Source organism: Pinus tabuliformis, chromosome 4_1 (genome assembly GCF_031772625.1).
Source record: "Pinus tabuliformis cultivar Carrire ecotype Pingquan chromosome 4_1, CPIR1, whole genome shotgun sequence".
NCBI lineage: Eukaryota > Viridiplantae > Streptophyta > Pinopsida > Pinales > Pinaceae > Pinus > Pinus tabuliformis.
Window position 1 is genome coordinate 374,170,675 of NC_142303.1, and position 72,089 is coordinate 374,242,763.

General features: G+C 37.8%; 2 protein-coding genes and 1 pseudogene across 2 annotated transcripts; 1 reads left to right on the top strand and 2 right to left on the bottom strand.

The window, feature by feature from the left end:
- Positions 1-27,994: 27,994 nt before the first annotated feature.
- On the bottom strand, positions 27,995-32,768 carry LOC149175868 (putative protein phosphatase 2C 9). Its single transcript, XM_089419766.1, has 6 exons — positions 32,353-32,768; positions 31,988-32,102; positions 30,082-30,330; positions 29,541-29,823; positions 28,816-28,970; positions 27,995-28,683 (listed from the first exon to the last, which is right to left on the bottom strand). Exons 2-6 carry the CDS (start codon positions 32,030-32,032, stop codon positions 28,546-28,548), a joined length of 870 nt encoding a protein of 289 aa, XP_089275892.1. The 5' UTR covers positions 32,033-32,102; positions 32,353-32,768; the 3' UTR covers positions 27,995-28,545.
- A 2,703-nt stretch (positions 32,769-35,471) lies between these two features.
- Positions 35,472-36,174, top strand: LOC149175869 (abietadienol/abietadienal oxidase-like). The gene is made up of 2 exons (XM_089421269.1): positions 35,472-35,624; positions 35,956-36,174. The coding sequence occupies exons 1-2, from the start codon at positions 35,472-35,474 to the stop codon at positions 36,172-36,174; spliced, it is 372 nt and encodes a 123-aa protein (XP_089277395.1).
- Positions 36,175-38,236: 2,062 nt separating this feature from the next.
- On the bottom strand, positions 38,237-38,830 carry LOC149175870 (protein DMR6-LIKE OXYGENASE 1 pseudogene; annotated as a pseudogene).
- Positions 38,831-72,089: the final 33,259 nt, after the last annotated feature.

The following is a 72,089-nucleotide window of genomic DNA, read 5'->3' on the forward strand; positions in this document are numbered from 1 at the left end:
GATGTGTACTTGATGATATCTTGATCTCAAGTCAATATTTGAAAACATTGTTGCTCCCTTCGGTTGATCAAACAAGTCAATTTGCGGCAAAGGATATTTATTTTTTATCGTCACTTTATTCAACTGCCTATACTCAATGCACAACCTGATATTACCATCCTTCTTCTTCATAAGAAACACTAATGTACCCCAAGATTACATAATTGGTCTTATGTATCCTTCATCAAGCATTTCCTTAATTTGTAGCTTCAATTCCACTAACTATGGAGTGTTCATCTTGTAAGGTGCCTTTGATGATGGTGTTGCCCTTGGTACTAACTCAATAGAAAATTCCAGTTCCCTATGAGGCAGTAACTCTGAAATACATACCAAAAATACATCCTAAAACAACTGCAAAACCAAATACCTCTTCAAGACTTCAAAATCCTTCCCTTTGTCACCAGAAACATGAACTGCAAACAGTACACACCCTTTCTTGCAACTTCATTTAGCCTGCATAGTCGAAACAATTCTCACTGATGTAGGCCTTTTCTTTCCTTGTAAGATCATCTTCTCTCCATCATCATCCAAGCAATCAATAGCCTTATTGTAGAATTCTACATTAGTCCTATGAAGGTACAACAAATCCATACCCAAAATCATATTGTACGAACCCAAAGAAAGCACATTTGGATGTGTTGATGTATGCATACCATTCAACTCAAATGCACAAGCTCTCAACCAATGATGAACTCTTTTCTTGGTCCCTGTAGCTAATTATGCCATCAAGACTATGCATGCACTTTTCTCAAGCCACACTTATCCACCAGGTCAGGCATAACTATAATTAGATCTAGGATCAATCAAAATGGAAATAACTTGATCACAAAGCTTACCTTCCATCTCAATAATGGATTCTTGATTATTTGCCTTCTTATTATCAAATGTTGTATAAATTCAAAGAATTCTCTTACCAACATCCCCAACTATCTATGCCTTTTGAACACTTTAAATCTGAAGTCTAACACCTTGGTACAACGAACAATCCTTCTTGCAATGATCTTTGCAACAAATCCAACACTGCAACAATTCTTTTCTGCTACCTTTATTCTGATGCTCTCCAAGTTGAGACCCATGTCCCTTCTCTATTGCATTAAAATTCTTGTAAGGAGCCACATTTTCTCTCTCACTTGCATCATGAGGTCTTGTCTGCTTCGAAGGCCATTTTCCTTTGGTCTTGTCATTGCCTTTCGAGTCACGCTTAGGCTTAGTCTTGCACTTCAACTTCCCATAACAGTGCTTCAAATTCCCAATGACTTCCTCAAATGACCAAGGCTCGTCATACTCAATATTATCTTTGAATTTTAATGGAAGTCCACTGATAAAACTTTGAACCTTCGTCTTATCATCCTTAATATAAGGCACATACCTCAACAACTCCAAAAGCTTAGTTGCATGCTTTTCATCGGCCATAGTCCTCATCCTCAACTCATATAAATCCTTATCCTCTCCATCGTAATATCTCTTTGACAAGTACCTCTTCTTGAAGATTCTTTTGAACTCAGGCCAATTCAACTCCTTTTCCTTGATTCCTCTGACACGCTTCACATTTTCCCACCAAATATTTTTATTTCCCTTAACAATGTAAACTTTGAAACAGGAACTGATACTGTTACCCGTTTCATAGAGATAGCGAAAAAGTGACCTGATTTTGAAAAATGGTGATGCAGAACACACATGTTTTTTTTAGAGCATAGTTTTTGGCACTTTAATTTTTTTTAATGTACATTGCGTTTTAGAATGGTAGTGATTTTCATGCTGATTTAAAAAGTGGTAATTCTGCATTATACCCTTTTTTAAAAGACCTAATTTTTGACTTTAAATTTTCTAATGTATAAAATGTAAATAATTATTTTGTAAATTTAATCATTTTTGAAGTGGTCGTTTTCTTCATATTTTCTTGTTTTTATTTTAATTTTAATTTTTTTGTAGTGAGGTTTTTATTGTTTTTCATTTTTAAATTAGAAGGTCGATATTTTGAATTTTCGATATTCTACATATTTATACATCCTTAATTAATTTTTCAATCCACATGAAATAATTGTTTCTAAAAAACAATATTTTTTAACAATGGACATAAAAATAACCATTTTTAACATAAATATAGCTAAAAAACTACATGTTTTGATAATTTTTTGCTAGAATTGACATGTCAAAATCACAATTTTTATATAAAAATTTTAACTAAAAATGGTTAAATAATAGTTTTTTTATGAATTTCATGTCAAAAAATAACAATAATCATTTTTTTTCAAAAAATAATGATTAACTTAAAAATTAATGCGAAAATCACATATTACAAATATTGAACGCATAACAACCTTAATTGAGTGTTTATTCTTCTCATAAAATGTCAAAGTCAAAACATTATAAGTATAACTACTTAATAGTTACAAAAAATGAGCTTGATTTACAAGCATAACTTAAATTTAATCAACAATGTCACGTAATCCAAACTCTTCGTCCTCTAGAGTTTCATCATTGTCTTCTTCCACAATATTTTCTGCTTCCTTTTGCTCATTTTCCTCTTCTAATGGATCTTTGATGTCTGCGAATCTCTCAATGTATGTCTTTCCAAACATTCCATGTAATGGTGGTTGGGGTTCCTTTGCCTTTTTTGCCACACGTGATTCACTAAAGTCCCTTTTTTTCAACCCAATTTCTTGCATTACATCTGGAAGAAATTGAAGAGCATTGAAGAAATTGAAGAGAGGGGCGGGGCGGATGAGGGTGAGCAGGCGGGCGCAGCGAGGCGGATGAGGGCAGGCGAGGGTGGCCGGGTGAGGGCGGGGTGGGCGAGGGCAGGTGGGCAAGGGCGGGCCACGTGGGCACGTGGGCGAGGCGGGCGGGGTGGACAGGGCAGGTGTGGGCAGGGTCGTTGTGGGCGAGCGAGCCGCAAGCCGAGTGAGGGTGGGTGAGCGAGGCGAAGCGGGTGAGGGTGGGCAGGCCGGGCAGGGCGGGCGGGCGCGGCAAGGCTGGTGAGGGCAGGGGAGGGTGGGCGGGCGGGTGAGGGCGGGTGGGTGAGGGTGGGTGGGCAAGGCGGGCGAGGGCGAAGCGGGTGGGCAAGACGGGCGACGGCGGGGCGGGTGGGCGGGGCAGAGCAGGCGAGGGCGAGTGGGCGGGGCGAGGTAGGTGGGCGGGTGGGCAAGGGCAGGGCAGGTGGGTGGGTGGGCGAGGGAGGCGCGGGCAGGGCGGGTGGGCGAGGTGGGCGGGGGGGGGGGGCGGGTGGGCGGGGGCGGGGGCGGATGTGGGCGGGTGTGGGCGGGCAGGGAGGGGGGCCGGGCAGGTGTGGGTGGCCGGGCGAGGAGGGGGAGGCCGGGCGGGTGAGGTGGGTAGGCGAGCGAGGAGGGCAGGAAGTGGGAGGGCGCAGTGGGTGGGCGTGGTGGGGGAGGCCGAGCGGGTGGGGAGGGCGGATTGGGTGGGCGGGCGAGGAGGGGTAGGTCGGGCGGGGTGGGGGAGGCCGGGGTGAGTGGGCAGTAGGGGAGGGGAGGCCGAGCGGGCGGGGTGGCTGGGCGGGTGGGGAAGGGGGGGCCGGGCGGGCAGGTGGGAATCGTCCAACCCCGCTGCTGGGCGGGCGGGCTGCCGAGGTGGCGCAGCCCAGCCGGCGCCACCCCGACAGCCTGCCCGCACGGTGGTTGGGCAATTCCGGGAATCGCCACCGCACAGACATATTAAAATTGGAGGATGTTGACATACTTGTTTATGACTTCAATTTAACAAAGAGAGGAACTCTTCACTTCAAGACGATAGAGATTCTGAAAAGGTTATTACTAGAAGGAACAGTGTTGAGATGGGAGTCTGTTGAAACCAGTCGTAGATCTAGAAGAATTTTGAAACCTAAAATGATGGGCATGCATGTGGCCTTAGATGGGGCACTAGTTGATGAAAGAGAAGAATATGAAACATCTTCGTCAGCATCCAGTCACTCATTTGAAGATGTGAATTATGATGGTGTGCAAGAAAATATGAGTGATTTTGAATAATTGTTTAAGACAATTTATATAACTGATGTATGCATCATATCTTGAAATAAAATTAATGATTTCCATATGGTGTTAAATGAGAAGTTATGAGGAAATTTTTATGTTGTTGGATTATATGTCTTAATTATGATAATTTTTATTGTTTAAAATATCTACAATGCAATATTAAATTAGAGATATAATGTATGTTTTATTCAATATACAAATAATGACTTTCGAATTCATTCAGTGATGTAATTTGTTTATAATGTCATGGTTTTTTAATTTTATAGTTGAAAAAAATTCAATTTCTTTTGTATCTAGCATGTTATGGTTGAGAACATGTTGAATTTATACTTAGGAAAGAAAAATGATATTCTACCAAAAACATTAATGTGTTTTTTTCCTCATAAACAATTTTGTTTGGCACATAAAAATTTGGTTTTACGAGCATTTTTTAAAAAGTTTGAAAAATGACCCTAAAAAAAAAATCATCGTTCCAGTATCATCACTTTTTCGTTTTGAAGCTGTATTTTGCAGGAAAATTTCGTAGTCATTGCCATTTTTAAAACATGTTCAAAATTGACCCTAAAAACTAAAAATCATCGTTCCAGTATACACACTTTTCATTTTTAGCACTGTTTTTTCAAGGTTTTTTGGCCAGAGTTCCTGTTTTGAGTTTATAGTTCCCGTTTCAAAGTTTACATTGTTCCTTGATGCTGAAAATGGTTGTCTTGGCCTTCATGTTCTCTGTATAATCATGCAGCTTGAAAAATTTCTTCATCTCAAGCAACCATACTTCTGCATCCTCTAGTTTATTCAGCTCTCCATTAAATGTAGGAGGTTTGGCTTTCTTAAACCCATTTGGAAAGTATCCCCTCTCGCTTCTCTTGTAAGGATGATAACGATGATGACCATGATGTCTATCTGAACCAAAACTAGAATATAACCCATAAACACTACCTCTCTTATCAGGTGTATTCATCAATCTACCACCTTTTACCATGTCATCCTTGTCTGACCTATGTCATCCTTGAGACCTACTACCATATGCCCCATTAGTCATCTCCTTCTGCTCATAACTAATCATTGGTTGTCTTTGTCTCTGCAAATCTGATAAGCTCTGAAGGATCGCCTCATTGACCTTAGATTGTTTTTCCTGAGCCCTGGAAAGCCTTTCCTATGACTGAATTATCCTGTCATTATCCTCATTGCAATTCCTAATTTTTTACCTTCGGACTTCTCAAGGTATCTATTATGTCAGGAGAATACTCTTCTCCATGTTTCTTAGTTGATCTATCTATAAGGAGATTCACGTGAACTTTAATCCACCATTATGCTTATCTTTGATCTTCTTCTTCCTGCAAACATATCATGTCAGATAAACCAAATATAAACATAATCAAACATGCCTTAGTGAAGTTCAGGGGAGGGTATCTCATCTGCACAAATCAGTCCAGATTAGCACGATATACATGTATATACACATAATGACACCAACATATCAACATCATATGTGATAACATAGATTGTAACACCATCTATATACATGACATCCATAACCACTACAAAACATGCACACGACCGACATGCATGCATAACAATCACATCCCACTTATCCAGTCCAAGTGTTTGAACTTGGAAGCTCTAATACTAATCTATAACACACCACCCCGCTTTTACCCATTTTTACAAGCCCTCTAGGGAAATGTGAATTGGCTTGCCACTATGACATGACCCGACCTCCTAGTTCTAGTTAAGGAAGCAGGGCCTACAACTGAGACTTACTTACCTTCCTCAGGAACCATAGATCACTCAAAGGTTAAATAACCATCCCAAGTGACCAATCCTTGAGCTGGAACCCTTTTTTTCTGACCTAGATGTATAACCATGCCCTTGGCACTTCCTGCATGTTGTTTTGAGCCTCCAACCGCACTCACAATATTTTTTCCATTTGGTTATGACCCCAGATCCTTATTTATGTGCATGTAGTCCTAAGATCTAAGCCACTTTTCTTGGCTAGGCTCCAGACCCCTGCCCAAAACTTCCTGTAACTTTCTAGAATCATATTCTCGTAACCACAATGCTAATCATTCAAACGTGAAGCTAGAACTTGACCTGTACTAACTAGAACATACTAGACATTTCGTCAAACACATGGTAAGCATGTAAGTTGTAGGTCATCAATGCATATTTGAGTGTAAATATCTATAATTTAGCTAAAAATCAACTACAAGGTCTAATTCCCTCTCAAGTAGGTTCAACAGCACTAGTTATCCCATTCATTGATCAACCATTCAATAACTTATTAAAGCATAACAAGAGTCACAACTAGATCACAACATAGATCCCTACTTATAACCATCATATAACCAGAATATTAACCATGAAAGAAAATCCATCATATCAACATAATAATAAGTAAAATTTCTCATAAATCACAATAGGAAAATAGTTATTATTAACATATGTAAACTCCAACCAAGTCAGGGACTCCCACGTACCACCTGACATAAATTGAGTTTAACCAGTTCTTTCTTTCAGCCAATCACCCCCATGCCATATTCCAAGCATGAATGTGGAAATCTCATGGGATAAACCAAGACATAAACAACCAAGTGAATCCATAGGTTAAGCCACCTCCACCCTCAAACTATCGTGATCTCACCTAAACCAGTCTTGAGATCACAAAACCAATCCAAACTTGGATGCTTCATAATTCCTTCACCATCCCTAGAGGAATTTTCTTGTCTCCACCCACTTGTCGAGGGATTTCAGAAAAAACCTATCTCCACCCCCAACCCATGGGAATTTCCCTGAGACCACCTCACCTAAATCCAAAACCTTCCGGCAATCCAAAGTTTAACCAATAATGAATCTCATCACACCATGGCTATCTAGGAAATGGCATGGCAAGGTTGAAACTGTTGTCAAACTAAGGAAAAATCGTACCAATAACAACAAATGAACCAAATACACAAATGCATGAACCATGCATTAACACCTCAGCTAGGAAATCACACATGTAACCTGTTACCTACAAAATCTTCTTGTTGAAGTCATTGATCCAACTTTATCCTTACTTTCTTTGTTTTCCTTGTGTGTCCTTGCTTGTTATTTTCCTTCCTTTGCTTGCTTTCTTTCTCCTCTTGGTTCTCTCTCTCTCTTTAACACTAATTCCAAAGCCAAAGTTGACAAAAGTTAAACCAGAAAAAGTTGTGAATTGATTCTCTGAAGCCTTTTTATTATTGATGTCTATTTTTTCTTCATTTTCCTTAATTTTCCTTCTAATTTCCTTAGCATGCAAATATGTGTCTCTTCACCTTAATTTTCTCATATTTTCCTTTATTTTCGTAAATAAATGTCAATTAATGTCTCCTTGCCTTTGCCAATGCCTTTTCCAATTTCCTTAGCCATTAATAAACCGAAAGTGATGCCCACTATAGTGTTTTTCCCAACATTCAGCTTGGAATACATGTCCCATGACCTTGGTTTTATTTTGCCTTTATTAACCTTTATTACATCATCGTTAACTAGAGGTTGTTATACACACAACCTCTATTGATGAAAAAGATATACATAAAATACGAAAGTGTACAATCTAAGTGATAACAACACAAGTATTTGCATCAATGTTGACAAAGCATGATTAGTAAATATCAATAGAGTATAAAACTACTCTTGTTGATCTGCTTATGCAAGACATATTTATGCTTTATCAATAAAATTGTTCAGTGATAAATAGATCTTAAAACACAACCTTGCAATTAATCCTAGAAATAATGTGCTCATGAAACCACCAATTCCTATATAATATCATAGAGGAGTAGGGACTCGTTTTATTGTGCAAGATTCAAGCTTTTATATGAGATGAAAGCTCAAATATAATCCAGGGACAAGTTATATTCATGTAACTAGTCATTAGTCTTATCAATTTCGATTCAAAATAAAGCAACCTTTGTACAAAAAACTCAAGCATTCACTAATAAACCACACAATCTGTTCTTTACACAAATATATCCGCTGAAACATAGAACTACTTATGATGTTCAAACCACACATAGTAAGCTAGCTTTAGTCGTACATAAATGAAGGGGAAAGACACTGGGTTGGTGGGCCCTTGGCAACCAGAATCATTGCCTCTTAAAAGAAAACTAGATCACAAGAAGATTAATCACAACAAATAAAACCCTGAGCATTAGCAGTCTTGAATTTAAGGAAACTGTAGTTTACATCAGTGATAACATAGTAGAGCTTGATCCTAGTGGTCACCACATGGGATCATCCCATAAACGTACAATAGTGATAGAGTATCCTCTACAACAACCCCTAAACTTGGTTTTTACTCATACATTTATACAGAAAAATAGCAGGGGAAAATAAGAACCAATCTCCCCAAATATGTTATGTCAAATCACAATTAATCTACAAAGGATTGCCTTTAATGAATTATCGGTTTAATATTTTATTAGATAGTAATGATTTAGCATGAAATCTTCTAATAATAGATTGGTTTGGTTAGTTTTTCTAACTGGTTGCTCAATTTGAGGCACAGTTGGTCCATCGTTGCAACCAGAAACATACCTTTGAAAGAACCGCGACTATCTCCCAAAACAAGGAAATTATCTTGTGTAACCTTATTAGGGATGTCCTGAACAAAACCCATGTTTTGGATTTTAAAAATTCTACTTCTTTTCCTAGAAATTGTGTTCAAAGTCAGTCACTCAATTCTTCTTGGCATAAGTTGTTTAGACTATTGGTCATGTCCTAGAGGTTTCTAGAATAGACTTGGGTGTGATGTGAACAACATAGAAACATGTCATTGATGCTAGGAACAAAACCTATGTTTCAAAATTTTCCTTAGAGCCACATAGATATGCCAACCTCAGAGGTTGGTCACCGAACTTGCATAAGAGCTACATGAACTAGGAAAAACCATAATTAGCAAAATCAAACATTATCCTCATTAATTCATTCAAAATAAATGAAAATGAAAATAATTAACTACTTGAGCATTCTTAAGCTCATTACGACACATTCATGGAAAACTTGGTAAAATGGCAATGAATGGGTGACAAGATAAGGTAAAATCACTGAAAGTAGGTATCTTGAATGACAATTTGTTGATAGAATAATTTTTCCTTTACGACGTGAGTGGAAAGCCAACAAAAATTTCCACAGAAATGATCTTCCATTTCGACATAGGAATTACATGCAGTTGTAGGATTCCTATTAGGTGTAGTATTCCTATTAGGTGGTGATGGTCAACCTTCACTAGTTGACATTTAAGATACTTGGAATACATCATGCTTCATGTATGTCCAAAGAAAATCTTCTTCATGTTTGCATATGTCTTATTTACACCAAATGTGTGTGGTAATGTGATTTATGGGACTCATCAATGATGGTTCTTCATATATTTTCCTCCTCGAGGATATGCATCCTTTGAAATCTAAACAGTCCATTTGGTTCAAGGACATAGTCCTCAAACTTTGGTTCTATCTACTTCTCATTTTGGAGTGTTGATTTAGCTTTTAGATAACAACTATCTCCAAAAAAAATTCTACCACATGCTCCATTAAATTGACCCTCAAGGGTACCAAGGAGAAGATTTGTAGTCTTCTACATAGTGCATCGACCATGACATTCTCCTCTCCCTTAATGTATGGAAATCTGAAATAATACTCACTCATTAACTTGTTCAATTTCCTTTGTATAGCATTTAGATCCCTTTGGGTGAATAAATTATTCCAACTCTCATGATCTATCTTTAGCTCAAAGCTTCTCTTGATGAGGTAATGCCTCCAAAGTTTTAGAAGCATCATTGTTTCTAATTCTAAGTCATGTGTAGCATACAACTCCTTATGTTTCTTCAAATTCCTAGATGCGTAGGATATTACTCCCCTTCTTTCATTAAAACATCTCCTAATCCTTTCTTCAACACATCTATGCAAACTTTGAAGTCCTTCTCCATGTTAGGTACTCAAATGATTGGTGCACTAGTCAGTGATATCTTCAACTCAATGAATGCAATGTTGCATTCATCTATCCATTCATATCTAAATCCTTTGCACTATAATGTGGTGATGGGTTTCACAATCTTCAAAAACCCTTCCAAAAATCTTTGATAATAACCTGCTAGCCCATGAAGCTTTGCACCTCATGAGTGTTCTTTAACGCTAGCCAATCCATTATGAACTTCATATTTTTCGAGTCCATTGAAGTCCCCCTACAAATTATGTGGCCGAGATAATGAATCTCATTTTAAAAGAAATAGAATCTCAACAATCTTCCATACAATTTTTTTTCCATTAAGTATGTCAACACAATCCTTAAGTGCTCTTCATGTTCCCTTTTATTTTGGGAAAAAATGAGAATTTCATCCAAAAAGACATGTACAAAGCAACCCATATATTTCTGGAATACAAAATTCATGAGGCCTGTGAAAATTGCTAGTGAATTGAACCAACCAAATGGCAATACTATGAACTCATAATGCCTAAACTAAGCTCGAAAGGAAATTTTTGGGATGTCACCTTCCTTGATCCTTAACTTGTGATCTCCATATTTCATATCAATTTTCAAGAAATCCATTGCTCCCTTCATCTGATCAAAGAGATCATCTATTAGGGGTTATTAGGTACTATTATTTACTATGGCTTGATTCAAGCCCCTATATTCTATGCACAATTTTAAGGAACCATCTTTCTTCTTGACAAAAATTATTGGTGCATCTCAAGGTGATATAATGTGTCTAACAAGTCCCAAGACTAATAGTTCTTTCAACTACATATTTAACTCGCAAAGATCTGGAGCCATCATCCCATAGGGTGTCTTGGATATTAGCTCCATGATGGGATTTAATTCAATTATGAAATTAATCTCCCTTTCAGCAGGTAACCCTGGTAAATCTTTGGGGGAAAAATCCTCGAATTCGGATAGAACTAGATGTTAATCTAGTAAGGGTCCCTTCTTGTCACTCATTGTCTCAACCACATATATTTTAAATCCATCCTTGAGGAAAAATTTAACCTTCATCGTTGATATGAATCATAGGGACACCTCCCTCTTGATACCATGAATATCAATTGAGCCTCCTTCATCATCTAAATATATAATTTTCTTTGAAAATAGTCCTCGAAAGCTTGATGAGATTCTAGCCAATCCATTCTGATGAATACATCATATTTTCTCAGCGAAGTGACATACAACTTCAAATTAGTTGTACGTATCTTGAGGTTTACCAAACATCGATCTACACTAGGTCCTACTGCTTATTTTATCATAGAAACCATCTCAACTTGTTTAAAGTCATCGTGCTCATAGGTTGCCAACCCACATTTTTCTAATGCAAATGGAAAAATGAAATTATTTGTTGTGCCATAATCAATCAGAATTTTAACTTTTACATGATTTATAACACCTTAAGTTTTCACCATAGAAACTTGGTATTTATCAATCGCTACATAAATTTAATGGTAGCTACCTACTCTTCCCATCGATGTCTTTCCTTCTCTACGCGTGGTACCATGTTGCAACTGTGGGAAATCATGATATTAATGAGGTACCCCACATCCCCAATGAGTGATATAAGGTGGATTTTGAAAATATTTTTATGCATCCCTCTAGAATGAACTCCTTCCCTTAGAACCTATTCCCCTACTACTAAGCTCCATGCATTTTTCCTAGACTTGCACAAGTCCTTGATGATGTTGAGAAGCTACGGTAGCCATTGAAATCCTTGCTACCATTGTTCTAGGTACAATATTACTACCATATGGTGATGGCCTAGAAATTCCTCCCCTAGAGAAGTTGAGGGGCCTTCCCCAAAAGAATTGGATGTTGTTGAAGGATGGGCCTTGGTGCCCTTTTTAAGTCCAAGTTTTCTTCTATGTAGTGAGTGTTTTCAATAACTTCAATAATCGAGGATGATTTCCACATACAAACCATTACCATGATCCTAGGATTTGGTCCATAAACAAAATGATGTTCTTGGAAGTGATCAATGTCAATGAATGAGAAATATTTGACTAATTCTAAGAACCTTATCTCATACTCGTCTACTATTCAACTTCCCTGAACCAAAGCATGAAAGGCTCCTACCTACTATTATTTATAATATAATGCTAGTAGGTACTTTTTCTTGAACCTTTCCTCAAACAATTCCCAGGTGACAGTGTCAGGAGTGAGGTGCAACTATCTCTCTAAGATACCCCACCAATTTGAGGTGATATATTTGAGATAAAACACTGCTATCTTGGTCTTTGAATTGGAATTATACTCTCCTAGTGAAGAACAACTCGTCGTTCCTTCAAGCCATGCTTCTACACATGCACTGGAACGGCCTTCAACAAAATCTAGGAGCTTAATCTTTTGAACATCCCTAGTAATATCATTGATTGGAGATTCTCATTCATAATTCCTTGATCCCATGGGGTTTCCTACTCTAGATGGAGAGTGCTCCACTTCCACCTTGGTTGCTTGGCTTCCTTTTAAAGTTTCATTAATTTCCTCCAGAGAGTGCAAGATGAGACCCGGGTCTGGTGATGGAAGTGGTGGTTTTGGTGGTGGTTATTACAATGATTCTCCTTGAGCTTGATTCCATCACTTCCTCACCATTTAGAATAGGTCAAACATTTACACAACACACAAGATTCATTAATGCATCTCATGATATTCATAACTCTTCTTTTACCTACACATGCATAAATAAGGATAAGCGTAATTTTTCTTTTTAACTATGCCTGTAAACAAGCATTACTAATATTAAATATATCCTTAAGAATCTGCTATATTCTCTCATGCCAGCGAGGCTAGTGCTACGTTGTATCTGCCAATTACCCTCACTCGTTTTTATCATACATCAAAAGCCTCTTTCTACCTCTATAATTATTATTATTATTAACATTACATCACTAATTTATAATACACACACATATATCACATATATATCATGATTATTAATTGTAACTTCACTAAATGACCATGATTAGCATTCAAATCTTAAGGCAATACATTAATTAGCATTATATTAATTAATTCTCCATATACAATCTTAGTGATTAAAAAGAAACACTCGAAATAACACCTAAATAACATCTCTTGTAGTTAATTTTTGTTTTTTCCCATCGTCACTCAATCCTGCTCACATGTTGGGGTTTGCAAGTTCATAGTTTGAAGGGTGTGGCCTTGGATCCATGGCCAACAACCCAAAGGGCTCGGCCATGGCTACCAACTTGGCCTCCTCCTTTCCTTACATAAGTTGCGACTCTGATGTCCCATTGGTTTAAGAATGGCATGGCTTGCAACTCCCTACCTTTTTTTCATTTACTAGTTTTTCTTTTCCACTCCCTCACTATTTGCTTAGCCACTCACGAAAAATGGTCTCCCATATCATGAAACCATGACAATGTACGTAGAGGGTTTCAATGAATGTTTCAGGCATGGTTGGTAATTAGTGCAACCAATGGTCATGGTTAATGCATGGCTTGTTAAGGGTCAAGGTTAGGGCTTGCTCACAACAATGGAGGTGACGACTCAACCCCTCGAAATCCCCCCATATATTTTTTATTTTTATTTATTTTTTAATTAATTAATTATTTATTATTTATTTATTTATTTTTAAGATAATGAAGTTTTGGGTTTTTAGCCTCTCCACTGGTGGCTCCTCCATACATTAATGTGAATTATAGGTTAGGTCCAATTCATAGTCCTCGTTATGTTCAACAAGAAAGCCTCACAAAATAAACAGAGTTTGGAAAAATTGGCTGGAGGAAAGTCACCTAAATAAGAATTTCTTTGAGTCACCCCTTTTTTAAAAACTATTTTCCCTTAATGTGGTTATCATGCCACATATTTTGTTGTTGATTTGGGATGGTGTCCCCTAGACCATGTCTTGTTATTGTGCCACATATTTTGTTGTTGATTTGGGATGGTGTCCCCTAGACCATGCCTTGTTATTGTGCTCATCAACCTACAAATAGTTTTGATAACTTAATCTTGTGACCTAGTGATAGTAAGATTTAGGGGGGGAAAAGTGGTTGACCAAAGAGAGGTATACGGGTGGCCTTGCATTGCCTTACATTTGTGTACCCAAATTGTTGGGGAGTTGTGAAACCCCTAGGATGGCCCCTGTGTGTGATGTACATATCATGTTTAGGTTGGTTAGTTGAAGACTATTTTGAGGTAGTTGTGCCCATGTACATATGTGTTTTAGGCTAAGTGTGCCTATGTTTATATTTTTGGGGCTAGAGAGTCTTGTTTTGTAAAAATGAAATCAGATGCATATTAATAAAATGCATCACTGCTACAGACCAAGTCAGACAAAAGAGTATGGGAGACTAAGTCTCCACAAATGTGAAAGGGGGACTAAAGGTAAGTGATAAAGGGTTTAAGCCTAGGTGGCTAAGACATTAAAATAAGTTTAAGTCAAAAGTCCATATGTTCTTTTGTCCAAGGTTCATAAAGTGACTTCGGGGGGTTCCATGTGTCAAGGGAGTGACATGCACATAAAGGTGAGGGTGTTAGTGTTAAGGGATACACATTATTATAGCATTCAAATTGGTAGGAGGTGGCTACACTCCATAAAATGGAAACAATGATGACCCAATGACATAATGGACAAAATTGGTATGAGGTTGCTAGAATCCCTAGAAGGGAAACAATGATGACCTACTGACATAATGGACATTGAGTAGAATCCTATGAGGATTCAAGGAACACTGGACAGATTCCCCGGTGTGAGCTAAGAGGGGTACATAGAGACCCATGAGGTAGTAGGAACTTGTGGAGACAATAGGGCTCTAGAACATCCATAGCTAGTTGAGTTGGACACCCTGGAAGGGTAGTGGCAACACTCGAGGGACTATTAGTGTAGGAGAAAGGGGTGCACTACTCAGGTTGTGGGGTTAATCGGGGATGTGAGATTGTTGGTAGGAGGTTGTTGGGCTTGTTACCTTGACCCAGTTATGTATGGTACCAGTATGTACCTATCTTTGGATGAGTCATTACTCTATGGAGTCAAAGCCCTGACTCAGGTGTGACTTAATGCTAAGAGATTATGAGTAGCATGGTCTATGGCTAGGTGGAACATCTGAGTTCTACATGTAATTGATGTATTTTATTAGATAACTTTTATTTTTAATGTCTGGGGGTCCGTATTTACCTTAAGATCCATTCAGTCAACACCATCTTCCATTTCTAGTGTCCCTTGGCTTGTCAGAGTTGGATAAATTAAATAACAACCCCATATGCCATGATCTTAGGTGGCCTCCAACATCTACAAAATTATTGGTTGATATTCTCAAGTTCGAAGGAAAGTCGGGAGAGAAATTGACCATCCATATCACCGCCTATCATATATGGTGTTATTCTAATTACTTGGTGGTTGATTCTATGTGGTTGTGTCACTTACAAAGAACCCTATTGGAGATATCACAAAATGGTATATTGATTTAAATAAGACATCCTATATTGACTACACTTCCTTGGTGTGAACTTTCTTGAATCATTTTCAGTTACCTTCATGGTAAGAGGTTGAAACTGATCTCTTTTCTACTATCAAGGACACCTCTACACATATTTCTAATCACATCCATGAGAGGAGGCATAGAAAATGATTGATTAGGACCAATATTCCTAACTAGTTGTTTACATATTGATTTACCCAATCCTTGTTACCCCCTATTTCCAAGGATGTCACTATGGTCAGGGCAGAGCTGAGGAACAAGTTATTGCACATGCTCAACATCTTGGTCTAATATACTCTTATTTGGGTACTTTATATGATACTAACCCTCATGCTCCTTGTCCTTTAACTGATCTGGAATGACCTAAATTGGGACCATATTCTGATGGTGTAATTGGTTCAATCTATTTTGATCTTGTGAGCAAGCTAGCTACTCAATTGGGGAAAACTATTGTTACTTCTAAATCATTTGTAGCTATGATCAACTCCCAACAAGGCATGTCTCTTGACTAAACCACTGAGATTCATACGGCGCAGTCCATGCAACTTAGGAATCCTCAACAACCTAGTGGAGAGAAGAAGAAAAAAAAGTAAAAAAACACTTCTAAAGATCGAATTCCCTTGTGAGATTTTTCAAGCTGATCATTTAACTCACAAGTGCCCAAGGATGGATGTGATTCATCATTTTTTCCTGTTACTAGTTGACACTAAATAGTGTTGTTTTGACACATCCAATCACCACCCAACCTCAACAAATGGGTGCACAACCTTCTCCACATCTGCCTGGGGGCATGGGAGGACAACATTTTCCCAACGGATCAACACCTATCCTTAAGTGCAATGAGCAAGTCAACTTTTTTATAAGAACAAAATATTATGAGACTCTTAAGTTGAGTTGTGCTTCTAAGGACCCAGTCATCCCCACTGTGTGATTCATAAACTGTTGTGGATATTCCACTAGATAGTTTGTTAGAACAAACCTGGTAGAACTATTAAAAATCCAAAATCTACATTATTAGGGCTGATTTCTCCTTAGATTTATGGCTTTGTAGATTATTTTTAATTGTGTAGGCATGCAAATTAGAATTATACAGAAAATAGAGAACAATGAAATGAAAACTCACAAACACATTTGACACAAGATATATCTTGGGAAACCCTTTGAAGAGAAAACCCAACTGGAAGGTGAGGCTCCTTTACTCTCTTTCTCTAAACATAAAATGACTATTGAAGGTGTGAATACTTGTTTTCTGATTTAAGTAATATCAAGCATTCACTTGATCATTTAATTTATCAGCCCAAGATCTACTCGACTTACAAGGCTCTCTGTGTTGTATACACAAGCATCAAAGTTCCTACCAATCCTATTTGCAAAGAAAGGAAACCTATAAGCAATGTTGAACCTAAGTCCACTCAGAGCCTTAACTTCTCTATCTCAGTGTACTCATGTGGTACCTTATGTATTGAAACCTCAGTCCAACACCCAACTCCAAGTCATTGTTCCTAAGGCAAATCTATAGGGCTACAATTTCGTAGCAACTACCATTGTTTTCGTAGCACTGTTGCCAATTTCACAACCACTATTGCTAGTTTTACAAGTAGTGTATCATTGCCTTTTACACTCTTGAAATAAAAACATGGCCCAAGAAATACTGAAAAGGAAAAGGTAGTAAACTTTAGCAAACTACAGTAAAGGAAATACACACACTTTGCATGAATTAATTCAGTGAATTCTACTTAATCTATAATCAAACCAAAACACATAACTTGCAGAAAATAAACACACAATTGGTAAAAAAATGAACACAACATAGGACCTTACCTCTAGCAGGCCCAACTCAGGTTTTGTCCTACACCTCTAAACTCACATATTCACCGATTCAACTTCAGCAGGCAAACCAATGCAACCACGGGCAAGATTTATATTAAAATGAGCGAAATTCCACTATACTTCACATACCATTTCTATGTTTAATAATACATATGTTTATAGGTCAGAGGGGAATCTAAGTCCCAACAGATCGTCTGAAAATAAAGGTCACACTTAACCCAATGGTTTACCACATGATATATCATTTTTCTAAATAGATAGCAGACTTAACAAGAAATTTCTGCGAGCCATATTTTACTTTCCCTTAACGCTGTAAGATTGTTACGCATTGAAGCATCTCGGATATATCTCACGTCATTAACATGGAAACTTGTGCACACAAAACGATTTTCTGAGACTTCCATGAGATCCATGGAATGGATTGACTCGTGATTGGTATCGTATGCAACGTCCATAGAAAATAATATATAAGTGTTTCAACCTGTGTGTCCAAAATATTTGTAAATGCCTGAACCAAAATTATTTCTCCTTTATACCATGTAGGTGCCATTTTTTTCTGCCTATGTTTGCCACATGACTGCAACCACAATGTACCAGCGGCGCGCCTTCACAAAATTAGATCAGTGCCTCTATTTATTCATACACGATGTATATTTATATGTATCAAACAACTCTTTAGTCATCCTCTAGTTATGATTTAGAAACGCAATAAGAAAACTCGTGAACACATTTTTATACCTTAAGCTGCCCATGGCGTATGTACAAGGTTTTAAGGATAATTTTGGGAAAAGAGGAAATTGGTCAAAAACAAAGCAGGTGATTTCACAGTGAAAAGTTCAATTTTGGAGCTCATCGTCTCCCCCTCTACTAATTCTGATGCATGTCCTCATGCATCCTCATCTTCTTGGACACGTCCCCTGATCAAATGATCAAACCTTATTCCCTTGAATCCAAGAGTACATTGAACTATCTCTAATGACTTTTTGTCATCAAAGACAATCAGTGAAGTACATGGACACACTTTGGACCATATGAGGCAACCCAAGAAATAGAAAATCAAATGAGGGTACTTTACCAGACTTTGTTTAATGTATAAATGAATGTCAGAAATGTAAATCTTAGTATTTATTTCTGTATTATGTTTATAAAACACCGAAAACAGTGTTCCCTTAAGGGGGTGGGACCTGTAACAACCCTTTTCGTTACCCTTGTATTTTGTATACACAGTTGTGTACTACCAACGTGAGAGTCATGGTTGGATAAAGTAGTGCAACTGTAAACTTAATAATTAAATGTAAACTTAAATGACTATTCTGTATTATGTTTATAAAACACCGAAAACAGTGTTCCCTTAAGGGGTGGGACCTGTAACAACCATTTTCGTTACCCTTGTATTTTGTATACACAGTTGTGTACTACCAACGTGAGAGTCATGGTTGGATAAAGTAGTGCAACTGTAAACTCAATAATTAAATGTAAACTTAAATGACTAGACTAAGGAGAGGACGACATGGATCCATAGTTCTAAAGGAAGAGGGAGATCGCTTAATTGAAAAGCCAAAACACTACCTTGGAGTTATTATTGGAGTCAGTTCTTATCCAATCAGGCTACCACCACCTAACAACAGTGATGAGAATGGACATAGTGGTGGGGGGTGTAGTACGGTGCCCATTTCCCATCAAAGATCGAGAAATGGTTGGGCAGAGGACTCTTTAAGGAAGAAAATAAGCGTCGAAGAGACGTCGGGAGAGAGGGAGAACAAAATCGGTATCAAGAGCAAAAAGCATACTAAGAAGCCCAGAAATATACTGCCCCTTTTTTGAAAATGAAGGGACACAGAGGAAAATATATTATGCACAGCATAGAAGTGCATGGGATTCTTCTACATCTTGGTTGGTTGGTTGTTGTTCTTTGGAGTGTCCAAGATTTGTGTGAATAGCGCAGGGTTGTGGAGCACGACCGGTGGAAGCCAAAGCATAAGTGGAGCCAATTGTTGAGCTTGTGCTCTATGAATTTGGGTGTTATTCCCTATGTTTGTGCTTGATGCCACTGGACAATGTGTCTATGCCTGTGAGGTCAGAGGGAGACTTAGTGGATGATGGAATCACCGTGGTGCTTGTTGTATCGCTGATAAACCGCCTGGACAGGGCCCTCTGAGTCACTATGGTGCTTGCCAAAGAGTTGATAACCACATGGACAATGCACTGCAGAACCCTACAGTGCTTGGTATGAAAAAATAGCTAATAAACAACCCAGAGAGTGGATTCAATATCTGGGATCAAGAATGGACTCGGGAGTGTACGGGAGTTACTGTGGTGCTAACTGTCAGAGCACAGGTTATAAACCACCTAGACAGTGAAATTCATCTTTGAGTACCTATTTAAACCATTAGTGTGAATTATTTTAAACAACCATTCCCTCAGACTCAATGTTTTAAAAACCGTTTTGAAAAACCGGTAACCGGTCAAACCGGCCGGTTAGCAAGCTGGCCGGTCCGAACCGGCCAAAAAACCCGGTCAGATCTTGCCTTTCGCCGTTTTTTGGGCCCTGACCGATGAAAACCGGCCGGTTTAGGACGGAACCAGCCGGTTTGTATCAAACCAGCCGGTTCCGTCCTAAACCGGCCGGTTTATGGCATGCCCACCGATTCATGCAAAAAGGCGTTGGTGGTTTGTGGTTTAGGGGTTTTGGGGGGGAGGTAAAGGTATTTTCCCTCCAAAAACACTCTCTCCAAGCTATAAGAGACCCCTCTCACTCTCATTTGTCTCACACAACTGATTTGGAGTGTTTGTGAGTGTTTGTGAGTTTGTTTGTGAGCTTGGAGAGTGTGGAGTTTTCGCTGAAGTAGTCATCTTGGAGTTGGAGTCGGAGCTATTTTGGAGATAGTGTGTAGCTGTCAGTGGAATTGCCATCTTCAAGAGGAGGCTAAGGGAGCTAGTTTGCATTTCCAGGTAAGGATTTGCACTTGATAATTCCTCATTTGAGTCTGCTGTCCATGAATTTTTTTTATGTGTTATAAACTTCTCACTTCTATGATCTATCATGTATGCTATAAACTCTCTAGCTCTATGCTATCAAATTATGTAGCTTGAGCCTTGCATGTGCATTTGTTTTCCTACATTTATCTTTGGTTTTCCATTTTGCTTAGCTGCAATTTTTTTTTTAAATGGCAGATTTCTTTGCAAATTGTTATTATTTCAAGCAAACATGGCTCCAAAAGGAAAGGACAGTGCATGGACTCATTGTGATATAATTGATGGAAAAATGATATGCAAATTATGCCATAAATCTATTGGAGGTGGGGGTATTCTTAGGTTGAAACAACACTTGGCTGGGATAAGAGGCCAAGTAAAGCCATGTGATGCACCAAATGCACTGTTAGGTCCTATTAGGGCAGAATACATTTCCAAGCTTCAAAAATTTTATGAGGATAAGGCTAGGGAGAAGGCCATCCAAGATGACATTGCAAGGAAGAGGGAATTAGTTGAAGCCATGAAAGAGAGTGGGTATGATGATTATGAGATTCAAGACTCCACTTCTATCCCTTCCACCAATGACCCCTTTCACTATGTTCATCCTTCTATTGGCCAACCATCAAAAGGAACAAAGAGAACAAACATCCAAAGTTATTTCTCATCTTCTGCCAACATTGCCTCTTCTAATCCCACTTCCTCCCAGCCAAGTTCTCAACCCACTTTGGATCAACATTGGAAAAGACAATGCAAAGAAACTTCTCACCAATACATTGCTAGATGGTGGTATGATTCAGATATCCCATTTAATGCTGCTCGCTCACCTTATTACCAAGCTATGTGGGACTCTGTTATAGCTGCAGGAAAGGGCTTCAAAGGCCCTAGTATGCATGACTTGAGGGGAGCTCTTTTGCAAAAAGAGATATCTTCCATTGATGAGTATTTGGTTGATTTTAAAGATTCATGGCTCAAAACAGGGTGTTCCATTATGTCAGATGGATGGTCCGATGGAAAGCACCGCACTATCATTAATTTCCTTGTTTCTTGCCCTCAAGGTACCATGTTTTTGAAATCAGTTGATGCATCTGATAAGGTAAAGGATGCAATCCTTCTATTTGAGCTTTGGATAACGTTATTCAGGAAGTTGGGGAGCAGAATGTTGTGCAGGTCATCACTGATAATGCCTCAAACTATGTTCTTGCTGGAAAGATGATTGAGGCCAAATATAAGACCATATTTTGGACTCCATGTGTTGCACATTGCATAGACCTCATGCTTGAGGATGTAGGCAAAGTGGAGTGGGTAAAAAACATTGTAGAGCATGCCAAGTGCATTACAAAATACATTTACAACCACTCATGGGTATTGAACCTAATGAGGAAACACACTGGAGGCAAAGAGCTTGTTAGGCCTGCAATTACGAGATTTGCAACTCACTTCCTCACGTTGCAATGTCTCAATGGTCAACATAAAAACTTGCAGAAAATGTTTTCCTCTGATGAATGGTCTGAATCTCGGTGGGCTCGTAGACCAAATGGAAAAGACACCAAAAAGAAAGTGTTAGACACTTATTTTTGGAAAAGGTCTGTAGAGCTTGTGAAAATTACCGAGCCCCTTGTTAAGGTGCTAAGGTTGGTGGATGGGAAAGATTGGCCATGGGCTACATTTATGAAGCTATGGATCAGGCAAAGAAGCAGATACGGGCAGCTTACAAGGACAGGTTAGCTAAATATGGCCGTATATGGGAGATCATTGATAACAGATGGAACAATCAACTCCATCGTCCTATACATGCAGAAGGGTATTTTTTGAACCCAAGGTATCACTATAAAAATCGACTAGGAGATCAGCATGATGGGGAGGTCAGAGCTGAATTGATTGATTGCTTGGAGCGCATGGTCCCTAGCCATGTAGACCAGTTGGAAATACATAGACAGCTTACTATTTTCAATATGGCAAGTGGTACTTTTGGCAAAAACTTGGCAAAGATGGCAAGAGATGTGAACCAACCAGGTAAGCAATTCCAATTTCCATTTTGTTTTTCATTTCAAGTTAAAATTGTTTACGTTCTTGAATCTTTACAATTCAAATTATAAACTAAGTTACTAATTAATGTCTTTTTTTTTGTAACACATTGGTGGGAGTCATTTGGTGGCCAGTGTCCTCAATTGCAAAGGTTTGCAATTAGAGTCCTCAGTCAAACTTGCAGTGCTTCAGGTTGTGAGCGCAATTGCTCTGTTTTTTAGCGCATACACACGAAGAAGAGAAACCGTTTGGAACAAAAACGGTTAAATGATCTTGTTTTTGTGCAATACAACCTTCGACTGAGGAGGAACCAAATGATGAGCAATCACCTGATCTAGATCCCATTGTGTTGGACGATATTGATCCAACATCAGAATGGGTGGAGGAGACTGAAGATCCTGTGTTTGAGGCTAATTTTGATATCGACATGGCTTTAGCGGGAGATGAGGCAGATGATGTGGCGACATCAGAACCAGGATCAGTAGCAGCGTCAAGGAAAGGCAAGGAACCAATGGAAGGCACTAGTCGTGCAAGTCGACAAACTCGTGCTTCCATTAGGTCCACTTCTATTGTCATTGGTGGCATTGATACTGAGGTTGCAGATCAGGTTGAGGCATCCTCAGACTCTGAACCAGATGATGTCTATGTAGCTCCTGATGATGATTCTGTGTCTAGTAGTGGTGATGGACTTGATGATTGATCATGTGTACACTGTAGACTTGTAGTAGGCCAATGGCCTCATAGCTTGCAGCATTGTTTTTGGACTTTATCGGCCATTTAGAGCCTCATTTCTTATGTATTTTGCTATTTTGTCGATGATATGTATTGTACTCTATGCCATTTTGATATATTCACCTTTACATGGTATATAAATGAGCAAACTTTGCATATTTTGTCTCTATTGGCTTGGAATCATGGTTTTACATCTTAAAAATAGTTTTGTTTCATTAAAAATTAATTATTTAATGTATTTTTTAAAACCGGTTCGTTTAGACCAAACCAGTCCCAGTTAGACCGGTTCCGGTCGGTAAACCGGTTCATTAGGTGGACCGGTCCGGTCACCAGTTCCGGTTTTAAAAACATTGCTCAGACTCTGGATCTAGGTCAGGGGTGGTCAATTGCAAGAAAGGTTGCAGTGTAGCTGGCCTATGGTTGGGTGGAGAATTGAAGTCCCTCTTCAATTGTCATCCATTACAATGCATTCATGTAAATATAAAGTTATGCATATTTGGATCATAGGTTATGATAGCCTTGTTATGTTAATGATTGCTAATATGTTCTTGCATATTTATAAGTGAATGCTTGGGGATTGCTCAAACATTCATTGCTAGCTATCTTATATGATATGGGTTCAATGACTAGTAGCACCATGGCATTGTTGCAATATTCATGGTTTATAGGCTATTTTGATTATATGATTTGAGTGTATTATTAAATAATGGGGGGGTGAGTCCCTTATATAAGCTTATATTAGCCCAGAAGTACATTATTTACATTATATACAACGGATCAATCACATAGTTATACATATATTACATCCCTGATGAACCACATATGCTGCCGTGCAGCGCCATAAACCATGGGAATCGATCACGGGTGGGGAGCGGGAAAGTCCTCCGCCCCAACCACGTGAACTATGCGCTTGTGTATACATAACTATGTTCGCAGGTGTTTACCTTGTGAATGTTGTTATAGGTGTTTACCTTGTGAATGTTGTTATAAGCTATGAGCTTCTGCAATTTTTTTTGTGTTGATGTTGTTTGGATTGCAATTCCATTTGATCACTCAAAAATTCATAATGTTAAAAAATGAATAGTAAACTGATTAAGAGTGGGTTGACAATTTGTGTGGGTGGGTTGCAAACCTATGTGAGTTGTTGAAGGTCGGGGTCTAGCCATAGACTGTTTTTCTAGAGCTTTGGCTTCTGTGCTATTTCCACTTTGACTTAGAACCTTTCCATTTTTCATCGTTTCTCAGCATGTCAGAAGAATTCGAAAATCCATCAATTTGGGGTTGGTAGGGGTCATTACTTTAGGCGTGACTAGGATCTCTCCACAGCTAGATATCCCTTTAGTTAAGTAGTCTGAAAATTTGAATGTCCGGGGGGTTTAAAAGGTGCAGGATAGATTTATCCTTAACATGATTTCGTGTCATATCCGGGAGTCAAGACATCCAAGGGTGGCAAAGGTTGTCCACCTCTTGGAAGCCCAAATGTCCATAGGTCCGTATAACTCTCTTTTCACTCGTCACGGAGGGGCCACAATGCATAGGTTCTATCGAGCCTGCATCGCATTGTTATGTTGTATTAGTTTGAATTCGGTATCCGGGGACCTACGAAAGATACACGCATTTCTACAACGATATAAGGCATGAACTGGATATAAAGAGTTAGGCACTGGAAGACTCGCTGCTAGGGAACAATACCCAGCAAAACCATTCACCATGTTATCTAGAACTCCAGTGAATCTGAGGATGTCAAGGGGTTGCACATCTATCCAAACCCAAATTCAGTGAACGTCGAGTACACTAGTATTGCGGCAGAATGCTAGTGCGGCAGTGCCACAGGGGCCGGATCAAAGAACACGTGGATGACTTGTGGTAACATCATGGATGATGTTTGGTAACATATGTTGACATGGGAAGGCTTGAATCACTAAGACCTCTAGAGGGCGTAACTTGTGATCCTGAAATCGTATTGTTGTAAAATTTAAATAACCAGAAAGCTCTTAACGAGTTGAGTGCGACGGTGATGTACAAATCTAATTCCACAAACTTGAGAGAAGGCATTTTGTAACCTCATATTCATAACACACTTTGGGGATCAGCTTAAGGAAGGCAGGCTAACACCTTCCACTGCCTGAGATAAGCCTAAGAGGGTGGGAGTGTGGTTACAACTACTCTTTTTTTTGCCTATGTTTTCCAGGTACTATGCTTATACACAAGCATCATCCATTGTTATTCGCTTGAACAACATTAACTGCTTTCGTAAACGGTTGTGTATATCCCAAATATATAAGTACACCTGGACTCTTAGGAGAGATACCCAACATGATGTTCATCTTCTTGACTGTTGTGGTGTACTCATGTACACTGTGCGCTTGCTTATGCCTAAAGTAGTGCCATTGGTTCCATGGGTCCTCTATATATTTGATAAGATATAATTTGAATTTTATGATGGTTTTAAAGTCATCCCACTTAGTTAGTAGGTGAATCACCTTCAAACCCAAGTGTCTCTGGATATAGATTTCCCACCAAGTTAGGGCATGGCCCGTTAGCTTCAATCTAGCAAATGATATTTTATGTTTCTCATCTACGTAGAGAATGCTGAAGTAAACTTCTAACTGCTTAGCGATTCAATTTTAAAGCATCGATCTTACCTTGATACGACGTGATGTCCACCTTTGCTTCCATTTTGAAGAGGGATTATGAATGTTTAATGGCGCTTGAACTTGACTGATATTTTTCTAGTTCTTTCATTGACTCCTCGGGGTCTTCCTGATCCCCCAATTTTCCCTCCAATCTGACCTCGAAATTGGAACCTCCATCCACTCCAATCAACCCAATATTGTTTAGGGACACCATGAGGAGGTTCACATTACAGTTTATATCTATGACTTGCACTTCCAACCATGCAGATCTCTCCTATATCAAATTTGAAGGATTATTATGAACATATTCATTGACCATAGTTGGACTTTTACAAATTCCCGCCTAAACCAATTCCTAGTTCCCTATAACTTCCCAAAAAATTTCCAAAGAACCCTACTCTTATACTAATATAATTTGTAAAATATTGTGGATATTCCATCAGACCATTTGTCACAACATATCTGATAAAAATAGACTGAAGTCTATACTATGAGCGTTAATTTCCTTAGATTCCATATTTATTAATTGTTGTTTTGTGCTTATGCATGTAATAAATAAAATGTGAAAAATAGATAAAAATAAAATAAAATCACTCACCAACCACAATAAACTCAAGATATGCTTTAGGAAATCGTTATGGGAGAAAATCCAACAGGAAGGTGAGGTTGTTCTGCTCTCTCTTTCTTTGGAATGGAAATGATGTTAGGAGTCCAAAGAAGGAACTCTTTGTTGAATTACCTGAGCCCTGTGGCCTAGTAGGATGCTATAGACACTAACCCCCCACTGTTATGCTCTTTCAATCCCACTCCCAAGTTGTTCTGCTCTATTTTGGAACAAGATACCATCAAAATAAATGGAACCCCTTTTCCTCCTAGTGGCCCATTTATAACAATATGATAGCCAAGTAGGGGTCAGGTTTGACTCCTTCAACACTCGATTACAATTACAACTTTGACCCTTCTAGAGAGTGCTTCATAGTCCCCACGTGGGTAGCCCTTTTGGCATGAATAATGGTCATTGGCGTACCATCCTTTCAAACCATGGTGTGGTCAATCACGATAGGTCAATTTGCGAGAGGCATAACTTTTACATATGAATTCCAATTGGCGTGATTCTTGCACCACTCAAAAGCCTTCAAGTGTAGAACAATGTTATAAGGTCTTACACTTAAGCAAGAAATTTTTACATTCAAAAAAATGTCATTTAAGGCTTTAAAATGGCCCTAGAAGATTTCAGAGCCCAATTCTCCAAACTACATTATACCCATATAACTGTTACTGCAAGTTGATTCCTCCATTTTTTCCACTCTGAAAACATTGACATAGATGACAAACAATATAATGATTCAATCCAGATAATCTCCACTAATCAAGTTATCATCCCTCGACATATCACCATATTTATAACTATGATGATCCTAATTCAATTTGAACTTCTATTCACACATGCAAACAAAACTTTTTCTTGAACTTCTATTCACCCATGCAAACAAAACTTTTTCTTGGACTACAAAAGAATTTGGAAATGGCCATTTAAATAGGGCCAAAGAATGAGGCTAGCAGAGGAGAATTAAAAACCTATAAATTTAACCCCAAAGAATGAGGCTAGCAAAGGACAAGGAGAGCTAAAATCCTATAAATTATACCCCAATTAGCCTTAGGTTGAGCAAACGGATTATAGAAATTGATCTACTATCAATGTGGATTAGAGATGCCTATCTCATGGATCTTTGCACATGCTTCATGAGAGAAGGCACAAACATGCCTACAAATGAGAAGATTCAAGCAGACAGAAAGAAGCAATAGTGATGTCTCTTCAGCTATTCACTTGTGGCAGCGAGAAGATGTCTCTTCAGCTAATCGCTTGTGTTAGGGAGAAGAGAAACAACCATGTGATGCATCAATAAGCAACAATGGCCAACTTCTAGCAATGTAACAATGGCCAACTTCTAGCAATGTTGTATATGTTAGACTATAGGTTGTTAATAAAAGTATTAACAAATGGAAACAATCTGAGTATCCAAAATTTAATTTGATGCTCATGTATTTTAATGTTCTAGACGGATCAAAATTAATTTCCATATATCTTTTGATTTCTATATTCTGTACTCGAAAAATGGGGGGAGAGGTGAAACCCCAGCTATGCTAGAACCTCGTCCCCACTATCCTCCTGCAATTTTCGGATAACACAGAAAACTAACATATACTTGCTCCTTGAATACACTGCATGGTATAGAAGATATATAGGAAATCCAAATAACTCTGGAAAATACCGAAACAAACATTAAAAAGAAAATAACTATATCACAAAATAAAATTCTATAGTATGTACTCCTTGAAAATGATATGGTTGAAAAAATATATTGTGCTACATCAAGTCTAGATATGTTTGGCAAAAACATATCAAGAATATCCAGGTTCATAATGACCAAAAGTTTGAACTTGTAGAATTTCCTATGTGCGAGGAACTTTGTCACCTAGATAGGACAGGAAGTGTCTAATATTAATTAAAAGTCCATCATAGCAATATGCCATTATAATAAGATGGTTCTCAGTAACAGAGATCGCATATAAATAGCGACCACAAGCCAAAGAGGACCCACAACGCATGTTACCCAAAGCATCGAGAATGTTACACCACAAACAAATCTATACAATGCTCAACGTTAAAAATCTGGTCATCTTCAGCACCATCCAGCCTTTCCATCTCTCAATTGACCACGGTTGTAATTGCTTGGGCTTATATATTGAAGCATCTGACAATATTCATGGCACCTATATGACAAGCAGACATTTGGAATGCAGAGAAGGAAAATTCACTGCCTGGATCTAAAGTGAAATCAGAAGAATGCTGGTATCCTTGGCTAGCTGAAAGAACAGTCATCTGAAAGAAACAACAATGCAAGATATATCATCTTTGCTAAACCGGTTTAGTGCTTCAGCTGTCAGTTGCTTCGCCGCTACCTCTGGATCCTTGGTTTTCTTAACAAAATTAACAGCCTCCTGATTCTCCATAACCTGCTTATGATAGAAACTAAAAATTACTTACCAGATCCATGGCAAAAAACCCCAACAAGCAAACAGACAAGAATACAAGTAATAGAGCACTCAAGCTAATAATGTTAAATGCTACAGGTCAAGAAAAGCAACCTTCCATAAACCATCGCTGGCCAAGATTAAAAATTCTGTTCCAGAATCAACATCCACATGTCTCACATCAGGATCTGATCTTAGATGCAATTTTAGATGTTTGTCTCCAAATACCCGGGAAACTGCAAGTTGCCCATCTACTCTGGGTACATCTCCTGCAAAGATAATATTTTGGCATACAATGTAATTACAAAAGGATATGATTTTATATCCTCTTTCACAAATGACAAATCAGATATGATGGATACACACTCTAATGCCTAACCGCAGGAAAAAATTATGACAAGATCAAACATGCAAAGACTAATTTATGCATTTTTTTTAATAATCGGATTTCCCTTGTTCCAGGGCACGTCCATCAGTGAAAAAGTTGCAAAATTCATGTAACTCGGCAATGGTAAAAATCTGAAAAAAGCAACAAAAGTCTATTCAACAATAACAACAAAAAAACAAGAAAATAACAAGGTTTTTTTTCCGTTTTTGAATTGCTTCTCAATCAGCGATTCTGGTAAAACTGGTTAATTCTATCCTGTTCTATCTTGTGTGTGCAAGTGAACAGGATCCATGTAACTCAAAACTGATTATTGCAGGCAACTGCCAGAGACTAACCAATACAACAACCTCATGTCAAACCAGAAGCAAATTACTCTATCCTACATTATGAAATTTACATATGAACCCTTAAGTAAATATTTGATTGTCTTTTCTTCATAATGGAAACAAACCTGGCACGTTTGAGACGAAACCACCCCTATTCTCTATGCTTCCACGTTCAGCGCTGGTGCTTGGCTCATGATCAACTGAGAGTTGGATGGCCCTTCCCTTTTGGCACAAAACTGCTCTAGAGTCACCAACATTCGCAACAATGAGCTTTTTCCCATCAATCAAGATGGCTGTGACAGCAGTTGAACCACCTAGACCGAGCTTTGAAGTCTGCTCAAGAATGGCCTTGTCTGTCTTCTCATAAGCTTTAACCATGCCTTTACAAGGATCAGACCAAAATTCATCCTGAAATCAAAAAGAAAGAGAAACAATGTATACATATATTCAAAATATGTCGAAGCAAACATGTATATTACAGAATTCCATGTACTAGCTTGGGGTTGTTAATTCCATGCCATACATTCAATTGAATAAAATCATTTTTGTCTAGCAGCCATCAAAACCCATGGCCCAGCAAGATATGGAGCCTGAACATTACTCAAAAAGACACTAAAAAGTTGCCGAAATACAAGAGTATTGTATTCCATAGTCTACAGAAATCACCTCACTTAAGATATTTCGAAACAAGTTCTTCTGCAGGTATGAGGCCACATTGTCACCTAAGTGACCATCAAAGATGGCATACAGCCCCAACTCAAGGTCTCTAATTTTCCGGAATTCTGCAACATGATAATCCTCCATAGGATGAGTTGACTTGCCCTTCACTAGACTGAATCCATGAACAACTTTGTTGGAACTAAGTTGGCTTTTTCCTTTTCCAGTACTAAAAGTAGAATCCACACCTGTCGCATCCTACACACACAAACATAGTCCATAGTTTAAACCACAAATAAAGGAATATGCAACAGCAATCCAGAGAACATGAAACTGCTGGTCTCCTACAAGACCCTGCTCTCAAGCTACAGTTGAACATTTAAAAAATACGCCTAGAGATACAAAGGAGTAATTAGTCCTAGTCCTGTGTGTTGTACTTATAAGTCTAAAAGATTAATTATTGTTTCCAATCTCTCCAATTCTCAATCACTGCAGACTTAAATAAGGCTGGCCTTGATCCTGTGCCACACCAAATAAGGTCATCGCAAGCCCTCACCCTACAAGGGGCTGTCTGGAGCAGGACCAGCTCTTTGATCTCAGGTAAAGATCTTTGAGGACCAACCTTTCCTTCAAAGGATTGATTGGATCCTGGGCTCAGCCCATGTAAGGTCCTTGTCCTGGCTGATCAGCAAGAGTTTAGACTTTTTAATTGCGGCCATACTTATCCTAAAAGCAAAAACAATAAAACATCAAAAAGCCATCTTAACGTGTCATATAACTGGCAATGGATCTCGATACCAACCTAAAATTGAATAGCTTATTGTCAAACCCACTACGCAAGCTCTCAATTTAGGGAATGCCCATTTGTTTTTCAATTAGAAATAAACTAGCACAGAGTCATCTAAACCCTGGGTCATACATGCACCTGGAGATTTCAGAGCTGCAGTCACATCTCAAGCTTCAATGTTTAATGGGTTGGGCATTTGTGTGAACTCGAGTTATGCATCCTCAAACTTCACAACCTTGGAAGTGCATATCAGTCGGCCTGGGTTCATATACATCTATGCTAGTCTCATTTTTTTAGCCAACATTACTTCGAAATATCGGCTGTCACTATTTACACCAGGCATAACTATTTCACTCTTTCATAAATGCCAGACCAATTACAACATGTCTCCGAAGACAACAACTTGTTCACCACTCAAGCAAAGATAGTTTGACTGCTAAATCTCATATTCAACACACGATATAGAATCCAGATTCAATGCGCTGCTACCAACCCGGTCACACATATATACAGATGATGGTGTATCGGTCCCAGTTCCTCTTCTCTCAGTGCAATAATTGGCAACTAACCCCCCGCATCCAGCCATACTCCTGGAGTCAAACTTATTTACCTAAAGCCAAGTTGCCTGTTCAGCAAGTTGACGAAAGTTCAAACCCTAACCGAATCCACTACCCAATTTATGAAAACTTGTTAATTTCAATAAATTAGTGAAGGTGCAAAACCTTGGGAGAGGGCACTCTGAATCAGGGCATTTGTTTAAAATTCAACAGGCCCGTAAATCTGAACAAAGACAACTACCCTGCTCCATGAAAACCCAAACCTATAGCTCCATAATTAGAAATCTATCGTCCCCGAAACTCCTAGGGGTGCAGTGATTTTGAGATTGCCTAAGATCACTATTACTAGGATCACCATGAGCAAAAAAGTGAGCAGATGAACGATGATGACTGAAAATTGATAACCAACAGGTTTCGACCTCCCAAGCCGCAAGGAGAACACGGGTACGAACAGAGTGGTTGACAATTAGTCCTTTTACATCAAACCACAAATCTTTAAGCAAACTAATCCTAACGATTTCTATTTTTGAAAACTGACCAGGAGCAGGATGAACTCCACCGACATACTAACCTTGGGTAAGCAATTGCTCCTTCGCCCAAATCTCCAGCAGTCCATGTTGGTCGATGGACGCCTGTACTAAATATACTCCCAATCAAGAGGACTTCGCAATTGTGTATCAGATAACCTGAAAGATGCAATATACCAATTCAATATGGTTTCAAAACATATGGATTCCCTGGCCATGAAAACTTATGCTTCCTGTATGCTGAAATAGGGCTTGAAAACATAAAAGAAACAAGACCTTCAGAATTCCGTGGCCATAAAACTTCAGAATTGAAAGATATAAGATACCAATTAAATATGGCGTGATAACATAAAAAACACAATAACCCAATTGAGAAGATGACAGGAATTCCATGGCCCTGAAAAATTACCAGATGTTCACACAAAGCAAATGGGATGTGAAGAATAATGACTCCAGAAGCCTCCTCTCTCTGTGATCACCAAGAAACACAACCAGACGAAATTGTACCATATTTAGCTCAGGGTAACAAAACGAGTCTTTAATATGTCCAAATTAATTGATTGATGTTGAATGAGGAAATTTCGTCATGAGGACAGTTGGGAGACCCTCGCCGCCCCCAGTGCCAAGGTCAACACGCTCCATATTTTTCCAAGTTTATCTACTCATCATTATAAATTTCAAACCTGTCACGCTTGGGCTGCTTGGATTTTGGGATCAAATTCAACTTCAATGGCTTATAGGTGAGGTAATCTTGATTGAACATGCACAGCAATGTATGAATGTGTGAGGTAATCATTGAACATAAACAGGAATGTATTAAAGTTGGGATGCCTACTAAAATCTATACGCGTCTTGACTCTTCTTTGTTGACTTTAGGTTTTCTACTCCATGAAGCAAAGGGTATTGGGCTATGTTGATATTTGTGTCCTTTTGTACGGTTTATGAACCAAAATGTGTATCCATTCTGCAGCAATATGAATCATAAATGAAGTAACAGGTAGGGTAACTTGAAATCGTGGTTTCAACTTCGTGGTGATTTCGCTGAATTGACAATTCAAAGGTTTGAACCCATGAATGGCCATCACAGGGTGTATGGGTTGGAACTTTGAAGTCACTTTCTAGAAGGGCAAGGCCATAGGTTTATTAATGCGTAGGGTTGTATAGGTATATGATTAGATTATGTAATTGTTTAAATTTAATAGTGAACCTATATAGTTTGAGCATTAATAAATCTATAAACTAGGAAATAAATATAGCTTTCTAAAAATATATCCATTTATAATAACTTTTTTTAGCCATGAAATAATGAGAAAATAATTTGGAACCCTATAGACTAAAGGAAAATAGTTTGGAAATACAAATTTATTTAAAGTCATACATAAGGTTTTAGGGTGTTATATTATTATTATTATTTCATAATTCTAAATATGATAGAAGGATGAATGATGAAAAATATATTTGAGAAAATTAAATTTGGCAAAGTTATCAAATTTGATGAGATAATGTAGTTGGGAATTAAAAAAATTCAGGTGACAAGGTTGTAAAATGTTTTATGAGAGGGTGATTATGAATATGAAAGAGGAAGTAAAAATTGGAAATGATTTTGAATTTGTTTTTTAATATTTATAGATTTCAAGTTAAAATGAATTTGTATGGGTTAATTAAAAGTTGATTTTATATATTAATATTTATTATTATTGTATTTTTAATATTTTATATTCATTTTATTGATATTTATTTTATTTAAATTTTATTTTTTAATATTTGTGAATATTTTATTTATATATTTATTTGTATTTTAATTTCATTTATTATATTGTATTTTATTTTTTTAAGTTTTTTTTTTTTTTTTTTTTTTTTTGCATTTTATTGTATATTTATTTTCATTCTATTTAAAATATGCAATGTAATTTATTGTTATTGGTGAAGACCTGTGGAGAATGGATTTGCTCAACATTTAGGTAAACTTTTCACCCATTTTCAAGAACTTGAAGCTTAATTAATGATATGAAGAGTGCTTGACCCACAATACACATTTCTCCAAAAGTCTTCACCAACAAAAATTTATTGACTGTGGAAATATTCATGCTAAAATGTAATTCATCTTTATCTTTACATATAAATGTTGAAATTTATATCAATTAGCTACTTTAATCAACACTTAATCTAAACAACTGACAATTTCGCTCTGAAAATGTTGGTTTTCCAACAAATTTTTGGTTAAATCTTATTAGAATTTTTAAAAATCAGGTTAAAGTTGTCAAGTTGTGGAATTTGGAGTGCCCCAAGGGTTTTGATGATGTTGAATCCATTTCTAATGTTAAAATCGTGATTGAAACACTAAAAAATAAGATTTTGCAATCCAATTTTTTTTGGATTCCAACTAAAAAAATATATTCCAGACAAAATTGTCACCTCAATAGACAACGCTTTTTAATTAATATAATCAATATAATTAATTTGTTTTAAATTGTGTTATCATTAAAACCAATGCACTCAATCATTTGCATTACATCATTGTTAACATTAATAAATTAAATTATTTTTCACTCATAATTAAAATCAATACACCAAATCATTTTATAATGTACCCTTATAACATCAAATACATTTATCACTAAAACATTTTACATCATTAATAAATTTAATAAACAAATTTTATTACGCCGTAAGGCGTTCCTCTGGGAAGGACTCCCCTCGAGTGCCACTCTGTACCTCTCTGCGCCATTGATTTCATTGTTAGACGATAGAATTAATTCTCACCGTTGGATGTTGAATTCGAAGTGTTCGATTCATTATCCTCCCTGGCCGCGCATCGCATCTGGCCGCTGCCCAAGAAATGAGCGTTTACATGTAATTCGCTGATTCGTTGAGGTACGTGGCTCCCTTGGAATGCTTTACGGACCTGTCCACTGAACGGCCTTCGCATCACAATTGATCCCATCCCAGTTCAGAGTAATCAACCGATCCATATTTCCATTAATTCCTCTAATTTCTCAGCCCATTCCTCTCATCATCGAATCCATATGAAGGCTACAATAACGGAACAATGACCTGAAAACTATCAGGTATTTATTGTTTTTTAGAGTGCTAGATTTATGAATCTGCCTGTGTTTTTGAATTTTTTTGATCCATCTCGTTTTCTTATATTAATTCATCTATCCATCTCTGTAGGGAAAAATATAACGAGAGGCTCCACTCATCGATGGAAGCCAACGCTGGAACAAAAAACTGTACTTGAATCTATTCACGAAAGCGGCATTCATTCACCAACGTTGGAAGAGATACGGAGGATTACCAAACATTTGCAGCAATCCGCTTTTGGTGTAATCACTGATCCCAGGTTGACGTAAGGTTGCATTGTTCGAGGTTTCCACTGTTTTTTGAAGACTAACCATCTGATTTTGATTTTCAGATATTTCTGAAATCTGCAATAAACATATAGAATACTTTCAGTTTTTATTGTTCTTGAATTCCTAGTGCTTAGATAATACCATAGCTCATTCTGGATTTCACTTTTTTGGGCAGATGACATTTATCATGTTGATGAATCGGCTCATTGGTTTTGACTCGGAGACTGCAGAATCGAAGATACTCATGCAGAGGTTTGCAGATTTTATGTCAGGACTCTGCGCGCTGCCAATTAAGCTTCCTGGCACTACTTACACGAAGTGTTTGAAGGTCACACCCACAACCCAAACCAGTTCGAAAAGGAAGTTAAATAATGTACAAAATCTATAAATCATTTGAAAAATCAAAACTATATTTACAGTTCTGATTTCATTTATATCTAACATGTTCCTATTGAAATAAGAAATAGTATTTGAAAAATCAAACCTATATTTACAGTTCTGATTTCATTTATTTCTAACATGTTACTACTGAAATAAGAAATACAATTTAGTTGCAAGTAAATAAATATCTATTTGGCCATCACTATATTATGAATATCTAACAATATTTATAGTTATCTAAAAAATTTGCAGTTTTAATGCTTCAAGTAATATTGCAGGGCCGAGATCATGTGACCAAGACTCTAACAAATATTATTTCTGAGAGAAAAAGGCTGGGAAGAAGGTCTGTCAACACGGACTTCCTGGATAAAGTGCTGGAGTATCAAGCAGATCATGACGACGAGGAGTTTAGCGATCTTGTCATCGTCGATTTCCTCTTTGCACTTCTCTTGGCAGGATATGATACCACTTCCATCGCAATGACCATGGCTGTTTAGTATCTCACAGAGAATCCCAAAGCTCTTCAACAACTGAGGGTAAGTTCCAAATTTTGTTTCAGTCTCATCAGTCCTGTCTATTATTATTGCAAATATCATAATAGTGTGGATATAATTCAATGATAGATGTGCAGATCTAAGTTAATATGGACTGATAAAAAAATTTGAAGCATAATTTTCTAAAAGATAATTAAGATAAAGTTTGCATATTTTTTGACAAATTTATATTAATTTTACCGTTACAATTCATATACAAAAATTAATTTTGTAAACAAGAAAACTGTATGGATTACACGTCTGGATCAAAATAACCTTTTTAAACTGTATATTGTGCAAAGAGAACACAAAGCTATCCTTCTCGCTAAAAAACAGAAACAGGAAAAGATGTTAAACTGGGAGGACTACAAATCCATGGAATTTACACGAAGTGTAATGATCTTTAGATCCTGACCATTTCAGATTTATTTGAGGTTCACTGGCATATTAAAAAGTTCCTCCTAACCTTTGTGTGCGTTGAAACAGGTGATAAAAGAGACATTGCGCCTGTCAAACGTAGGACCCTTTTTGTTTCGAGAATGTGTACAGGACACAGAAATCAAAGGTAGAATAGTACAAAGTCAATATTAAAAAGTTCCTCCTAACCTTTGTGTGCGTTGAAACAGGTGATAAAAGAGACATTGCGCCTGTCAAACGTAGGACCCTTTTTGTTTCGAGAATGTGTACAGGACACAGAAATCAAAGGTAGAATAGTACAAAGTCAATTCAATTTTTTGAAGTTAGAAAAAAAAGTGGCTTTTTAAGTTTGAAAAGGGGCTTTTTAATTTCTTCGAGGTTTCCACTGTTTTTTGAAGAGGAGGTTCAGTTATGCTTGGACCTTGGTTAAGTGTGTGAAGCGGAGTCTAGGGCGATCAGATTCTACGAGATACCCTAGCCTTTTCGAGTTATTCTTCTCTTTTTTTAAATATTCAACAGGTGATCAATTCTTTTGGTTTTCCCTTAATTTTCTATTTCTCTTTCTTACAAAAGAATTTATAAGAATCTGAGACATACTCATCAGGGTCTGTTTTCGTTTGTATCTCTTACGGTTTATTTCAGAAGGCTTGTGTAGAACCTTGCCTTCAAAATTCAATATGTTTTAACTATTTCGCTACAGAAATAACAACTGGGACTACAGTAAGTGGTTTCTTGAGCAACATTCTGGGGTTTATCCTGCTATAATATTTGCTTCTTGTGTTTGAGATTTATAAGGTCAGTTCATGGTATAATATTTGCTACTGTTGTCTGAAGATTTGAGGGCGAACTAATCTTTGCAATAACCATATAATTGTTTTTTTCATACGCAGCATATAGCACGAGCAGTTAGAGATCCAGCAGCATAACCACTAGAATCAACGCAAGCATAACTTCTGTTAGATCGATAGCAGTTTCACGAAATAGTTTTGGTTTCTGATGTCACATAGACACTTTTTTTTGGTTCAACTATTCTGTAATGGTCCCCTGCATAAGGGGGTTGGGTTTTTATGTCAGGTCTCTGTATCATAGGGTTTGTTCTGCGACTGCCATACTTGTCATTAATGTTGTGTAATGGGTTTCTGCATGTTCTGTTTCGAATCGATACTTCTGTAACATTGGGCTGGTTCTGTTGTTTGAGCACTAAATGCGTTCACATAAGGCACATGTCAAAGCATGTCAATGCTCTCGTACACGCAATTGGCCAATTAGTTACCTAACGGTAGATAGGTAAGTGCTGTTTTGTGTTCTAATTTAGGCTAGACCAATGGTTTTTTGATAGTTCAGAGTAGGTTTAAATGTGCAAAGATTGGAATTGAAAATAAAATTATGTTCAATAGTTAAAACTATGTAATCATCTTTTATTCATCCAGAGGGCAACGGGGTTATTGGATGGTCCAATGATAGTGATAATGTTGATAATGGCTCCCTTAAATCAAATTCAACAAAAAATTTCATTCACCGTTGTTCTCTGCATATTCAATTTTGAAATGGTCCAACACTGTCTTATTCTTTAATTCTCCAAACTTATATCCTTTGTACAAGTTGGATGCTATTCATCAACTAGGGACGCTGCAGGGGCAATGAAGGCATCCTCCGAGGGACCATAAAACGTAGGAATTGATATATGTGCAGCAGATGCATTCGTTACTGCTCGATGTTCCACACTTCTGAATCTACCATTGCTCACAACCTAACAAATTATTAGCATTAATAATAACATTGTCAAATTCCCATTGCTCACAACTTGATAAATTATTAGCATTAGCATTAGCATTAACAATAACATTGTCAAATTTTCAGGAGGAAATAAAGTATTGGATCTGCTCTTGCTCTTGTTAAAGACCTGTAGTTGATCTCCCATATTAACAACGAAAGCGTTGGGTATGGGTTCTATAGCAACCCACTTTCCATTTCTGAGTACTTGCAGACCATTGACCTCGCCTTGCATTAAAATAGTGATGCCACGTGCATCTGAATGGTGTGGTGTGCCAAGAGTAATATCCGGTTTCAGGCATGGAGGATAGTACATTATACCCATGAGTTGGGTGTGTTTTCCAAAGATTCTATCCAAGTAGCTGGAATCGAGCCCTAGAGCTTCAGAAACAACAGCCAACAGCCCTAAAATCAGAGCTCTCACCTTCATAGCTTAGTTGCTTGTGATCTCTCTGTATAAAAGCATATGCAAGATAAGTACTTGTTGTTGTTGCAATATCGTTGCTCCAGAGTTTGGACTTATTTTAGTTACCCTCTATTGAATCTGGCATGCTCGGTCTTCCACGGGCATTTCGAAGAATTCTTTGGCAATTTCCATCATGCTTTTCATGGTTCCTTTTGGTACGCCATGGTTCACTATCTGCACTCACTTAGATCAACCAGAAGATATGTGGCCATAAAAAAGAATAGTACATACCCTCAGATATGAAACTTGAACCAGTCACTAGATCTTATTAACACATCAGACTGACATTAAAAATATAGATTAAATAATCCTACAACTCTGAAAGTAATAGCTTCAAAAACTTCAGGAATAGAAAACTGATAAGAAATATTCTAGAATATTCATGGCAAGTTTAATTTGTAACATAGGGCCTTTTTGGTGTGAATAGAGGAGAATCCAGAGATATTAAAAGAAAAGCACTGGCAAGAGAAGGGGGATTAAAGTATGATGTACCTGGAAAAAGCCATCTTCCACGCATGCATGGCGGATTTCTTCAACTACCCTTGTTCTGTTGGGGCCATCCAGGTCTTGGAGATCCACCACCGGAATGCTCTCAGAGTAAGACACCTCAGACAGGTGGGGGCATTCACTGGGAGGCAGGATATATCTATATTGAACTTGAAGATGATTTATTCCATTGGACAACAGCTTTTCGACATCATTCACATCCTGGGTCAAGACTTCTTCCATTGTAGACGACATATTTCTTTCTCGAGTGCTGTAAAATTGGCAGTGGCACCTACCTATTGCTGTGAAAAACTAAGCTTCGACTTGCACACCAGAAATAGGATATCGGATGATGGGCGAAAGAAGAGTGAACATTTAAGTGCTTGCATGTAGATCTCTGCAAATGAATTGAAAAGACATCCCCATGTTAAAGTTTTCAATATACACTATACAATTTTACTACTATTTTTTACTCTCTTTCTTTTAATTTTCAGAATCGAAAGAGAGGATGAATTGCGTTTAATAAATAGCAAAAGAATTTAAAAGAAGAATTATAAATTCTGATTATGTCGTTCAAATTCACGGCAAGAGCCAATTGGCATCGTTTTCAATTTTCTGAATGTGCTACGCATGGCTGTAGCGGTGCACAAGTTAGCCCAAGCAGTGAAGATTTCACAAGAGTTGCAGGCTTTGGAAGACAAGTCAGAGTGGAAAATGAGAATCCTTACAAGGTCTGGGCCATCCCCATAATGTACAAAGTTCGAATTTTAGGCTATATCAATGGTTTTGTTAGGGTTTTTGAGGGGTTTCGGTGGATTTTTTTTTTTTTTATTTGCTTCTTTGGGTTTCTTCAAAGACCATGTAATAATCTTGTTGATGGTAGAGCTATATGCTGGTAACTGTCCCTGGGCTTGGTATTTGATGTTCTGTAAACTTGTCTGCTTTTTGATCTGGATCTATGTTGCTCTCGATGAGCTCTTTGTTGATCTCTGTAATTGCAATCTGAATATGCACTATACGGTTTTGCTATCTCATTGTTATGGTTTCTTCCGTAAGTATTTTTAAAAATGACACATTTCACGAAATAGTTTTGGTTTCTGGTGTCACATAGACACTTTTTTTTGGTTCAACTATTCTGTAATGGTCCCCTGCATAAGGGGGTTGGGTTTTTACGTCAGGTCTCTGTATCGTAGGGTTTGTTCTGTGACTGCCGTACTTGTCATTAATGTTGTGTAATGGGTTTCTGCATGTTCTGTTTCGAATCGATACTTTGGTAACATTGGGCTGGTTCTACTATTTGAGCACTAAATGCCTTCACATAAGGCACATGTCAAGATATGAAACTTGGAAACTTGAACCAGTCACTAGATCTTATTAACACATCAGACTGACATTAAAAATATAGATTAAATAATCCTACAACTTTGAAAGTAATAGCCTTAAAAACGTCAGGAATAGAAAACTGATAAGAAATATTCTAGAATATCCATGGCAAGCTTAATTTGTAACATAGGTCCTTTTTGGTGTGCGTAGAGGATAATCCAGAGATATTAAAAGAAAAGCACTGGCAAGAGAAGGGGGATTGAAGTATGATGTACCTGGAAAAATCCATCTTCCTCGCACGCATGGCGGATTTCTTCAACTACCCTTGTTCTGTTGGGGCCATCTAGGTCTTGGAGATCCACCACCAGAATGCTCTCAGAGTAAGACACCTCAGACAGGTGGAGGCGTTCATTGGGAGACAGGATATATTTATCTTGAACTTGAAGATGATTTATTCCATTGGACAACAGCTTTTCGATAGCATTCACATCCTGGGTCAGGACTTCTTCCATTGTAGATGGCATATTTCTTTCTCGTGTGCTGTAAAATTGGCGGTGGCACCTACCTATTGCTGTGAAAAACTAAACTTCAATTCGCACACCAAAAATAGGATATCAGATGATGGGAAAAAGAAGAGTGAACATTTAAGTGCGTGCGTGTAGATCTCTGCAAATGAATTGAAAAGACATCCCCATGTTAAAGTTTTCAATATACACTATACAGTTTTACTACTATTTTTTACTCTCTTTCTTTTAATTTTCAGAATTGAAAGAGAGGATGAATTACATTTAATGAATAACAAAATAATTTAAAAGAAGAATTATAAATTCTGGTTATGTTGTTCAAATTCACAGCAAGAGCACTTTGGCATCATTTTCGATTTTCTGAATGTGCTATGCATGGCTATCGCGGTGCACAAGTTAGCCCAAGCAGTGAAGATTTCACAAGAGTTGTAGGCTTTGGAAGACAAGTCAGAGTGGAAAATGAGAATCCTTACAAGGTCTGGGCCATCCCCATAATGTACAAAGTTCAGAATTTTAGGCTATATCAGTGGTTTTGTTAGGGTTTTTGAGGGGTTTCGGTGGATTTTATTTTTGTTTATTTGCTTCTTTGGATTTCTTCAAAGACCATGTAATAATCCTGTTGATGGTAGAGCTATATGCTGGTAACTGTCCCTGGGCTTGGTATTTGATGTTCTGTAAACTAGTCTGCTTTTTGATCTGGATCTCTGTTGCTCTCGATGAGCTCTCTGTTGATCTCTTTAATTGCAATCTGAATATGCACTATACGGTTTTACTATCTCATCGTTATGGTTTCTTCCGTAAGTGTTTTTAAAAATGACACGTTTCACGAAATGGTTTTGGTTTCTGATGTCACATAGACACTTTTTTTTGGTTCAACTATTCTGTAATGGTCCCCTGCATAAGGGGGTTGGGTTTTTATGTCAGGTCTGTGTATCATAGTGTTTGTTCTGCCACTGCCATACTTGTCATTAATGTTGTGTAATGGGTTTCTGCATGTTCTATTTCGAATCGATACTTCTGTAACATTGGGCTGGTTCTGCTATTTGAGCACTAAATACGTTCACATAAGGCACATGTCAAAGCATGTCAATGCTCTCGTACACACAATTGGCCAATTAGTTGCCTAACGGTAGATAGGTCGGTGTTGTTTTGTGTTGTAATTTAGGCTAGACCAGTGGTTTTTTTATGGTTGAGAGTAGGTTTAAATGTGCAAAGATTGGAATTGAAAATAAAATTATGTTCAATAGTTAAAACTATGTAATCATCTTTTATTCATCTAGAGGGCAACAATTTTATTGGATGGTCCAGTGATAGTGATAATGTTGATAATGGCTCCCTTAAATCAAATTCAACAACAAATTTCATTCACCGTTGTTCTCTGCATATTCGATTTTGAAATGGTCCAACACTGTCTTATTCTTTAATTCCTGGCTCCAGAAAATTCTCATGAATTCTCCAAACTTATATCCTTTGTACCGAGCCGAATGTTGTTCATCAACCAAGGACGCTGTAGGGGCAATGAAGGCGATGCATGGTCGATTTCTTCAACTACCCTTGTTCTGTTAGGTCCATCCAGGTCCTGGAGATCCACCACCGGAATGCTCTCAGAGTAAGACACCTCAGACAGGTGGGGGCGTTCACTGGGAGGCAGGATATATTTATCTTGAACTTGAAGATGATTTATTCCATTGGACAATAGCTTTTCGACAACATTCACATCCTGGGTCAGGACATCTTCCATTGTAGACGACATATTTCTTTCTCGAGTGCTGTAAAATTGGCAGTGGCACCTACCTATTGCAGTGCAAAACTAAGCTTCGATTCGCACACCAGAAATAGGATATTGGATGATGGGCAAAAGAAGAGTGAACATTTAAGTGCGTGCGTGCAGATCTCTACAAATGAATTGAAAAGACATCCCCATGTTAAAGTTTTCAATATACACTATACAGTTTTACTACTATTTTTTACTCTTTCTTTTAATTTTCAGAATCGAAAGAGAGGATGAATTACGTTTAATAAATAGCAAAAGAATTTAAAAGAAGAATTATAAATTCTGGTTATGTTGTTCAAATTCACGGCAAGAGCCAATTGGCATCATTTTCGATTTTCTGAATGTGCTATGCATGGCTGTAGCGGTGCACAAGTTAGCCCAAGCAGTGAAGCTTTCACAAGAGTTGTAGGCTTTGGAAGACAAGTCAGAGTGGAAAATGAGAATCCTTACAAGGTCTGGGCCATCCCCATAATGTACAAAGTTCGGAATTTTAGGCTATATCAGTGGTTTTGTTAGGGTTTTTGAGGGGTTTTGGTGGATTTTATTTTTGTTTATTTTCTTCTTTGGATTTCTTCAAAGACCATGTAATAATCCTGTTGATGGTAGAGCTATATGCTGGTAACTGTCCCTGGGCTTGGTATTTGATGTTCTGTAAACTAGTCTGCTTTTTGGGCTTGGTATTCGATGTTCTGTAAACTAGTCTGCTTTTTGATCTGGACCTCTGTTGCTCTCGATTAGCTCTCTATTGATCTCTTTAATTGCAATCTGACTATGCACTATACGGTTTTACTATCTCATCGTTATGGTTTCTTCCATAAGTGTTTTTAAAAATGACACGTTTCACGAAATAGTTTTGGTTTCTAATGTCACATAGACACTTTTTTTTGGTTCAACTATTCTGTAATGGTCCCCTACATAAGGGGGTTGGGTTTTTATGTCAGGTCTCTGTATCATCAGGTTTGTTCTGCGACTGCCATACTTGTCATTAATGTTGTGTAATGGGTTTCTGCATGTTCTGTTTTGAATCGATACTTCTGTAACGTTGGGTTGGTTCTACTGTTTGAGCACTAAATGCGTTCACTTGGCCAATTAGTTGCCTAACGGTAGATAGGTCGGTGCTGTTTTGTGTTGTAATTTAGGCTAGACTAGTGGTTTTTTTATGGTTGAGAGTAGGTTTAAATGTGCAAAGATTGGAATTTTAGGCTATCTAAGCGGTTTTGTGATTAGACCCATCTCCAGTATCTCATGGCAACTCAAGCTCAAGCCTCAGCAAGAAACCATCAAGAGCATTCTGAGTCTTTCTCCACCCCCAGTTAAAATGCCACTCAGTTCCTGTTGCGTTAACTCTTTTAAGTCATTCTCTTTCCTCTCCATTTTCAATTACAAGCCCACCTTGAATCGCGTAAAACATTCATACTCTATCAATGAATGTACACCCGATTCAATAACCCATAACATCAACACCTTTTAGATCACCTTCAAAAACCTGGGTATTTCTCAGTTGATATATGCACAACACAAAAACAACATTCTCAAGGATGTGGGTAAGCAAACTCTGTCAATGGCATCCATGCTCTTGTTCACCTCTCTGATTCAGCAAGTCCAATTGACACCATCTTTAGCAATTACCCAAATCCTGAACTCAGACTTTCAATCCAACATGGCCTCAAAAGAGCCAGAGGCATACAAACATTAAGACCTTAAATTATTTACAAAATGTAGGCCACCATTATACCATTTAATGGGAGAATAATGAGTACCCATCAACATCATTACCATAGGTTTCTCCCATAAAATGGTTTTGGGGTCAATGTCAATAGTGAAAATATCATCTACATAATAATCAACATTTTTTATATCCGCTTCTCATGGGATTGAATTTGAAGAGCCACACTTGATTCTTTAAGACAATTTAAGTACATATAGGTTATAGTTTTAATGTTATAGTTAATGTGTTAGGTATTAAAGTTTATGTCTTGTAACATTTTAGGAGTTACAATGTGTTTATGATGAGAGTGTACTAGGGGTCATAATTTTTAGAATTCATTGTGTTAAAAATCATATTGCACTATGGTTTACTTAATAATAGAGTTATTCCCTTAAGGATTATAAGGTAATAAATGCCATTTTTTCTTAATGGTAATAGTGGTTAGAAGTTGCATTTTGGAAGGGTTTGCAATTCTCCAAGAGTGATCAAAGTATATTATGGTTTATATGGGATATGGGACATATAAGTATTTTGACTTTCATAATGGTTTTTGGTTAAGACACATTGTATTTGATATTATAGTGACCATAGTGGTGAAAGGTTACATTAATAAAGGGAAAAAAATAGTGGGGCTAATATATAGTGCAATATATATGAATATCTAATAATAAATTCATTATAAGTATTTTTATTCTTCATGAAAGTATTATTTTGTTGTATTTGCATTCTTCAATTTATGCCTTACGGCGTTTCCTTTGCAACATCTAGTGCAAATGCTAGTTTAAATCATATAATAAATAATAACAAACTTGGCAGTGAAATGAAGCATTCTCTCATTTTCAAAAGCCACAATCAACATGGAGGATCTAATCACCCCTAAGTTTAGCCACCTTAAGAACCATGTCTACAATGAATATATCATTTTATTTTACTTTTTAAATATTGATTTTAAGTTCGAGGTTAGTGAAGTGTCAACAATGAAGAATGATTTGAGTTGCAAAATTATATTGCCAATGTTAAATTCAACACAAGTCAAGGTTGAAATCAATGGATGTTAATGTTGAAATCAATATATGATAAATTTAAAGGTACATTGTAATAAAAATAATGATATAGATAATATTAATCACTAATCATAATTTAATGATATAAATATTATATAAATATCACTTTATATAAAGAATTAATTTTAGAATATAAAATTATTGTTATTATTAAGCATCACATGATATTATTGTCAAGAGTTTTTTTTATTTAATATGATAGTTTATAAATCATATTAATTAAAGTTAGTTAAGATTCAAATCAGAGTGGACGATATTATTATTAAGAATTCTAACCACTTGAACATATTTCATACATAACAATCTTCTAATTCTATATTTGAAAACTAATCAAACATAACCCAATTTCTTAAAATTGTATATGAAAAACATAAACATGTTAAAAGAGGTATGTGCATTGTAACATTGAAAACATAAATATGTTGAACATAAATTATTAATTTTTAATGTAAATCCTCCAAGGGGGTGTAATTTTCAATGGAAATTAATGACAAATGGGGTTTTGGTCTCTCACTTGTCCATTTCCAGATGCGACGTGGCACAACGTGGCTATTGTGCATGCAAAGATCAACCTACATCTTATCACCTTAAATACTCGCATGGCTCACTGGCAGGGCAGTGGATTGGTGTTGTGAAGCAAAACGAAGGTGAGGAACCCTCCTCAACTTATTGCCTCCGGTTTCTTGGCGTAGTAAGTCATGTGAGATCAGGTGTGAGAGGTCTTACAGTGGAGGGTGGTGGTCATAATCCGTGTTGCGTAGGGGTTGTTGGTGAAAGCAATTTTGTGGAAATGGTAGTGATGGGCCTTTGCTCTGTGGTTAATAGTTACACTCTCTAGTGGGGAGTGGTGAGTCCTTGCTCCAATTTTAAGAGACAAGGGCATCCTTCTATGGAGCTATTGTTATGTTAATGGTGGTGTTTGGTCGATGTTCTTTGTGCTATTTCCCCCACAATTCTGAACCTGGTCCAGTCTTTGAACTAGTGGTGGTTCTTTCCAACTCAACCCTTCATGCTCATGAATCAACAAGTATCTCATTTCATTGTCCTATCTTGGTATGCGCTTGTTGGTACCCCAACAATTTTTCCTTTTGGTACTAGTGCAAGGGTTTAAGAGTTTTTTCTACTGGTGTTCATCAATTCTAGGTCTTAGGCTTAGTTTCCTTTTATAAGTCTAACTTATTTCTTATTCCGGGAAATTGGGCATCTGCTACTGTAATTGATATCTCCTTCAGTGTGTTTTCATATTGAGGCACAGGGTTAATTCATTCATTGGTTCATTTCTCTAGGAGTTGTTCTTTGGGTCAGTGGAGTCTAGGGACTTCAAGTGTCTTTTATCTGGAATGTGTTGTCATCAAGGTTACTAGGGTTGCGCATTTTCTATATTTCGAAGCTTCTCGTCTTTTTAATATTAATCTTTGTATAAATCTTTGGTTGGGGTGTTAGGGGGGTGACCTTTTCATCTTCATCCATGTCATTTCCAATTTATGGTACAACCCTTGTGTTTTTTCGCTATTCTAATTCCTATTTGGGATGGTACTTTAGCCTCTGCTACCATTACCCCTCGTCAACTATTGGCAAGTCGAAGAGGGAGAGATAACCAAGCTCGTTTGCAGCGCTAGAGACTTTTCACTTGGGACTATGTAGCTTCATATTTTGATTCAGTGCCTCTAGAAATACTAAAGGAAATTCGTCAAATGGAATCACGGGAGTTTGGAGAGTGCCCTTATTTTTTTTTATTCGAAAGTTGGAGATAAGGGCCTTCGATGGCTCTTAGACTTAGGGAGGTTTCAAAAAAGAACTTTATACTTTCTACATTCCCTTTCGTTTCACCAACAATTGGATACTTTGTTTCACATGGTTTTAAGAGATAAACAAGTGGACAACTATAAACTCTTTGCTAAATAGGAGGACATTAAAAGAATTCTAAGGAACATTCGTTATTGCCTTGATGATATTAATGCTCGTCTAGTTAGGGTGGAAGGTTTCGTGGTGTTTGAATTAGCATCAAGGGACTCATCGAGCCCTCCTAGCGACACGATGCTTCCCTCTGTTGACAATCCTCCCAATTCTACATCTATATCTTCTAATTAACATTGTTGCATGTTTGTGAAGTTTTTTTTTGTCTATTCCAAGAGTTTCTACAATAGTTGTTCTTCATGTTTTGGTCAAGAAACTCAATGATGGTATTGGGAAGTAGTTCTTGGACAATTGTTAAAAGTTTTCTTCTTTGGCCATCAAAATTTTCTTGTGCTTTGGTTGGTCGACTCTTATTGTATCTCTTCAATGTGAGCCATCAAAGCCTCTTGGAACATGTTGATGGTGTTGGAAATTCATCAACCAAGGGGGACTCCCCGATGTGAAGTCCTAATTAGACCTCACATCATTTGGAATAGGAGCCCCATCTGGAGTATCAACCCGACTGCCATATATTCTTATAAATTTTCCTTGGCTTAAGCTGTCAGCAAGAGAGAGAAGCGTGTATGTGCCTTTGAAAAAAACAAGTAAGTGTTCCTGGTGAATTTTCGGTTGCAGGTGTATCAAGGTTCTTCCACTACAGAGGGAGGGAATGTGAGCCTCTAAGAGAGAGATAATAGTACCACCCTAGAAGAGGCCCACACTAGAGAAAAGAGAATTGTCTAACATCAAGCAGAATAGTCCACATAGATGCGACAATTGTTACAACCATTACAACACATTTTCAATAAGATAAGCACTAAAATAACTAAAATAGTTCAACTACTTTAGTACAGGTGAAAGAAAACATGAATCGTAAACATTCACATAACAATCTTACAAATATTCACAATCCATGCATGAAAACGTGTTGGCCATCAAGCTTCAAGTATTAAGTAAAAGTCTCAATATACATGAATACAACAAACATCACTAGCTCCAATAGTGGAACGTTGGAGCCACGACTTTCTCCCAAAAATTATTGACTTTGTCTCTTTGATGCCTTATGGGAGAAGCCAAGGTGAAAATTCTTTTACATGAGAAATCAAGGTGTATATATAACAAATGGGGTGATCCTTCACCTCCCTTATGACTCTTGGACTACCCTCATGATTGTTTGACTTCTCATGAAATTTCGACTTCCTACATGACATTTCACATTACATAGATGACTCTTCGACTTCCACTTTACATTACATTTTCCAATATTGAATTTACATAATCCACAAAATGATGTGGCACATGATGACTCATGACATGGTGTGACATGGCATTGCTAACATGAACTACATGATGACAAGGCAATGTTAATCCATTCTTTCTTGTTGCTTTCTTTGACAAAAGATGTACCCAATACATCATTTTCATAAGAGATATACTTTTCTCTTTATATCCCCCCTCCTAAGGGTTGTGAATCAATAAGGAGTCTTCATGCAGTCCTAATCTTTGATCTGTTGTTATATTGTGGTGTTCCTTAATATTCTCGCTTGATGATCATCTTCTCCCCTCAACTCCTTAAGTATTTTCTAGCATGGTATCCTTCTCCATCGCCTTCATCATCATCCTGTCCTGAAATAATAGAATACTTGCAGCTACAATCGACTCATGACAAAACGACATCGTTTTGATAAACCCCTTGTCTAAGATGCTTCATGAAATCACTTGTCAAGGCTGGAACTAGTGACTGGTTGAGTTTCCGACTCATGTATTGTGCAGTTCCAGAGGCTAAGGTATGGGATTGAGGCTTGGGACTTCATACTGTGCAGTTCAGGATGGCCAGGGTCAAAGGATTGCACAGTTGAGGGACTCAATGACTTAGGTTGGAGGCTTGAGCCTTAAGATTGCACAATGTGTAGTTCTTGGGGCCTAGGCAGAGGTACTACACAGTTGAGTGACTCAAGGGCTCAAGTCAGAGGCTTAATGCTTGAGACTGCAGTGTGCAGTTATGAATGCCTGGGATGAGTGAATCCGCATTTGAGGAACTCAAGAGGTCAAGTTTGAGGCTTGAAGTTGCCCAATCTTCAATTCAGACAGGAGAACAGGATGGGAGATTATGCAATTGAGGGATTCAAGGCCTCAAGCTTGATCATTGAGGATTGAAATTTCCTAATGCGTAGTTTTGGAGGGAGAGAGGTCAAGTGATTTCATAGTTGCACAATCTAAGATCTCAAGGTTGAGGCTTGATGCTTGAGACTGCGCAATGCACAAAGAAGGCTAGTTGGAGGCAAGGATTGTGCAATTATGGAGCTCAAGTACTGGGACTGAGCACTGAGACTGCACAATGCACGGTTACAAGGGGCAAGGGCATGGCTTGAGGGTTGAGAATATGCAATGCTCAGTTCAGGAAGGCTGAGTGAAGTCAAGTTGTCCGAGAACAAAATTTTTTAAATAAGGCTAAGTGTGGGATCAGTGAGGCTCAAGTGAGAAGAGACAAAAATGAATCATGATCACACACTCGGAATAGTTGATGACACAACATTGATCACTCAAAAAACAAGAACAACATGATGTACTCAATGTGACAGCAATGCAACATACCTCTCCAAGTGTGACACAAAAGATACAATTGCGACGAAAGTGATGACACTTGTACGACAGTGTATGAAACTTTTGGAATGAGTGTAAAACATGTCTACATGAATAGTAGGACTCATCAACACCAAATTTACCCCTTCAAACAAGCCAAAACTCCACTTTACATGACAAGTGACACTTCCCATGCCAAAAGACGACATTTTCTATATAAAGAGAAAAGTGTGAACGATACTTGCGATATGTGAAGCATGGTGAAAACAAAACATTGCAGAGCCAAGATAACATGAAAAAGACACTAATTAATATGAAATCAAGTGAATGCGACAATGGAAAACATGAAAGCAACACTCACAAAATTGAAGGGATGCAAAAGCGAAACTCACGAAAGTGAAGGCGTGCAAAAGCGATATTTTATAAAACTCACTAGAAAAAAAGTACAATCACAACCAAGAGTGAGATACTGTCAATGAAATCGCACACTGATTGTCAACATGTGTTGATCATCGCACAGGAACAGTCTTGATGGATTGTGATATTCGTGTACAAGCTTGCATAAAAGAATGCGCTCATGAACTCGTTGCATACTAATCATGTGCGAGTAGGTGATTTCGGCACTTATAATCCAAGACGAAGATCAAAAGAAACAAGGCATTAGCCGAACAAGAAGTGACTACAGAACTACCAATCACAAGATCCATAGTAGGCTCCAAAATTCAAGTATAAGTGAACTTTTGGAGGGTGTTTGTCACAACGACAACACTTGGCGACGCACTGGTAGAATTCCAGCTTCTATGCCTTGGTAAATCCTTTATGCAAGGTCTAGTTATTCATGGAGTATTGATTCATCATTCAAATTACTTTCGTTTCCCCACTTACCCCGTGTGTAAACATAGTCCCCTTCATCCCTTCTCAGTTGAACATGAACATATGACTTGCGATATCGCAACGTTTCAAGAGAAGAGAAGGGTAATTTTCAGAGTATAGTTTTTCATCCCTTGTGTTGGTCTATTGTCAGCAGGCCTAGATAGCACCCCGGTGGAGTCACTTCAGGAACACAAACATTTCTCCACTGCTAGCGAGCCTGGACAATACCCCGACAGAGTTGCTTGCTTCACCTCCCTGCACATGAATCCTTTCTCTTCTTTCACCCTTCATTTATTTATTTATTTTAGATAAGATTGTGCATCAACACGTATTCATTTCATGGGTGGAAGAGGGATCTCGACTTATTGAGAGAAGAAGAGGTTGTTCCTTCAGATAATCATATGTAAGACCTATAATATTTGTTTTCTTGTTTAGATTTTCCCCTTGTCCTTCTCTACTTGATTGGATCGACATGGAAAACACTGAAACGTAGAGAACTGATCGAAGGGATGGTGTTTTTAGAATATACATGAATATCATGGTTTGACATAGATATTCACTCACGCAAGGATTGTATTTTCCGTCAAAACATCATTGACTAAAGGATAACCAAGATGGAGAAGAATGACTGAAGGTTAGGAAAATGTTGCAGTGTCACAAAGCCCTTTTCTATTTTTCCACATTTCCTTTCAAGCCCAAATAAGAACATCTTTCATGTGAAGTCTTATTTAACAGAACACAAAAGAAAGGACGAGACATAACAAGAAAACAAAACCAAAAGTACAAATCAAAAGGAGGCTAGACCGAAAACAGAGTGCAAGACAAACGTTAGAAAACACAACAGACTATGGAAAATGGGTGTAGGAGGAACGTGCAAGTAAACTAATATGAAGCTAGACCTACTCCTAACCTAACTAGCTATAAATTTAGGGTCATGTATAATGAAATTTCCAATGTAGCCACCGTAGCTACTCCCAACCTAGATACACAAAGATATGAGCAATTAAAACAAATAAAAAACAATGTGTTATGTAAAAGATAAGATAATGAATATCTTGCATGAAAAATTGAAGGTCTTTCTTGTCAGCAAAAAGATACGTCATAACCACTACTTCTAACCAACTCACATTCTTACCTTTTTTATTAAAACCATGATTAAACAAACCTCAAATACTTCTCGCGAATGCAGATTCATGTGCACTGTACTTCTTAGTAAGAATGAGGAAAGAACAAAACTTGTTATTTGCGATGGAGCTTTCCAAGTAGGATTTCTCCAACCATTCAGCAATTGGATTGTAAAATTCGAAACAACCCTCTTGAGAACCCTGAAATATTTGAAAAGATGAATTTACAATTAAAAGTGTAGGGTGAGGATGAGAATATTGTGAGGAAAAATGGATCTGATTATATTCAGAAGGTATGCCAAGACAGTGAGGACCTGACATATGCATCGGCGAAGGCTGAAGTGCCTCAACTGCTTGACAAGTACCTGAATAGCGAGATGCTAACCATAAATATCAACAGATGTAAAACAACTGTTATTTTATGTGCTGATGAGAAAATGGTAACTTGAATGAAAGTCATCAGAGCCATAATCATGATCAAATGGGTTGATTAAAGCACGAGATTCCCAATTTGTAGTTAACAAAGATAAATCAAATTGAACAACTCTGCAAATTCTCTGAACAATAGAATCAACTTCCTTGCATGCCGAATGTGACAAACTGTTTTCCTATAGCTAGTGACAAACTGTAAAAGCATCACAATCATCAAAAGAATTCAAAATGAATGCTAGTATAGAAAACATATGAAACCAGTCAAGATGTAATAGATGAAAAAGTGGAACCCAATTCAAAAAATAACTCAAGAACTTGCTAACACTCAAGAGGAATTTTGGTGTCATGAAGACATTCACAATAAATACTAGGAGTTGATTATTCACTATAGCACTCAATAGATATGAACTCTTCGGCCAAAGGTAATCTTCAAATTGATCAACTTCGCGATTTCGCACATTCACGAAAGGTATACACTCCAAACCCGAATTTGATACAAGAGATTTGTATGAGGATGAATTCACCACAGTAGTATGATCAGAAAATCGATCTCGAGAAATAGTAAAATTGTAATGAGAAATCTTGAAATCCGTCAAGAACAAGTTTGCATCCAGCAAAACAATACAAAAGAAAGAATTCTGTGAGAAATTCCAGATCTGACATGGTTCGGGAATTTCACCAAGATTGCAAGAACCTGATATAACCATCAACGAGAGTTGAAGTGCCTCGAACTCCTGACAAGTTCCAGAACTTTGAAAAGATAGATAACAACATTTTGTAAATCGAGTCAGATCGCAAATTGCATGTGGACAGCTGCTATGAACGAGATCCCCGTGATTCAGATGAAAGACATCTACATTGATGGTAAGATTAGATTTTACAACTTCAACAAACAAATTGCTCATGTCGTAACATTCCTCTTATTGTAAGTCTAAGAATGTATGAATCAAAAAAATCTTGTGATTACATTGATTCGAAGAGTTTCCCTCATACAAAACAAGAGATGATAAGGGATGGAATGGATGCTCTATAATTTCATCACTTTCTACTTCATCATGGATATGCTCACTATCCTTCATCATTTCAAGATTCAAATCATGAGATAACAAACTTGAAGAACATGAACAATTTCCATCACAAGTTGATGCATTGGAAAATAGTAGCGCATAAAGGATAGGGTGTGAAGAGGAAGAAGCGTTCATAAGCGAATCTTCTTTGACCAAAATAGATTTTAGATCTAAATCTTTCGAAACATAATATTCTTGAGAAACTGAAAGATTGGATGGTGCATTTGGGACGAACTCATCATATATATCAGCAGAGTCATCCTCATCAGAATGATTGTTGTCCAAGAATTCAAATTGATTAGGAGAATTGGTTGCATTTGATTGATGATCGAGATTACTAGATTCATTATTAGCGAAGAGTGAGGAATCACCATCTTCACACGGGGGATTTTGAAAAAGAGAAGAAAGATTGAAAGAATCTTCACCTTGTTGGTCCTCTACCTACAAAATGTGACTACCTTGCACCTATTCACTGCTTGGATTTGGAAGAGATTGATTAGGCATATCAAGGGATAAAGGGTCATGAGAAATAGATGGTAAAGGATGACAGGTATCCAAATCAGACACAATATTTAAATTATGAGTAATCATATAATCTTGAGGAATGGAGAGATTATTCTTCATCATAGGCTTCATGAACCATTCAGGGATTTCCTCCATGGGATCTAAACTGTGACAAGCGAAAGGAGGATGAGAAGATGGATTAGGATTTTGATTTGCAAATTTCCCAACTTTATTATCATTGCAAGGAGGCATTCACATTGGAACTGAAAAAGGAGGAGAAAAGGGAACAAAAGGAATAGTAGGTTCCTCCTCTGAAATTAGGGGTGTCTCATGATTTACCATAGTTGGGGAAGCAAAAACATCAAGTGGTTTGGATTCACCATGCAAAGAGATATGAACCAAATGCTCAAAATTTTGCTTGAAGAAATCCCAATCCATGTCTTCTTCAGGAAACTCATAACATAAGTGAAGGAATCTATTAGAAAAATCATCAATTGTTTCATTAGGTTCCATTCTAAGCTGATTGATTCTTTTATAAACATCTCGATAATCATACCTATCAAAGGCTTGATGAAGCTCCTTGAGGAAATGATGAAAAGAATGGATGGAAGTAGATGGTAAGGTATGACACCATCGATTAACACAACCTTCAAGGGTGAGGAATAAAGTCACACACGTAAAATCTTCAACATCAGTTTTGCAAAATTCACAAAATTTAAGAAAATTAGAGATGTGCTCAATTATGGATTTTCTATCCTCACCATCAAACTTTAATTGAGACAAATGATAAAGAGGCTCATCGGGGATTAAACTTTTACCAAGGAATAGGTTAGAAAAACACCCCGAGAGTATGATTTCAGGATGATCCATTTAAGATCAGAGATTAAAAACAGACTCAATGGGCACAACTTGTCATATCTCTCTCCTTCTAGCACTATTTTGTTGACAGTGCTGGAAATTCGTTAACCAAGGGGGTCTCCCTGATGTGCAGTCCCAATTAGACCTCACACAATTTGGAATAGGAGCCCCATCTAGAGTATCGACCTGACTGCCATATATTCTTATAAATTTTCTTCGGCTTAATTTGTCAACAAGAGAGAGAAGCGTGTATGTTCCTTTGCAAAAACGAGTAAATGTGCCTAGTGAATGTTCGGTTGCAGGTGTATCAAGGTTTTTATACTACAGAGGGAGGGAACGTGAGCCTCTAAGAGAGAGGTAATAATACCAACCTAGTAGAGGCACACATAAGATAAAAGAGAATCGCCTAACATCAAGAAAAATAGTCCACATAGATGCAAAATTATTACAACCATTACAACACATTTTAAATAAGATAAGCACTAAAATAACTGAAATAGTTCAACTACTTTAGTACAGTTGAAAGAAAACATGAATCGTAAACATTCATAGAATAGTCTTACAAATATTCACAATCCATGCATGAAAACGTGTTGGCCAATCAGGCTTCAAGTATTAAGTAAAAGTCCCAAGATACATGAATACAACAAACGTCACTAGCTCCAATAGTGGATTGTTGGAGCCACGACTTGCTCCCCAAAAGTACTAACTCTATCTCTCTGATGCCTTATGGGAGAATCAAAGGTGAAAAGTATTTGACATGAGCAATGAGGGTGCATATATAACAAATGGGGTGATCCTTCATCTCCCTTATGACTCTTGGACTACCCTCATGACTGTTTGACTTATCGTGACATTTCAACTTCCTACATTACTTTTCACATCACATAAATGACTCTTGGACTTCCACTTTACATTACATTTTCTAATATTGAATTTACATAATCCACAAATTGATGTGGCACATGATGACTCATGACATGACGTGACATGACACTACTAACATGAACTGCATGATTACATGGCAATGTCAAGCAACTATTTCCTACTGCTTTCTTTGACAAAATATGTATCCAATACATCATCTCCATCAGAGATATGCTTTTTTATTTATATCCCCCCTCCTAAGGGTTTTGAATTAATATGGAGTCTTCATGCAGTCCTAATCTTTGATCTGTTGTTATATTCTGGTTTTCCTTCATCATCTCGCATGATGATCATCTTCTCCCCTCAGCTCCTTAGGTATATTATAGCATGGTCTCCTTCTCCATCTCCTTCATCATCATCCTATCATGACATAATCGAATACCTGCGACTACAATCCACTCATCAAAGGACGACATCAGTCAGATAAACCCCCAATCTAAGATGCTTCATGAAATCACTTGTCAAGGATGGAACTGGTGACTAGTTGAGTGTATGGCTTAGGGATTGTGCAGTTCTAGAGGCCAAAGTCTAGGATTGAGTTTTGAAACCACATAATGCATAGTTCAGGATGGCTAGGGTTAAAGGATTGTGCAATTGATGGACTCAAGGACTCAGGTTGGAGGCTTGAGCCTTGAGATTGCACAATGCACAATTTTGGAGGCCTGGGCATAAGGACTGCGTAGTTGAGGGACTCGAGGGATCAAGGCTTGAGACTATGCAATGCGTAGTAATGAAGGCCTGGGCTGAGTGACTGCAAAATTGAGAAACTCAAGAGGTCAAGCTTGAGGCTTTAATTTTCCTAATGCGCAGTTCAAACATGAGAACAAGATAGGAGATTGCACAATTGAGGAGTTCAAGGCCTCAAGCTTGAGGCTTGAGCATTAAAGTTTCCCAATGCACAGATATGGAGGGAGAAAGGCCATTTTATTGTGCAGTTGTGTAGTTCAAGAGCTCAAGGTTGATGCATGATGCTTGAGACTGCGCAGTGCGTAGAGAAGGTTGGCTGGAGGCAAGGATTGCACAATTTTGGAGCTCAAGGACTAGGGCTAAGCACTGAGACTACATAGTGCGTAGTTCCAAGAGGCAAGATCATGGCTTGAGGGTTGATACTGCACAATGCGTAGTTCAAGATGGCTCAATGAAGTCAAGTTTCCCGGGAACAAAATTTCTGGATAAGGCTAAGTGTGGGATCAGTGAGGCTTAAGTGAGAGACAAAATTGAATCATGATAACGTACTCAGAACAGTCGACGACACAACATTGATCACTTAAAAAACAAGAAAAACATGATGTCCTCAATGCGATAACAATGCAACATACCTCTCCAATTGTGACACAAAAGATACACTTGCAACGAAAGTGACGACACTTGTGTGACAATGCATGAAACTTTGGGAATGAGTGTAAAACATGTCTACATGACTAGTAGGACTTATCAACACCAAAGTTACCCCTTGAAACAAGCCAAAACTCCACTTTACATGATAAGCGACACTTCCCATGCCAAAACACGACATTTGTTATATAAAGAGAAAATTGTGAATGACCCTTGCGATATACGAATGACGGTGAAAAAAACACATGTCAGAGCCAAGGTAACATGAAAAGGTCACTAATTAAGATGAAAGAAAGTGAGTGGAAAACATGAAAGTGACACCTACGAAAGTGAAGGCGCGCAAAGGCGATAATTTGGGAAACTCACCAAAATAAAAGCACAATCACAACCAAGAGTGAGAAACTGTCAATGAAAGCACGCACTGACTATTGACATGTGTTGATCATCTCACAAGCATAATATTGATGGACTATGCTATGCTTGTACAAGATTTGCGTAAAAGAATGTGATCATGAACTTGTTGCAAAGTGAGCATGTGCGAGCAGGTGACTTCAACACTTATAATCCACGAGGGAGCTCAAAGACTTAACAAGTCATCAGTCGACTAATAAGTGACTACAAAATGACAGATCGCAAGATCCACAATAAGCTCCAAAATTCAAGTATAGGCGAAATTTTGGAGGGTGTTTGTCGCAATGACAACAAAACTTATGGGCTTTCTCATAGCTTTTTGATGGTTAGTTTATGTTGCTTTTTTGGTTGGTCCTTGCCCTATAAGGGTTGGCTCTTACTTCGTTTCATGGTTTTGATGTGGCTTTCATTGGTTGGTCCTTGCCCTATAAGGGTTGGCTCATGATTTTTTTTCATAATTTTGGTGCAGCACCCAATGGTTACAGACAATGACTTGGATGACTTGCTGCCATTCCTTCTTGTGCCAATTTAATGATCCACAGGGAGCTTGCCCACGTTGCTAATGTTTGATTTTTGAAACCACCTACTTGTGATGTTGCTTATGTTGGTTCTCTTTGTTCTTGTTTAAATGTATATCCTATATTGATTATGTTAAACTTTCATGTTCCCATGTTTTAGTTTATGGATAATTTATGTGGCCCTAATGGTGATATCTTTTGGAAGGTCTGTCAATAAAATGTCAATGTACAATCTTTTATATTAATAGAAATCTCCAACATCAGTTACAAAAAAAATCAATGTAAAATAAACATTAAATCAAACCCTTAAATGACTAATCGAGAAAAATATTAGCGATTCATGAGAGTAAACTTCAATGACCAGAGTGAAACGTGGATATATAGCTCGAAAACGTCGGAAAAAAATTCTTGCATTTGTATCAGGCTCTCGAGGGGCCCATTCGAAACTTTTTCGAACTGCTAACCAACGGAAAGCTAGAGCCTTAGTTTCCGCCCACCGAGATAGAGGTAAACGCAAGAGAGATCTTCGTCGTTTGTGGATTACTCGGATCAATGCAGCAGCTCATGCCAATGGGGTTTCTTATAATAGATTCATCCAATATTTGTACAAGAGGCAGTTGCTTCCAAATCGTAAAACACTTGCACAAATAGCTGTATTAGATAGTAATTACTTTTCCACCATGTTATTAACTAAAACAATGTATATGTATTGTTTCCTCATGTTAGATTAATAAAAACTAAAGAGGTATGTGCAGTGTAAACCTAAATATGTTGAATACAAACTATTAATCTTCAATGTAAAATAAGCACTAAATCAAACCCATACTTGCATTATGAACAAAAGCAATGTATCTTTGTTGTTTCTTCATATTGGATTAATAACAAATAATTATGATTTGGATACGGTGAAGTTGTTTATCATAAATAAAGAATAATGTATAGTATTGCAGTTGTTTATTATAAATAAAGAATAATTTATAGTATTGCATTTAATGATAGATATAAACAAAATTAATGTATTTTTGTGGTTTTTAATGTGAATAAAAATTATTAATTTTTAATGTAAAATAAGTATTTAATCATATTCATATTAATTAAATAGGTTTTATTACTAACAAAAACAATGTATCTTTTTTGGTTTCCTCTCTTGAAGTAATAACAAGAAATTATGATTGGGATATAATGCAATTATTTATCATAAATAATGAGTAATTTAGTATTGTATTTAATTGCATTTTAATAAAATAAATATATAATTGATTATATAAAAAATAAAAATTTATAAATGGTTTAAAATAGGAATTTTTTGTGTTTTTTTTTTAATTTAATAGAAAAAAAAAATTAATGAATAAATTCAAGAAATTATGATTGGGATATAATGCAATTATTTATCATAAATAATGAGTAATTTAGTATTGTATTTAATTGCATTTTAATAAAATAAATATATAATTGATTATATAAAAAATAAAAATTTATAAATGGTTTAAAATAGGAATTTTTTGTGTTTCTTTTTTTAATTTAATAGAAAAAAAAATTAATGAATAAATTCTTGATTTCTATTATGGAAGATTTTATTTACATAAAAGAAATAAAAAATCATTATCCACCAATTCCAAGTAACAATTAGCAATAATAATATCACCGATGAGGGTGTTAGCTACAAAACCACATCAACGGACATCATATCATCAGAGGTTCTAGACCATGTGGATGATTATTGCCAAGTGTCTGCTCGACAGTGTAACATGAAAGAAAAGCACATTAAAAATGGTGATATATGGTTTGGTGGAGATCCCTACTCCAAGTGCGAAGGTGGTGGGAGACAATGAGTATTATTTCTAGTTTATGTTTTATGCATCAACCCTGGTTTTCTCAATCCTAAGAGGTTTTTCCTTAATTTCTCTGACATGATCAACCATGTGAGAGAATGGAGTTGGTCTGCAATTCATTAATGACTCCTCGCAATACAGAGAGAGTGTTTTTCTTAAGTTGTGTTCCGCATTACATACCTGTCCTACCTTGGTCCTTTCCTGGCAACGCGATGGTCCTTCAATGACATGTGATGTATCTTCTTCGTGTGATTATAAATGGCTCAGGTCATGCAAGGGGTGGTGTTGGTACATAATATCCAACAATGAGGTATGTAACATTGTAAGGTCTTTGGTTTTATATTGTTCTCTCATGATTAGCACAACCTATTCAATGAGTCGGCGATCATTCTTCCAGTTTCGGTAGAGGGAAGGTCTCGAGGACAGAGATTACATCTATTTCCAAAGGTTTTTCAATCAATGTTTTTCATTTTATTCTTGCACAGTGCAACCTCCAGGACGGTTTTTGAACTGGTGGTTGTGCTACCCTCATTGGCGCTTCAGGGTCTTGATTTCCCAGGTATATCCTTCAACTGTCCAGTATTGGTATGCAGGGTCTGGTACCCAGGTCATTTCTCTATTTGGTTTTAATGGTGTCCCTTTCATTGATTCCCTAAAATTAACAAGGGCTTCACTCTATTTCCCAAGATGTCAATTTGGGGTGCCTTTTCTTTTGTTCACATTTACATGGGATTTGTCGTTGATATGGTATAACACTATTTACATAATTATTGTTTCTAGTTTACCCTCCTCCTCATAAATATTGGTTCCTCACATCACTATCACTTTTTCCTTCCCTTTCCTCGATACAACACTCGCCGAACTCAAAGAGTTTTGGAAATTGAGACTATGTTTAGTCCTCTTGGTTGTGTCATCTTCTACCACCTTTAAAATTGTGGTGATAAGAGCCTTTGGAAGTTATGGGTTTTTCCACCTTGGTTCATTTCATGTTACGCTGATGATATAGCCCTTTGTCGAAATACCTCACATTTTCTCCTTGTCAAATTGGTTTCGCATCTATTGGAACCAAATCAAGGAAATATTGCAGTTAAGTCACATTGTCCTTTTGGTGCACATCTCCATTCGACTATGCCACCTCGATAGAGAATGACATGCTAAAGGGGAGGCTCAAGTAGTAGGTCTGGTTCTCATTCTAGGCATTTTTCTGGTGGAATTTTGTGGCAACTGTGTTTGACACAATCCCCCCAAAAGTAAGAAGAGAGATTCAACAAATTGATTCCCAAGAATTTGGGGACAAAGCTTATTTTTCAGATTCTAAATTGGGTAACTCAAAATTCAATTAGATTCCAAACTCTGGTAAATTTCATAAAAGAAAATTGCATTTTCTACATTCTATTGCAGGCTACCAGCAGTTGGATTCTCTGCTTCTTTTGGTCATCGAGGACAAACAAATGCACCATTACATGATATTTGTAGGGTAAGAGGACTTGAAAAGCCTTCTCAGAATCATACGGTATTGTTTAGATGTAATTCTAATATGTCTACAAAGGGTGGAGAAGTATGTTGTGTCAGATTCAAATTCTAATTCAAGAAATGCTTCTGACACTCCAGAAGTGATCAACACTCCACAGGTAAATATTACAACAATGTTTCCAATGGTCAAACCTGCACCATCTGTTCCTAATGATCCTTTAGTAAATTGGGCTCATATGCCCCAATAGTTATCTCTGACTAAGGCATCATCTCTCCACTTGCTCGTTCTCGAGTCGTCGGTATCTCTCACTTTTGGGCATTCTCAGTTTGATTGTGAAACTTTGGATCGATGAATTTTTTTTTCCCTTGGAAAAATCTGGGCAGATCAACTCCAAAGGGAATCTTTTAAAGCCCGTCGGCCAGACTAGCAAGGTCGAACCCCAAGGGCATCAAGGATAATTGACCCTGTGACCTCTCGATCGGCAAGGTACTTAACAATGGGGACTCGACCAATTGAGCTAACCCTTGGGGCTGGATCGACGACTTACTAGCATCCTCATGGCAAATGTGAAAGACACTCTATATCCTTTCATGTTTTTTCCTTGGTTATTTTATACTATATATGTGGGTTTTTGTTTGTTTCCTTCTGTACTCAGTGACTTGTTCCTGTGCTACGTACATTTTTCCTGGACTTGCCAGAGTAGCGTATCTTTTGATGTTGTTAAAGGAGATTAAAGTCAAGTTCTATGAGTAGGAAAATGGTCCAATGGGTTCCATGGATTAGATTAAGAATTTTTTAAACTTTCTTATGGTTATATTTATCTCTATGTACTCTGTGTAAACACTTTTTTTATCAAGCAAATCTTTTGTGCTAATTTACAATTTTTTTTTAGCAATAATAGTATATATATTGAACTAAATGAAGTGAAAACTCTCATCCCAACCAACCACTGAATCTAAGATTAAGAGTCCCTAATCTCTCAATCAATAACCCTATGCTAGCTAAGTATCTTCACTTGCCTCTCAATCATCAACCTTGATCAAAATATTCCTTTGTAATCAATAGGAATTCTCCCCATTATGCTATATGACTAATCCCAAAAGTAAAAAAAACCCACATCCTCCTCAACATCCAATTTAAAAATGTTCTTTCAATTGCATTCATGCATATATCCCTATGCATAAACTACACTTGTCATTCATGCAATTATCCTTTTTAATTTAATTTCACTTTATTTTATTTGCATATTTTTTTAGCTTTTTTTTAATGAAACTTTTGTTAGTGTTTACTTTAATTTTAGTTTATCTAATAATAATATGTATGGTTATTCATTTTATTGTATATTTTATAATTAGGTTATTTTTTTATTTTTTTGTAAGCTGCGGTGGAACCCATTCTATTACTCGATAGAAATTAGAACATTACATATCATCAGGAAAGTATCAAAACCCGCCCACACGGGGAAACCGGGTGATAAACCACTTATAGTTTCTGGTGGCTGCCCAAAAATAAAAGGCCCACAGTCTCAAAATCTTAGCTAACAGTACTAAACAGTCCTTAGATTTTCTAAAGCTATTAATCTGCAAAAAACAAGTCTCTTTCTCTACATATCTCAAAAAACTATAGCTAAAAGGGCATTGAAAATTTTCCAGCATATCTGAGTTCAGGCATTATCCGAGTCTGGTGGTTGGCTTGTCCCTCCTGCAGCATCCCGTTGCATGCTTTTCAGCAGCTGATGCATGGCCTCCATTTTTTCCTCCTGACGCTCCATAGCCACTCGAATGAAGCTGATTTCTCTGCGTAGGTCCGGTTCACCTTTGACCAGCTCCACCATCTCTTTTGCCACCTGCTCGAGCGCTTTCGCTAGTAACCCCTTCATCACCCAGTAAATGTGAAGTGACTGTTTAAAGAGCGTCATTCGCCCCCTGGTATGACCAGGGTCGTGGAGCAGTGACTCCCATTCTTCCATTTCGTCAGCCGACTGGTTCTGGAGGGATTCCTCCTCCAAAAACTGCATTACTTTTCGAACAGCGGGATCAGACCCACTCTGGAATGCTTGTTCCGCCCGTTTGAGCCTGTAATTCACGGTATGCCTTGTCTTTTTCTCAGGATTTGGCTGCCGCCCCGAGACCTCGTCTTCCCTCTGCGTCCGCTTCCTCTGGCCCCATCCTCTTTTCCTACTCACCTCCATTTCCTCAGCTAGGCTTCCCGCCCGGTTCCTCAGCCCCGGGCTCCGCTCCTTCTTCCTTTTCAGTTCAGAGCACCCTTCACACTGCTGGTGCAAATCCTTTAATTAGGTTATTTATTATTATTAATATTTTTTTGTATTAATTTTTTTTCAACAAGGAAAAAACCAACAACTTTATATTAATAAAAGTTGCTTACATATAGCATGATTCCAGTTATCCACCAAAAAAACCTGTGAATAGCCTAATTTCACAAAATAATATCACAGTCACAGTTTTTTATACTAGCTAGATATATAAGAAAACATATGTTGTTAGGTACCTATAATACTAATGTAGTCCCTTATTGTTATTGTTAGTGTAGCCTCCTTATTGTTATTTTTGTGCCCATGTAGTCCCCATATTATTATTATTGTACCCCATAGAAACCCACTATTGTTATTGTTGTTCCCTTACATCATTATTGTTATGTAGGCTCTTATTATATTGTGACCCCTTAGACTCCTATATATAGAAAGGAGGTCTTGTGATTTGTATCATCTAAGAATTGTTCATTTATGTAATGTAAAGGAGGTTTCCCCCTCGAAGAGGATACTTTTCAAGTCATTGATCTATCTTTTTGTGAGCTAGTTGCATAAAATTTGGTATCGGAGCTTTGGATTCTAGGGTTTCGCTTCTTCAAACAGACCATCTTGGAATTTTCACTATAATGTTTTTTATAAGAGGATTCCGAAGCTAAAATTTGGACTACGTAGAGCCAAAATCTTGGTGAGCGTTGTGTACAAATTTCAGATCTTGGTTCACTACATTTTCAAAGATATGATTTGAGGAAGTTAGGATTTTTATAGGCTCCAAAATTCAGTCTCAAACAGGTGACCTAGGGAAAATCGTCATAACTTTCTCTTTGAGCATCAGATTTGAATTTCATAAAAAGTGACTAAAATTGCATGGAATGTAGTTTGTCATATATCATTTTTAGAGTTGAAGGTCAAAATAATGACATGTGGAATTTTGTACAATTTCTCTCTACTGAACTGGTCTATAATCAAGCCATCGTGGGAGATTGGGCATAACTCTTTCTTGAAGACTCCGGCCTTAGTTTGACTTGTGGGGTTGGAAATAAGACTCAAAGGAATACCATAGGAAGAAATTTCAGACCTTAGATATCCAAAATTACATAGCTACAACAAATTCAATATCGAGCTCCTACAAAGCAAGAAAAAGGTGTGTATTCTTTTAAAATTTGCATAATTTTTTATTGAAAAATCAGTTTGAAGTTATTCAAGAGGCATAGTGAAGCATAAATATCACTGTTTGATTCCAAAATGACTCGAAGAAATAAAATGGAAACACCTAGTAAGCAACCATAAAGCTCTACTATGATGCATGAAGAAGAGGAAGAAAAGTAACATGATATATCAAAATTATGAGACCAAGTGCAACAAATTTTGCTCTCGCAAAGAGTAACCAAAAACAAAATGGAAACTAAGATGGATGGTTTGAAGAATGGTTTAAAATCATACACGGAAGGTTTGAAGGATGGATTAAAAGCAGACATGGATGCTAAGATGGAAGGTTTGACAAAGTTGCTACAAGAAATTATTCATAATGGTGAGAAGGTATTTGATGAAACTCATGATGGGAACAAAATGAATGTTAATCATGATTTTAGAGACTCTAAATTTGTATTGAAGACCCGTCATATTCCAAATATCGATATGAGGAATTCTGATGACAAGGATCTAGTAACATGGATACTACAGATGGAGCAATATTTTGATCTCCACAATCTGCAACACACACAAAAGGTAGGCATTGCAATTTTACATTTTGTTGATGGTGCTGGACTCGCCAACATGTAAGGGGATCTCCCCGGTAAGAAGTCCCAATTAGACCTCAAACCATTTGGTGTAGGAGTCCCAATAGTTGGTCGTATGGTAATGTCTTGACTGTGATGTCACACAGAGGAAAGTAAGAAAACTCTGTCAGTAATAAGGGTGTGACCATTGTAGTGACTCAAGGAAGGTGCATGAGAGGTTCTAACATAGGTGGGTTGAGATGAGGATGAAGGTGAGTTCCAGGTTGAAAGGGATCAGTCCCAACTCTGCTAGGAACACACAACACACAGGACATGACAACTTCCAATGGAGCAGTCCACACAGATGCGACAACCACAACATACAAGGTAAGATAACATGTACAACACTCACGGATCAGTCTGAACGAGTGCAATGGTTGTTACAATTAGCTTCATATGAAAGGTCTATCTGATGTCCAAAAGAGTAGTCGACACGGATGGGACATCATTAACAACATATACAACACATTTCCATTAATAGATTATGAATTACATAAATGAAACCGTTCAGATGTAGAACACAGGTTAAAGCAACATGCATTACAAGTGTTAAAGATCAGTCTTACAACAGATACAATACATGTGTGAAAACGTGTTGGCTCTTATTATATAAACAAGTGTAAGTTCCAATCATACAATACTTCCATGTAAACCTGCTAGCCCCAACAGTGAAATGTTACAACCACATCTGCCTGCTCCTCCAAAGAGATGTACTAGCTCTGTGCAATGGAAAAGGCAAGGCATGTTACAACACTGTCCAAGGTTTCTTCAAGATAGTATTAACATAAGCTTGGATGACCAAAAGCCCATACAATGAGTTATGAGGGACTATTTATAGCAAAGGGTGGGGTGACCCTTGACATTTCCCTTTGTGACAGTTCAACTACCCTCATGACTCTTCGCCTACTCTATGACTATTACATCCAACTATTGACACTTGACTTACACTTGACATGACTCAACATTACAATGCACATGAACTCATGTGAGACAACATGGCTTGAGAAAGCCATCCAAGACATCACTAACACTTTGTCTGTTGTGATGAGACCAACTCTTTGACGTGCTTGTCATGGTGAAGGTGGTGAGCTGATGCCAAGCTTGGACATCCGTGATGGTGTGCATGCACTTCATGGTGACATCTTGTTGAAGCGAATTCTCACCTCCGTTGCAACCGGTGCATTGGTTCGTGTTATATACCCAGGGGGGATAATATGGGGTACAAAGGGAGGTACCCAAGGTAATAATGTAATAAGGGGATGGGCCATAGTAATAAATAAAGTGGTTAACCCATATCATGTAAGGGACCACAAGCAGTTAGTAATAATGTAATGGGCCCATGGTATTAGTTCGATGGTATGAGGGAACCATGGTAATGATCCATGGTATTGTATGAATGAAGCCTATATAGAGGCTAGAGACTCCACATGGAGAGGTGGTCAAGGAATATTCTCAAGGATTATTGTATGAACAGGCATATGGCTTGTGGAGTGTTCTCCTTCCTTAAGGAGTGAACGTATGGTGTTGCCCTACCCTAAGGGTTTTGATAATAAAGAAGCATTTCTATCTATTTATCTCTTATTGTTTATGGGTTTTTTTGCATTATCATATAATTTTGGGTTAGAGCTATAACAAGTGGCATCAGAGAACTTTCTTGGGCAAAAAAATGGAGAATTATTTATTTATTTATTTTTTGCAGGATTTCGGGGATGGCGAGTTGCAGATAAGATCTATATGTTTTGGTGCAAGATATGCAAAATCTAATTGCATATATGGATTCTATGTGAAAAGATACCTGATTTCAAAAAAAAAATCAGTTGAATCGGAGTCTGGATGAAGGAGATATCGCTGATCTAAAAATCAGTAGGGTTGCAGACAATTTTTCAGGGCAACGAGTTTGCAGCACAGATCTGGACGTCCTGGTGCAAGATCTACAAAATCTAATTGTAGATCTGGATTCTATGTGAAAAAATACCCAATTTCAAAAAAAATCGGTCGAATCGGAGTCCGGATGAGGGAGATAGCTTATTTAAAATCAGCTCTTTTTGCATAAATTTTGGTGACGGCAGGAGAGTTGCAGCACAGATCTGAAATTCCAGTGCCTGGATCAAGATTTCTATCACATGGGTAGATGCAGAATGATTGTTCCATTTCTGAAAATAGGTCATAATATGGATTCTGAGCAATATTGACTAAACTATGACAATTTCAAATTTTCGCCAAGTGTATTTTTTCAAAACCCTCTTCATGGCGGGTCTAGGTTTTACAGGGAAAGATAATGGTCCTACTATTGAAGAATACATAAAAAAAAATAGAAATCATTATGGAAAAACAATTGGAAATGGTGGGTAGTGGAGCTATTTAGAGAGGAGGCAGCCACATGGTGGGGATTACTTAACAAAATGAAGTGTTACAACCTGCCCGATGAAGAATTTGAAAAATTACTTTTAGACAGATGGTCTCATGCCAGAAAACAAGATAAGGAGAAACATGTGGGGCTATTTCATACTGGTATATCCTTATTGCAGGTTCATGGATTGATTCAGAAGGAGAAGATCATTGTTTCTATAAATCCTAGTTGCAAGCATAATTTTATCAATGTTAATTTGGCAAAAAAATTGCAAGTTCCAGCAAAACACATTGAAAACACACAGGTGGATGATGAGGATGTTCAAGTGTATAAGGATTTGAAGATTTCTATGGATAAGTATGTGTTGCATGGTGATTTTTATACTTCAGAGATGGATAATATGGATGTTGTTTTGGGATATCCTTGGATGGAATCTGCGAGTACTATTAATATTAATGTGCCGAAGAAATTCCTAAAGCTCTAGTATAAAAAGAAAACAATTACATTACAGGATATTTCCATCAATAAACAGGTAGAGTACATGAAGGCTGAAGCAGAAGATGTTCTAGGGACTGACATATCAGATGATGAGCAAGTGATGATTGACAATCAAACACAAACAGAAGTTGAAGCAGAAAAGGTTACAAGTGCTGATACATCAGATGAGGGCTCAGTGGTTGAAGTAATATTGGAAGATAAGACACCACAGCAAGCACCCCAACATGCACCAGATAACAATCAGGCTCTAGTAAAGGGTGAATTAAAGAAAAAGATACCGTGGGTTAAAACTTCAACATATCATCACCCACATCACCCCGCAAGACAACAACCAACAAGATGGCAACCAATTAGCCACAAAGACAACAACCCCCGCAGGACAGATAGAGAGGAGCAAAGATCCATCTACTACACATCAACACAGAAGAGCTACCACGGTCAACTTCCATCTCAAGCGAGCGAGGCACCAGCGAGATCGAGGGTTCACCTTTCTCTTGGATGGATAGATGCACGTGCATGGTACCAGTGGACTACTCTTTTGAGTAGATCTTATTATTTGTGTTCTTCCCATGTTTCGGGGACGAAACATGCTAAGGGGGGTGGAATGTTATATACCTAGGGGGATAATATGGTGTACAAAGGGAGGTACCCAAGGTAATAATGTAATAAGGGGATGGGCCATAGTAATAAATAAGGTGGTTAACCCATATCATGTAAGGGACCACAAGTAGTTAGTAATAATGTAATGGGCCCATGGTATTAGTTCGATGGTATGAGGGAACCATGGTAATGATCCATGGTATTGTATGTATGAGGCCTATATAGAGGCTAGAGACTCCACATGGAGAGGTGGTCAAGGAATATTGTCAAGGATTATTGTATGAACAGGCATATGGCTTGTGGAGTGTTCTCCTTCCTTAAGGAGTGAATGTATGGTGTTGCCCTACCCTAAGGGTTTTGATAATAAAGAAGCATTTCTATCTATTTATGTCTTATTGTTTATGGGTTTGTTTGCATTATCATATAATTTTGGGTTAGAGCTATAACAGTTCGACCCCTTCATCTAACTCGTTTGCTAACATGTGCATGGTCTTCTTGGGTGCGGCTGAATCGGCAACACACTAATGCATAGTGTCTGGGTTGATCTTCAAGTGTGTGCTGGTGGTCATGCACATCAACTTGCCAAAGTACATGTTCCGCTCCAGTTGGACTTTCTTCTTGTCTTCGCCTTGGTGAGTGTGTTGAACAGGTTGGGTTGCATGCGTGCACACAATGAAATGCATGCTACTGAATCCCTTGCATGTGATCAACAACACTGCTCACCATGTCTACTTCGTGTTAGTTGCTGGGATGGATCTTTGACTTGCACGGGCGACGTTTCATCCGTGAGTGCATGTTGCACCCACTGTTGTTCCTGTTCTTGCTGCAACTTATTCGTCTATCTGTGCAGCTTCATGTTCTTTCTTGAGTTGCTACTTCGGCACATGCAACTCCTTCTTTGTTCCATCTTCTGTCTTCCCTCGACCTTCATGTCGCGTCGTCACCTCATAGCCTGAGTCTCCAATGTTGCTTTCGTTATCAATGGATCTGCTTGATCTTGCAACTTTGTCCCGCCTCTGTGTTGTCAATAACCTTCCTCTTGCATTCACTACATTTGTTGCATTCATTGCATTCGGTATGTTGCTTTTAGCTGTTGTTCATGGTGTTGCTTGTTGTGATGATGTTGTTGTCATATCTTTATGTCCTTGTCTACGAACAACTTGATGTCTTCATGAGTAGGAAAGCTCATAGACACTTAATCAACTACATCTTGAGGTATGCTTTGAATGGTGTCTTTGACTCTTCTCTTTTGGAAACCATTGTACCTGCACTGCTGAGAGTCAGATGGGCACCTGTAATACCTGGAGACATGGCAACACTCATGACAAGCAATCTGTCAGTCGAAAACCAAAATGAATTTTGAGAACTAACTTGCAACATATCTGTGTGACTGATCATGAAGGTTACGCAATTTCGGCCGGGAGGTCGGGAGACTGACTACCAAGACTACACAAGGCATAGTCTAGGCTACTGGGAGATAGACTAACTGCTGGAACTGCGTAATGCACAGTCCATTCTGGCTGTTGATTGCTGGAATTGCGCAATGCGCAATCTCAACTGGCAATAGTTGCAGGTTCAGTGACTGCATTGTGCAATTTTCTTGGCTAGCATTCATTGTCCCTCAGAATTGTGCAAAGCAGGCCCAGGGAATAGTTGTTGGGCAGAAATGCGCATTTCTGGAGAGGAAGGGAGAGCCTTCCCTCTCAGGATTTCATAATGATGTCTTGGTGAGGTAGAGTCCGAATCGAGGTTGGCACACTCGCCGAAGGGCAACTGAAAGTGAATATGAGTGTGAATTCATGTTGATACTAAGTGTAAGCATAAGTGAATGATCATGCATGCAAATGGTGAATGACAGATTCAGAAAATGGAACAACATGCATGTGGGTGAGGTGAGTCACCGAATCGATGACCGTTCGCGAAAAACAGTTTCATGCATGAGACAACAGTGAGTTGTTGATGAAAACTAAAACATTTCTAGGAAAAGCTAATATACATGTAAACGACAAAAAGTGTTCTAATAAATCAAGCAAACAGTACTCATACAAGCGAAAACACAAAAAGCGACAGAAATGAAACACAAGGCATGGGAAGCGGGCTTTCCCCAAAACAGCTGAGTTGAGTGTGTTGACTGCTCTTAGATGTGATGTGGGATGTCAGAGCTGCAAGGTTGATGTGAGGAATGAGCTCTGCATCATTCGGTTGATGAGTTTTGATAACATTAATGTTGTGACGTGCATACCACAAATATAGGGAAAGCGACACTTAGTGGGAGGTTTATGAAATGACCCTTGCATGTATCCTCCAACTGCTAAACATAGATCCCTGAAAAAAGGGATTCCTTTGCATTCTACCTTGGGAGAAGTAGCCCATGCATGCAAGTCAATTTTGCTGGGTCCCAGAGGGAACCAGTCAACTCATATGCACATGCAAGAGACTGCTCAATTGCTTGAAGGAAATGCGCATTTCTGGCTGGGTGTTAGGCTGACTTCTTAGGAGATTTGCGCAAATTCTGGGTTGAGCAGCCTTGCTAGGGAAAATTGCGCAATTCCTGTTGGGAGTGTTGACTGGCAGGATTGCACAATCCTAGAGCCCAGCAGGCTGCCACACAGGATTGCGCAATTTCTAGAGGGAAGGCTGGTTGCCCTCCAGAAATGCGTAATTTTCTTGGGGAAGCTACTCAGCCTGCAGCTAGACCAAGTCTGGGTGAATAGCCTATGAGGGGGATGGATCAAGCTGTGATCGACAGGCTACCTTTGTGCAAGAAGAGACTGAATCTTGTGAACTTGACTAAGCAAGGCAAGCTGTTGTGAAGGTTGGAAGGGAGGCTCCAAAATGAAGCTAAAGCAAAATTTTAGAGGGTGGTTTTAACCGCTACAACACTTGGTGACACACTCGTAGAACTCCAGCTCTTTGAATGGACCTTGTTCGTGAAAAACAAGTCTAACACCTCTGGAAGTATTGTTCAGTTCTCAGCTCATCTTGGTTTCACACTAGCTTGATTGTAAGATGTAGCAT

Coding starts and splice junctions, on each gene's coding strand:
- LOC149175868 (XM_089419766.1), bottom strand. CDS start 32,032: ATGGACTGCTGGAGATTTGGGCGAAGGAGCAATTGCTTACCCAAG. Junction 29,824..30,081: donor TTCGAAATATCTTAAGTGAG/GTGATTTCTGTA, acceptor TTTTGATTTCAG/GATGAATTTTGGTCTGATCC. Junction 28,971..29,540: donor TTTCGTCTCAAACGTGCCAG/GTTTGTTTCCAT, acceptor TTATCTTTGCAG/GAGATGTACCCAGAGTAGAT.
- LOC149175869 (XM_089421269.1), top strand. CDS start 35,472: ATGACATTTATCATGTTGATGAATCGGCTCATTGGTTTTGACTCGGAG. Junction 35,625..35,955: donor CTTACACGAAGTGTTTGAAG/GTCACACCCACA, acceptor GTAATATTGCAG/GGCCGAGATCATGTGACCAA.